Source organism: Stenella coeruleoalba, assembly GCF_951394435.1.
Source record: "Stenella coeruleoalba genome assembly, chromosome: 1".
NCBI classification, from domain to species: Eukaryota; Metazoa; Chordata; class Mammalia; order Artiodactyla; family Delphinidae; genus Stenella; species Stenella coeruleoalba.
The window spans coordinates 16,500,607-16,569,555 of record NC_137169.1 but is presented as its reverse complement, the minus strand read 5'-3'; the positions used below and the strand labels follow the sequence as shown (position 1 = coordinate 16,569,555).

Below are 68,949 nucleotides of genomic sequence, written 5' to 3'. Positions count from 1 at the left end.
GCCAGACACAGGAACGCACCGCACACTCAGGCCAAGACCCCCGCCTCTAACTCTGACCAATACCGCAAGCGGAGAGACCTGCCACCCAGACGCTGTGTGCACACAGAGGAGGAGGGTGTTGGCAGGAAGAAGAGGCGCCTCCAAAGCCCTCATGGGGCTGATAACGGCCTCCATTACCTCCTCCAGGGCACGCACATGACGCACACCCAGGAAGGAGCACAAGGAAGCCCCGCACCCTTGGAAGTGAACCTGGCAGATAGGCCCATGCACCCACCCACACCCAGGCCGCCATGGGTGCACACACGCATGCATTACATCAGCTTCCTGTGCGGGGGACACGAACTCAGCACCACCCCAGCAGGGGGTGGCAGAGGCCCCTCTGGCCGCTCCCAGCAAAGCCTCACCCTCACCTTCTTCCCTCTTTTTTGGTTCACATGAACCCAGGTTGGCTGACCCTGAGAATCCTGGGAAACTACCTGTGGTTACCCATCAGTGGACCTTCCTCTCCTGCCCACCTTCCCCCCAGACATATACCTGCCAGGTGGCCAGAGAAGCGTCTCCCTCGGCTGCCCCTTTGCTGCCCCTGGAGGTGCTGTTCCTCAGGCCCCTCCCAAAACAGGACACCCCCAAGCCCAGGCTCCAAGCAGCCCGGGGGTTCCCTTTCATTTGCCACTTTTCCGGGAGACCTTGCCAAGTCCTGGTTTCTGCTTTGCCCTCCCAGCGAGGCTGGGGGCCAGCTGGTGTGCAGGGAGGGTAAACCTCGGAGTTCTCCTCTACCCACCTCCTCCCTCGGCAGAACCTCTGCCTGCCTGGGCCCTGGCACCCTGGCTCTGCCTCTGAGAGCCTGGCATCGCTGGGAGGCAGCTGCTGAGAGGTGCTTCTGGGGGCTCAGATGTCTTCTGCAGGGCAGACGTGGTAGGTGGAGGGCAGCGAGGGGCTCCGGACTTTGCCGTTCTCACTCGGATGCTCACCCTGGGCTTGCCAGGGCGCTAGTTCTGAATCCAGGCCTGGCCCTGCCTCTTGCTGGCCGTGTGGCCCGGGGAAGTCACCTCCCCTCTCTGGGCCCATCTCCAGCTCTGGGAGGCAGCTTGGCCTGGCTAGGGAGTGTGAGGTGTGAGGTGGCAGCTCTGTGCCAATGAGGAAAGGAAGTTTGGCTCTGCTGGGCAGCGTGGGGCAAGAGGGGGCCCCTGGCTAAGGACTTCCGGTAGATGGAAAACTCTGGGTCCACACTAGGCCAAGCAGGGGTTGCCAGTCCAGGGATTTCCTGGGGCGACCACCCTGGGGTCAACAGAGGGGGACCTGAGGGCGGGGGGCCTGCTGCTGTAGTTTACATCTGTGAGTATTTTTATGCCCCCATATGTGCTCTATTTTTAGGGCTGCAGACTGGTACTTGCAGGCAGTGACTCAGAGAGGAAGGAAGAAGAAGCAGAGGGGTGCTGGTGGGGAGACACCCCAAAACAGGGAGGTTCCGCTGGGATACCAGCCTTCCCCACTGGAAGAAAGGAGTCAACTCTGTGGTGCCCCCGCTGTGTGCTGGCACAATGGTAGGGCCCTCGTCGGCACACTCAGGAAGCATTTATCGAGTGTGTAGTGTGTCCCAGGGACAGTAATAGACACAGGTGAAACAGACATGAGCTGGGTGTGGCATCCTTCGGTCCCTGCCACAGCCCGGTGTGGTGCTACTGTGGCCATGTCTCAGATGAGGAGGTAAGGCTCAAAGAGGTCAAATGACCCACCCACTCCTCTAGTAAATGCTTCTGCCAGCGTGGGGCCACCCTCCCTGGGGTCCCCTTTTGGAAGAAAGCCTGAGTTAAAAATCCGACTTTGCCACTGACTAACTGCACAACTTGGGACCCATTACTCCATCTCTCTGAGCCTCTGTTTCTTTATCTGTAAAGTGGGGATCACCCACTCTATGTACCTGATGGGGTTGTTTTGAGGGTTAAGATTAATGTAGGCAAATACCCAGGGCAGTTTCCAGCTCATTGTGGCCATTTGTTGGGGACTCAGAGGAGATGGGCTGGGAGTTGTCAGGAATCCAGTTTCTGCTGTGTGACTTTGGATAAGTCACTCACTCTCTCTGTGCCTCATTTCCTTCTCCATAGAATAGGGATGATAAGCCCTTGTTTGCCTGCCTACCTGAGAGTGTTTTTTGTGCAGATCAGACATGGTGGCTGGGAGCTGCTTTGAAAAACATAGAGCTGCACTCAGAGATATGAATGCACAGAAGAAAAAACAAACACCAGAAAAATATGGAGAAAAATCTTAAAAAAGAAACTTCAAATATTTTATGACAGCAAGAAAAAATAAGCCTTTTATTCAATGTTTTAGGGGCAGTGGGAATTGTTTCCATAACCTCACATTTCCAAGGCAGTTGGCATTACTCTTGTCACATGAGATGGGTAGCTTTCCCCCTTGGGGAGTCAGTGCCTGGCACATAGTAGGTGGTCAATAAATGGTCATGGTGGCTATGAGTGGAGTCACTACGAGTGGAAGGAGGAGTGAAGATATTTCTGGTGGCGTGACCACTACAGCATGAAAGGTGGCAATCAGGACACTGGTTTGGCTTCACTGGAAGGTGTGTGTAGGGGGTGAGTTGGAGCCAGTTTATTAAGGACCTTGAATGCCAGGCTGAGGAATTTTCCCTGCAAGCCAATGGGAAAACCATTGGAGAGAGTGGCTGAGTCTTCTGTGGGCAGGCCTTGGGTAGGAATTAGCCTGGCCCGGTTCTCTGCCCTGCTCCTGCTGTGTAAGTGTGGCTCCATTGCCCGTTTCCCTGGGTCTCATTTTCCCTCTGTATGCAAAGGAGAGAACTCCAGCATCTTCCATCCCAGGGACAGGAAAGAGGGCCAAGGCACCAAGCAGTCAGGAAAGGAGGGGGCGACCATCTGTGCTGGAAATCAGGAGACCCATGTCCCCCTCTGCCCTCATCCCAATAGCTGTGTGATCTTGGGCAAGTCGCCAGCCCCTCTGAGCCTCCCTTTCCATCTGTGCAATGGGTGGGTGCAGTTTCTGCCTTTGCAATGTGGCTCCAGTGAGGTGGAGCTTGTGACCGTGCTGTATGATCCTCAGGTGTGTCGTATCTCTGGGGGAATTGTGCTGTTTCTTGCAACTACATGTTCCCCAGGCTCCCTTGAGAATCTGGGGCTGCTGCAATTTGCGGGGGACAGTGGGTGAAAACAGGCTCCTGAGTGGCCAGAGAGGCCGTGACCTTCAGGGCCACAGGAGCCACATGGCTGCCACAGCCAGGCTGTTGGGGGAGTGGACAGGTGAGGCATGTGGGTCCAGCCCTCTGCTCTGCTCCTGAGTTCTCCACCCCAAGTCTGGAAGAGAAAGACACCCCCATCCCAGCTCAGACGGCAGCCCTTTCCAAGACCCCACTCCTCTGAGTTGGGACTTTTGGGGGTGGGTGGAGGGTGACCTTGGGAATTTCTCTCTGCTTGCAATCTCAGGGCCAGAACTGTTGGGGCAGCCCCAATTCCTCCGTTTCAAAAGTGGGACCCCTCATTAACCTGTGAGGGATTGCCAGAACGAGGCTGATGGCAGGCACGCCTCCCACCCTGGTGCCATGTCCCGACCTTGAGGGTCCAGAGAGAGGCCATGGGGCTGAGGCTCTGGGTAGGTGGGCTCCAGCCTGGCCCTATTTACCACCTGCCTCCGCCTGAGATGTGGGAGCTTTTCCAGGTGTATAGGCGTGCCCTTACGGTCCCTCTCCCAGGGCTTCAAGCCTCCGGAAACAGGACTGCACAGAGCCCCTGGGACAAAGCCTTCACCTGTCCCAGTCACCGGGCAGGGCCCCAGACCGCCCTAGCTGGAGAGGTGTGGCCCTCCGTGGTCCTCTGAGGGGCAGAGAAACCTGGGACCTGTCCCCTGCCCTTGCTCCCAGCTGCACCACTGGGGTCTGCCCTGTGTTAGCCAGGGTGGGAGCTGGCTGGCTGGCTTAGCAATGCAGGAGCGTTCCTGGCAGGGGAGAAGCAGAATGGAGGCTGAGTGATAGGGTGCAGGTGGGGGGCGTTAACTGAGTACTTACAGTATGCTGGGCCCTGCGCTAAGCACTTTTCATGGATCTGTCTTATTTAATCCTCAGAACAACTGTCATTAGGCCCACTGAGGCTCAGAGAGGGTAAGCAGTCTGCCCAAGGTCACCCAGCTGGTGTGTGGCTGGAGCTGAGATTTGAATTAAGGGCTGTCTGACTCCATTTTTAACCACTTTGGTGTACTGCATGCAGAATGAGTGGGGAGGGGGAGGGGGGGCCTAGTTCTGGGCAGGGGTGGGGCTGGGGCTCAAACCCTAGGGCTGCCTCACACCTGCAGGACCTGGCCCTGAACCTCCCAGCTCCCCCTCCCTCCCTTTTCCCTTCCCCATGGCCCGTCAGTCAGTCTGTGGGGCTCAGCACCCCGGACTGAGTTGGGGGAAGAGGAGAGAATGGGGAGATTTGTTTGCAGAGGTTCCCAGGGACGTACAATCCCACAGACCCCCCTGGATTCTCCTGGCCCCCTCTGGCTGCATGAACTCCCAGCTCATGAAATCCTCAGCATCAGATCTGGAGAGGAGCCCATGGAGATCAGCTGGTCCAACCCCCTCATTTTATAGATAATAATTATGATGATTACAGCCCATGGCAGCGATTCACAAAGGGCTTTCACATCTGGGTTGCCTCCGACGTGCGCCAGAACCCTCAGGGCCGGCAGGACTCGCTTTGCCGTTGTTGTTCTCCTCACTTTGAGGCTGAGGAAACTGAGGTTCAGAGAGGTGAAGGGATGGGCCTCGGGGCACAAGCTGGACTCCAAACCCGGATCTTGCTTCGCCTGAGCCCACTGCACCATCCCGTGTCCCCTGAGACTTAGAGCCCACGTGGCGTGGCTCCAGGACTGCACCCTGCCTTAGGGACGGTGTTGGGGGCGTCTCTAGGGGGCGCTGCTTCTGAGACGTCTGTGTGGGCACGAGGCAGGTGTCAGGTGAAGCTCCGGGACTCCCAGTGATGCCTGCCTTCCTCCCCTGTCGTGGGAATACACCACCCCCTCCCTGCCGAGTGTAGACTGGGGCAGAGCTGTTTCCTAGGGGCCTCTCCACCTGCCATGCCCATGGGACCCAGGCTGCCCCCCAAATCAGACTGAGAAGGCACCTTGGAGAGCCCTCATTTTACAGAGAAGGAAACCGGGTGCCAGAGGGGTAGGGACCTGCCCGCAATCTCACGGAGCCAGTGGCAGAGCTGGGCCTAGGACCTGGGTCTCCTGACGCAGTGTATGACTGCTGGCACAAGTCCGGTAACAGTACTAAGGACAGCCCCCACCTATTGGGCACCTCCTGTGTGCCGGGGCTGAGCACTTGACACTGGATCCTAAGAACAACCCTCTAAGGTAAGTACTATTGTTCTCATTACCATCCCCTTATACAGATGAAGAAACTGAGGCTTTGAGAGGTTATGAAAATGGCCCAAAGTCATAAACCAGGAAGTGACAGAGGTGAGAATTCAAACACAGGTCCACCTTACTCCGAACCCATGCTGATGTCAACCCCTGTATGTATTATGATAGGAATAAAATTTATTCTATCCTTCTTTTTGCTCATAGCCAACCTAGGACATCATACGTTCATTCACTGACATTTCTGGAGCGCCTTCTGTGCTGAGGAGACCAGGGAGCTGATCTGGAGTCAGAGGCCAGGGGTTGAGGGTCAGAGATTAGACAGTGAGGTAGGGCGTCTCCAAACACTCCTAGACTCTCTGACCCCGCCAAGGATGGCTGCCCTCCCCCCTTCTGTCCCCAGTCTGGCCACAGACTGTGTGTTTGCAACCTCTTTCTCTGCCCTTCCTCCTGCCCACGGTGTCTGCTGTCGCCTGATTGGCCCTTGTGAGAAATGTGGGCATGACTCAGCAGGGGCTTCTGGATTTGGTACACCACCAGGAAGACGGTACGGACAATAGCAACAGCAGCCACGACCTTGCAAGCTCTTCGTGGGCACGAGGCACCGTGCTCAGTCCTCTCTCTGTGTGCATCACCTTGTTTGACGCTCACCATCACCTTGTGAGCCAAGAGCTGGTATACCTCCATTTTCCAGATGTGGGAACTGAGGCTTAGAGCCCCACAGCTCAGGACTGGGCTGGAACCCAGCTCTCTCCAGCTCTGAGGCCTGTGCCCTTACCCCTGACTCACACTGCCCTGCTCTGTGTCCAGGCTCTGTGCCCAGGCTGTGTGTTTGTGCATTTAGAAGCCTGGTTCCTGGAAGGCAGGCTTCAGCCGAGCAGCAAATATTCGTTGAGCACCTACTGTGTGCCTTGGGGAAGTGCTTTGCGAGACTAAAGCTTATGAGGACGGGGAGATAGCACCCAAGTCTTGAGGCAGAGGCTCTCAGGCTTCCAGGGGTGTCAGGGCAGGGCAGCGTGTGCTGTTTGAAGGGCTTTCTTCTTGCAGGAGTGTCCCTGAGAGTGACTCAGAGCTGAGTTACCTGAGGGGGTCTTCCCTGGCCCTTGGGCAAGCCACTTAGTCTCTCAAAAGGCCTCTGTTTCCTGGTCTGTGAACAGGGATGATAATAGCACGTAGTTTACAGGGTGGTCAGGAGGACTGAACCAACGAGAGCGCTTGGTACAGGGCCCCGGGGACTCGTAGCTGCTCTTACTGAGCTGGGGTGCGTGTGTGATGGAGGATGAGGTCTTGAGGGGGCGGCAGGAGAGCTGGATCTGCACTATTTGCAAACCTCAGTTTCTCCATCCATCACGGCTGACACACAGCTCTTGTGTAATCTGCCTCAGGGGGCTGTTGTGGAGATCAGCGAGGTCCCAGGGCACGTAGGTGCACCTCCATGGTCTGCACACCGAGGGATCGGTTCCCGGGGGAGAGGGGACGGCGGGAACACGGTGGGCGGCGGCACAGGTGCCACCATTGTAGCGCGCAGGTGTGTCATTGTGGGCCGGGAGCGGCGCTGCAGTTCGCGCCGGGGATTAGGGAAAAGGCACGTTCGGGAGGCCGCCTTCGCTCAGGGGGTGGAGTGAGGAGTGCGGGGGGCGGGGGTAACCGGAGCGCGGCCGGGAATGCAGGGCCTTTCCTCGGGGCGCCCTCGGGTCCCAGCCCTCCCCAGAAGAGACGCCCGGGGCGCTGTCCCTGGTCCTGGAGCCCGCCCGGCCCTAGCCCTGCAGTTCCCGTGGTGACCAGCTGAGGGCACCCGGGACCGCGGCGGACTCCTCAGGCCCACTTCAGAACACATGTTTAAAGAGCGTTCTTTATTCTCATGTAGTGGTATTCCCGGATAATAAGCCTACCCACACACACAATTTAAAAAACCAAACGACACACCGCCCTAAGAGGAGAAAAAGCCCTCACTTCCACAGATAAATAGTCTGGCACGATCACACCACAGGACCTAGTGAAGTAACCAAATGCTTGCCCCTGTTTGTATATTAAAACAATTTAGATTTAAGGGTGGAAAAATCTTATCGTGGTACCTGACTTCTAGTTCAGAATCTTTTGAAGACTCAGTCTGTATCAAGCCATACTAAAAAATATGTAAACCAGAGTTAAGTTGTAGGATGGGATAAACAGGCCTTTCCCCCACGTGAATATCTGGGGGGATATTTGATGCACAGCAGGTCTCCTTGGGTGGGATTCTCCCTGGCATAGCTTTCCTGGCCTCCACCCACTGAGTGACAGCGGTGACCCCCAGTAACTGCAGAGGACCAAAACCACCCTCGCGTATTTCCCTAATGCCCTTCAGGGGGCAGAGCCGTCCCCGTTGAGAACCATTGCCAAGGTGGGGGCCTTGGCTGGGTGAAGAGGGGTTCACAGCATCCCTGACTGGCTGAGTGGGAGCGTGGCACCTTAAGGAACTGTCGGGGCATCCCATCCCCCATCTTACAGATGGACCAGTAGAGGCCCAAAGCAGGAAGAGATTGTGCTAGGAAAACACAATGAGTGACCAGCTGAGCTGGAAGCCGCAACCCAGATCTCCTGTCCCCCCGGTACAGGGCTCAGTCCGCCCAGCTGCCCCGGGTGGAGCTCTGGGCGTAACTAGTCTCCCTTCCAGTTCAACTTACCTGCTTCTGAAAATGGGCAGGGAGTGCCATGCCCTTAGCAGGGGGGCAGGAGAGGGAGGCTGGCTGGATTCCAGCCTATAATGTGTGAGAGGGTCTTGGCTTCGCTTCTCCTTGGGGATGTAGCAGTTGCACACCACTAGAGCCCTACCTTTATTTCTTCCCAATAGTTGGCTGAGCGCTGTGTGTGTGTGTGATGTGTGTGTGCACGTGTGTCTGTGTGTATATTTTGTGTGAACATAATGTGATCTGTGTGGGCCTGTGATTTCTGTGTATGAATCTGTTGTCATTGGTGTGTATTCACATGTGTGTACAAACCCAGCCACAGTCAGTAGGTGAGCGCTCACCGATTTGGGACCTGTGGGTGTGAGTTTGATTTGACCTTAGCATGCGTGTGTGCATGTGGGTTTGTAAGTGTGGGGCTGGTGTTCATGTGAGCACGTCTGCATGCATTTGACCTTGATATGATCGCTGTAGGCATTAGTTAGATGTATCTGTGCACAGTACAAGGACAAGTGCACGTGTGACCTGGTGAAGTTTCTGTGCAGGTGCGCACACAGGTCCACTACAGACTGTCTTGTTCATCCTCTACCCCTAGTTCCTGAAGAGTGTCAGACACACAGTAGGTTTCTGAATAGGCAGAGGTCTCAGGAACTCATTGAATGGGATGGCAGTCTCAGAGTCAGGATGGCTGGTTCATTAACTTTACTGGGCAGCCACTTGGGGAGACGGTGTGAGCCAAGCCACACCCACTCCTCCCTCCTTTCCCAGGGCCTAGGGACCCTCCAGGAGACTCCTTTTCCAGGAGCTCAGGGTTTGCAGCATCTTGGGATTGGGTGGGTGTGGCTTGGCTAGAAAGGTCATGAGCTAAGGGCAATGATGCTTCGAACCTATGAAATTCTCATTTTTCCATGATTCAGTCTCTAACCCAGCAAAGTAAAAGTGGGTGTTTTAACAGATGAGCAAGCTGAGGCCCATAGAGGAAAACTGGTTAACACAGGAGGCTGCCTGGCCAGGCAGGAAGCCTGGGATTGCCCTGCCTCCTGCCCAGGATGCCCCCAGCAGATATCGTGGTTGGGAATGACAGGGGGGAGGGAGAACAGGGGAGGTTGCTGGGGACCCTAGCAAGAATTGACCCCACCAGTCCCATCTGGAGCCCAGACCTGAGATCTTCCCAGGAGCCTGCCCCTCCCTGTGCCCTTACATTTCCATGCTGAGGGTTGGGAAGTGGGAGCTGGAGGCAGGTGGGTGGAACTCCCAGAGTTCAACCCAGGGTGAACTTGGAAAGGGAGCTCTGCAACCCTCCACCCCTGCATCCTTCCCTCCTCCTTCGCACAGTCTGGCACCTGTTTGAGCAACTCTGGTGCAAATCTAGGAGGGCTAGAAGGGAGGCTTCCTCCTAGAGGGAGGGCCTGGACCCTGGAGGGCAGCCTGGCTCTGGTTTCTAGGGGAGAGGCTGCAGGGAAAGGAAGAAGGGAGCTCTGTCCCACCCCAAAGATGGTAGTGGCTTCCCAGTGCCAGTCGGCAAAGCACCGGTTCTGTGCTGCCTGGACAGTGTTGAGCTCCCTGTCACAGCGGCCAGTGGAGGCTGGACGTCTGGGGACTGTTAAATACGATACAGCGAGGAAATGTCAGAGCCTGGCCTGGCACCTCCGCCCTTACTGCCCCACCTCTGTGTGTGTCTGTGTGTCTGTCTTGGAGGTTGTTTCATGTGGCCACACATAGAGCTGCCCCCTTCTTTCCAACAGCTGCCTATACCGCATGGTGCACTTGAACTTTGATCTATTTATCTGGATGGCTGTTAGTTTGTTTTGGAACTCTTACTAATAAATCTTTGCTAACTCAAAAAAAAAAATGGTGAGTTCATGTAGTTCGGCCTAATACAAATGATACTGCAGCGAGTGTTTTATTTAACAAACTCATGCGATTCAAATACTATTCTCAATGCTTTGTAAGTATTAAATTAGTTAATCCTTGGCAAAACCCTTTGAAGTAGGTACTTTTATATTCATCATCAACCCTATTTTGCAGATGAAGAAATTGAGGCACAGAAAGGTTAAGTGACTTGCCTAAGGTCACACAGCCGACAAGTGGGAGAGCTGGGATTTGAACCCTGAGAGGGTTCACAAGAATGAGGATATAAGCACTTGCCTTCCTGTCTCTTGTCCTTGGCCATTTATCTTGAGACTCACCTGTGGTGACGTAGAGGGTAAATTCTCAGAAGTGGTTTTGCAGGTTCAGAAGGTGCATTTAAATTCTGCTCTTGCTGGCGGGACCGGGAGCTGGCCTGGGAGTGTCCTGAGCGTCGCTGGCTGAGGGACTGTGACACCCACACCCACCCCCACCCCACCCCCAGCTCTTGCCAGTGAGGCAGCTGCAGCTGGTCAGAGCCCAAGAGTCCGGAGCCCACACTGGGCTCTTTGTCTTCGGTGGGAACCCTGCAGCCCCCATGGCCCCTCTCAAGGGCCCACTGTCCCAGCACCAGCAGGGCCTCCCGGGGGCCAGGGCCGGCTGGGAAACTTGGCACATCCGAGGCCTCTTGGCCACCCTGCCAAGTGGACATGCAGAGCCCACTCAGGAATCATTCCCACTGAAAAGAGAGCGGCGAGGCTGAGGGAAATGTCCAGGTGGGTGCACCACCCTGGATGGGGCTGGAGTCCTGGGTCGCAGCCCTGACACTGCACACCCCTTATGACCCAGGCCCAGTTCTCGGTCCTTGCCTCCACCCCAGCTCTCTGGGTGCCCCTGCTGCTGCTACCACTTAGGAAGGAAAGACTTTCTCCCTCTTTGGGCCAATCTCAGTGCTCCTAGGGTTTGCCCCTCGGGAGCCCTACCAGACTGCCCTGTGAGGAGTGGGCTTCCCACACTGCCCCGGAATCTGCCACCCTGCCCGGAGCAGAAGGAGCCCAGCCCTGGCTCCAGAGCACCCTGCCAAGAGAGAGCCAGACCCTCCTCTGAGAACCAAACCAAGGGAGTGGTTCTAGGGCTGCGAAAATCATGCTGGCCCTGCCCAGGCTCTGAACTCCGCAAGGGGCTCTTGAGGGCTCCTCCACCCACCAGCATGTGTGGAGAGGAGAAGGGGTCCAGGGTGGGGCAGAGAGAGGGGCTGGCGGGGGGTGGAAATCCACCAAGACAGGAATATTTGCTGTGAGCCAAGGTCTCAGTTTCTTCACATCTGAAATTAGGAGCCTGCTGTGCCCCCCATCCCCCACCTGGGTGAGGCAAACTGTGGAGGCCGGTACCCAGACCAGCCATTTCCCAGGGGAAGATGGAGCTCACTGAGCCCTGGCTCAGGGCCCAGGCGGAACAGCTCCTGAGAGGCTTCTGAAGAATCCCTGCCACCCTATCGTTGTGCCCTTGGGTGTCCCTTCTCCCTCGTCCCCCCACTGCATCTGTTCCCTGCAGTCCCTCTAAACAGAAAACCCCATAGAAAACCTCAGGTTTCTATGAAGGCCTCCCTGGGTGCAGGGGGTGGGGGCAGAGTGGGTGTTCTGGGAGGGGTGGGTGAGTCCTGGGGACAGGGGCAGTGTCCCCTGTCTCCTGACACACCTTTACTTGGGTCAGGAGAGACTGTGAGTTCTGGGTGAGTTGGGTGCAGAGGAGGGCCTCAGAGTGTTTGTTGAGTGAATGTGTGAACGGCTCTAGAACTTCGAGCCCAGTTTCCCTCCGAAGGGAAGGTTGCTGAGGAACCCAGGATGGATGATTTTCAAGAAGAGGTTGGGGCATCTCCATTCCCCCTCTTCCTCTTCACCTGGGCAAAGAAGGGCTCCTGGGAGTGTGGGATGAGAGTGGGCAATTCCTTCCTTCACTCTTTCAAGAGCAGAGCTTCGACCCACAGTGCGGGACTCTCCTAGCTGACACTTATTTAGCATTTACTGTGTCAGGCCTGGGCAGAGCGCTCCACACACATTAACTCACCACAAGGGCCCCGCGGGATTCGTCCTATTTTACAGATGAGAAATTCGAGGTACAATGCAGACCATTTTGACCCTGGATTCCAAATTCTGGACCCGGCTCACTATGAGCTTCCCCTTCGTGATGACAGGGGGACAAATCCGCCGACAGAACCGGAAGGCTCTAGGGGGGATGGAAGAGGGTGTCGCCTCCAGAAGAGGGTCTGCAGCCCGGTACGCCCTGGTCTGGGGGTGGAGGGTTGGCCTGTCCTAACCTCTCCCCGACCCCCGCTACCGCCCGGCCCTCCCGCCTCCCCGCCCCGAGGTCCCAGCTCGGAAAGTCCAGCAAATCCCCTGCCCCCGGCCCGAGGGCGGCGCGAACAAGCGGCCCTTTCTGCGCGCGGCTGCCGACAGCTGGACCGCAGCCCGCGGGGGCGCGGACAATCCCGGGGCTTGTGGCCGGGGGCGGGGCGGCCCGGGTTGCCAAGGTGACCCGGGCGCGGGGAGGCGGCTCCGGCTCGGCGCGGGCCGGACGGGTGGCGCGGGCGGTGGCAGCACCATGAGCGGCCGGAAGCGCAGCTTCACCTTCGGGGCCTACGGAGGGTAGGTGCGCCGGGCGGGGGCGCTCGTGCGCGCGCGGGGGTGCGCGGGGAAGGGCGGGGGGCGGGGGACGCGCGCGCCCGCGGGTGTCTGCCTTGGTTTCTGTAGTTGTGAATTTGTGCTTAGGTGTGAGGTGAGCGGTTTGATGTCAGTACGTAACTCGTAGGATTGGGAAGTCTGCGTGTGCGTGTGTGTGTGTGTGTGTGTGTGTGTGTGTGTGTGTGTGTGTGTGTGTTCCGATTGGGTGCCCCTGTGCACGCGTGGGGACGCGAGTGGCCGCGGGCATTTCTGTGTTTGTGTCTAAGTGTGTGACAGTGTTTATGTGTATGACTGTGTGTGGACCGGCAGGTGGGCCTGTGTGTGTGCACTCCTGGGTGCACGTATAGGTCGTGGGGGTGGGAAAAGGCAGGTCAAGGGGAGGCCCTGCAGGGGCCCTGACTTGGGCTCTGAAGCTGCTGGGCCCCAGCAGTGAGGCTTTGGAGGAAGGGAACCTAGAAGCCATTAGGAGGCCCCCGCCCACCTCCACCCCTGGGTACCTCGCTGCCCCTATCTCAGGCTGCCTGGCTCTCAGGAACCCCCTCCACCCAGGGCTGCTGGCTGCCCGGACCTGGAGACCTGTGGAGGCGGGGGGAGTCAGAGTGGTGTCTGGTCCATCTTGGGGTCACTGTTCCTCCTGACCCCAAGTGCCCACCCCAGAGGAGTGCAGAGGTGGGCTGGGAGGATCCTTGCCTTCGGCAGAGGTTTGGTAAATTGGAAGGAAGACTGGGTAGACGGACTGGCCAGAACCCCTTCCCTGGCTGGCCAAGTAGTGGCATAACCTTCACCAGGCCCTGCCTCCCTGTGGTCAGAGGGACCCACGGGACCCACCTTTTGGGTGCAGAGCATTTGGGGCTCACACTGTAACACTGCAGAATATGTGCTCTTTGATCTGAGGGGATTGTGTCCAAGGTACTCCCCTCTCTGGACACCCAACCTCCAAGGGGACCCCGCAGAGGGGCTGGGTGGGGTGGGAGACAAGAGGGCTGCCCTCCCTGCCTGGGGTCCTGCTAGCCATCAGGTGATGGTCCTGGGTTGAGCCCTGAGCCTCCCGGTCAGCTGACACCGAGAGGCAGCCAGGCAGTGGGGCTGCATTCTGTTGTGTGACCTTGGGCGAGTCCTGGCCTCTCTGGCCTCACTTTCCCCATCTGCAGAGTCCGCATTAGCTGATCCCTGGGAGACCCCAGCCCTGCCTCCCCAGAAGATGTCTCCTTAGCTGGCGGAGTCTGGTTTGGGGCCCCTTTCCGGTTCTCCTCTGGCCTCTGACCAGGAGGCAGGAGTTGTTTGTTGTCCCAACAGCTGCTGAGCCCCTCGGCCCCCAGCTGGGCTGGAGGCTGGAGCCCTCCCCTATCTCAAGGTGCCCTCAGAGGGCAATGGGGGGAGCCTCTGGGAGGGGGCGCTGCCTATACACCCTCTCTAATGCCAGACCTGGAGAGAGTGGGGGAGACGAGGCCAGCGGGTGGCCCCTGAGCTCTGGGGGCTTGAGGTCTTCCTCTGGTTCTGCTCTGGGTTGGGGGTGGGTAAGGAGAGGAAGCCCCCCATGGGTCTCCTGCACCCAGATTCCCAAGCATTTGTCCCCTGGGTGGATGTGAGTGAGCTCCAGCTCCGGGATCGAGGCAGGCCACTGGGGAAGGAGAGGGGGGTGTTCTTCCTGCCCACCTTTACAAACACCCACACCCTTCAGTCCCGTCTGGAAACACTCTAGGTTGGCTCCAGCCACACCCCTACATCCTTGCTCTGATCCCAAACTGCTGTAGTCACTGTCCCACCCCACCTGTTCCAGGACATCCCATGCTGAACCCCACCCCTGCTGCCACCCCATAGCCTGGTCCTGGGCCCCTGCTCCCCTGTCCCCAATCCTGTCTCTCTTCCTTTCTTCTTCACCCCACAACTTCACATGTCCCTAAACTGACATTAGGGCCCCTGCAGCCTGTGGAGGATGGTGACAGTGCGTCAGGCACCTTAGAAACAATACCCCCTCTAGGCCCTTCTGCAAGGGCGGTGGTGAGTTAGGATTGGCCTGATGTGCTGGGCGAGGCCTGGTAAGAGGGTCTGCCCCCCTCACCTGCTGTCCCTCTTGCTGTGTTTCAGGGTGGACAAGTCCTTCACCCCTCACCGGAGTGCGTGGTGAGTACTGAGGGGCTCTCGGGAGGGGCTGGGCTGCTTGGCTGAACTTTAGAGACACTCCCAAACCATTACTGCCCCCTGTAATGCCAGGCCAGACCCCACCAACCCTCCACCCATCCTCTGCAGGCCTTGGAGTGGGCAGACCCTCTTACCAGCTCTGTCCCATCACCACAGTTCTTTCTAGAGCTCTGCCTTGGAGTCAGGCAAATCAGGTTAAATCTCAGCTCTGCCATTGCCTGTGTGACCTTCAGCAATTCACTCACCTCTCTGAACTTCAGTGCTCTAATCTGTGAAATGGGGACTAAAATGCCTATTTAACAGAGCGAAAGCTGTACCCCCCCAAAAAAAGCAAAACACGGCCTGGCATATTGTAGGCCCGCAGTGAAAGGTTTCCTTCCTTTCCTCTATTCTTTCCCATCTCATGGTGTCTCCTGGCCACTGACCCCCAAACCCTCTACTTCCACTCCATACATAGCCTTCAGGACGCCCTCCTCCAGCCCATTTCCTGTGTCTGAGGCTGCCTCTCTCTGGAGGAGGAAGTGTCTGCAGCTTCCCCAACACTGTGAGCAGTGGGTGGAGGTGCAGCCTCACCTCGGGATTCACACCCCCCAGCCCGATGCCCCAGCAGGCGGGTGCCTCCCGGCTTCCCTGGCACCGGCATCACTTGGGTCCGGCTGGCTGCTCCTGCTGCCACTTGAACTCCAGCAGGAGAGCCCCCAACTGCTCTGGCTTCTGCTTTCTGCCCCTGCTGAGGGCTTCCTGGGGTCCCCAGGCCCTGCAGTGCCCCCCAGCTGCTGGATGACTCGTATCTGGCACCATTGCCTTACCTGCTGCCAAGAGCTCCCTAGGAAGCCACACCTGGGGCGGGAGGCCAACGGGGTGCCCAGGCTGAGCTCCAGGGCCTGCCCTTTTATTTTCCTCTGATGCTCTCTGTGCCACCTGGAGCCAGTTACTCTCCCTCTCTGGGTTTTGTCTCCTGCTGCTGTGCCTCTGCTACGTGCAAAGCCAGTTTGAGTCTCTACCATGTGCAAGGCCATGTGCCAAGCCCAGCGCAGGGGTAGGGCGAGGAGAGATACAGATGGAGGCGAGAAAAGTGCCTTTTCTTTCAAGGAGTTCAATAATAGTATCCCAACAACTGCCATTTGTCAAGAACCTGCTGTGCACTGGGTACTGTTAGGTGCTTGAATTGCATCATCTCACGTGATCTTTCCCACATCACTGAGTCAGGGACTATTAGCCTTAACTACAGATGAGAAGAATGGTGCATGGAAGGGGTAAGTGACTTGCCCAGGTTCACACAGCTAGTCAGTGGCAGAGCTGGGATTTGAATCTTGATCTTCCAGGCTCTGTGCAGAACCCAGAGTCTCACTCACTCCGTCCCAGGGCCTCCAGGCCACCGGGCAGATCTGACAGATGCACCTGAGGGAAGACTTGAAGTTGGAGGAGGACTCAGAAGGATGGAGGAGTGACTCAGAAAGCCCACTCTAGGGAGCCTTGAATGAAGAGTCAAAGAGACGAGGGTCTAGGACTAATAGTAACTAACCACTGTGCGACTTTGGGCAAGTCCCTTCCCCTCTCTGGGCCTCAGTTGACACATTTACAAAATAAGGTTCTGGGATGACCAGGACTTGCCCATCACCCACAATGCCTTGCCCCATGCCCTCCTTGCTGGAGCTGCTGTCCTTGGTGCTAGCCCCTAGGCCCTCTCTTCCCTCATCCCCAAGCCAATTGCTTAGCCCCCAGCCTGTGCCTGGCATCTAGGTAGTGCCCTGTAAGTGGGTGGTCACTTTGACTATCAGTTATGAGCTTCTGGCATTCAAGGCCTGTCTCCACCTCACCTTCCAGGCTGGGACTCACTTCTCCCATGCCCTGCATTTCCGATCAATGGGAATATGGTCCCCATGAGCACCACCTCCAGGCTTTTGCTCGCCTTGTCCCCTCCCCTCGACCTGCCCTCCCCTCCCATTTCCACAAGCCCTCGCCACACCTGCAGCCCATCTTTATCACCATTTGTTGAGTGTTTGCTTTCCTGATCCCCACACCTCCTCTTTTTCTCCTTGAATGCCGTCTCTGCTGCTTACCATGCTTGTAGAGCACACAGTAGAGCTTACTCCTAGTGCAGTGGGAAGGCCATGGCCTTTGGAGTCTGACAGACATTGATTTGAATCTGCCTCTGTCACACACTAGTGGTGTGACCTTGGGCAGGTCACTTCCCCTCTCTGAGCCCCATTTGGTGCTCAATGGTATTTAATGAATTGGATCTTTCAGCGAGTTGACCTCAGTTGAGTTGAATGAATCCACACAAGAGTGTGGTGTGAGGCAGGGTCTGAGGTCCTTGAAAGCAGAGGTTGCTTGAGTTACTTTTGACTTAGGCCCACTTTCCAGCATGAGTCCCATAAGAGCTGGGTTGTACTCTTCTCATCTCTCCATCCTCCACACAGTCTTGCCCAGCTGCCCAAACCCGGTAAATGCTTAATGAATGTTTGTGGGATTGAATTGAATGTGTCCAGAGGGTGGAAGAGGTGAAACCTTGTCAGGTAGACTGAGAGGGGGTGTGGTTTTCACCACGTATTTTTTTTTTTTTTGCGGTACGCGGGCCTCTCACTGCTGTGGCCTCTCCCATTGCGGAGCACAGGCTCCGGACGCTCAGGCTCAGCGGCCATGGCTCACGGGCCCAGCCGCTCCGCGGCATGTGGGATCTTCCCGGACCGGGGCATGAACCCGTGTCCCCTGCATCGGCAGGCGGACTCTCAACCACTGCGCCACCTGGGAAGCCCTCACCGTGTATTTTTAAAAGGGATTAAGAGGTAGGGGCTTGGATCAAGGGAGCAGTGAGGCCTGGTAGAGGCCAGATGTGATCATGGCTGGATTCCCCTACCCCCTGCCTCTCATCAGCAGATTATCTACAGTGAAGGAACACAGAACAAGCGTGCAAATGCCAAGGAATGAGGCCCAGTGGGGGGATTAGGAGCCAGTGGGATAGTGGGTGACTCTGGTTCCGCAGCCCTAATGGACATTACGGTGGATTCAAATGGTGGGGGGAGGAGGGAGGTGGAACAGTGTCAGAGTGGGGGAATGGCTAGGTGGAGTTGTGCAGGGAAGGTGGGTTCTGGAAATACCCTGGGAAGAGGAGGTTCAGCTTTGACCTTAAAGCTGGGACCCTGGGAGGAGGAGCAGGACCTGGCAAGGACTCAGTGCCAGTGCCTGCTGGGCATTTTACTGTGGTGACCTCATTAAGTCATGATGACAGTCCTGAAAGTTGGCCTTAGTGTCCCCTTTATAGAGGCCAAAACCAAGACTGAGAACGTTGAAGACTCTGGCCCAAAGTTGCACAGCTGGCGAAGGCTGGATTTGAATCCAGCTTTTCCTCCTGCCAGGGAAGGGTCCTTGGCCAGAGACAAGGAAGCCACAGGAATGAGAAAAATCCTGGTTACGCGGTGAGAGAGGAGGACGAGGAGAGTGAGATAATCCTGGAACACCTCCAAAGCAGAGGGCACTGCCCAGCCCCCTGTGTCCCACCAGGAGGGCCTCTCTGAGATATTTCCCCGTGATAGTAATGGTACCAGTTGCTCCCATATATGAAACATTTCCCCGGTCTCAGGCCCTGGGCTGAGAACTTCATTTAAATTATTTCATTCCATCCTCATACCAGCTTTACAAAGTAGAGACTATTACTATCTGTCTCCCATTTTACAGATGAGGAAACTGAGGCTCAGAGAGGGGACCTGGCTGGCCCAGGGGAACACAGTCCGTGAGTGGTGAACAAGACTGGCAGCAGGGTCAGCCTGAGCCTGTACCTTTAGCTCCAGCTCTCCTGGAGGCTGCCTGTGCCGACTGGGGGTCTTGGGTGGGCAGCCCCTGTCAGGTGGTTCCTTTCTGTAATCACTGAGCCGGAGGCCCTGGGCGGCGGAGGGAGCCTGTGTGCTGCTGCAGGAAGCATGAGGCTGGCCTCATTAGTGGTTCTGAAATGCCAGGCGGGCACAGCCTGCTGGGCCTCCTTTTCTATTATGCATCTGGTGGGCAGGACCCCGGTGGGCAGCTGGCAGAGCACAGGACAGGGGAGCTAGCTACCACTTCTTGAGCCCACACCTGCCACCACACCTCTGAGCAGGGATACCCCAGGGCGAACGCCAGGGCAGCTCCTGCCTCATTCCCCCAGCCCAGCCTGGGTGAGGGGGTTCCACGGGGGACAGGAGCGTGGATGCTGGTGCCCAGCTCATTAGTCTGCCTGTCTCAGCAGCTACTTCTGAGAGAGGCGGGGACCTTGATTGAGCTGAGAGTCGTTTGGGACTAGGGTGGGCAGAGGCAGGCTGCTATAGAGTCTTAGGTGCACAGGCTCCTGGCTGCACAGCACCTCGGAGTGACGGTAGTCTTGGTCATTTATTCATCATTCATTCAGCTATAAGGAACTACCGAACACCTACTGTAAGCCAGACACAGTTCTAGGGACTGCAGATTCAGTGGAGAATGAGACAGGCACAGTCCCTATCTTCAGAGAGGTTGATTTGGTCAGTTCTTCACCTCTTTGAACCTCAGTTTCCTCATGTGTAAAACAGGGAGTAGGGGAGACAGTCTATAAATAGACGCCCCCCCCAAATAGCAAAAGACAAACTGATGGTTGTGCTGAATTTTAAAGCAAGAGTACATGCTAGCAAGAGCTGATCCTTACTTGGAGCTTAGCCAGCATGCCGTGTTCCAAAGCCCTTTCCATATATTGATGAATTTAATCCTCACAACCCCATGAGGCAGGTACTGTCATTACTCCTGGTTTAGGGCTGAGGAAACTGAGGCATAGAGAAGCCAAGTAACTTATTCAAGGTCTCTTGGCCAGGCTGAGATTTGCACACAAGCAGCTGGGCTCCAGCTTGTGCATCACCCTGTACTGTGAAGCTGTGGGGTGATGGGTGGAGTCATGGAAGGCTTTTCCGAGGAGGTGGCATTTGAACCAAAATCTGGAGAATGAGAAGAGCCACTTGAGAAAGCAGCAGATGCAAAGGCCCTGAGGCAGGAGTGAGTTTGGTGTGTCCTCAGAACAGGAAGGAGGCTGGTGTGGCTGAAGAGATGTGGGAGAGTGAAGCCAGGGGTGGATTTAGAAAGGGGGAGGGGCCAGACTGAGAGTCTCGCAGGCAGGGTAGGAGTCTGGCTACAACATCAGTGACTGACATGCAGAACCACTGAGTCTCAGACTCTTGGCTTTGTGAAATCTTAGAATCAGAAAATTTGGGCCTCCTAGAATCTTTGGAGATGGAAGAAATGTTTGAGGCACCCTCCTATGGCCTCCCACTAAACAAGGAACCCTCCCTTGGTTCACAACCCTTTGAATATTGGAAGAAGACTGGGGGGGGCCCCTGAGGAAATCGTACCTTTATTTTCAGTGGCTTTGTAGCCCTCCTGAAGCTCATCGTCCCTGGCTGAGACCATCATGACCTTGGCAGCTCCTTGACTAGCCTTTGTCGCTCACTCCTAGTGATGGGGGGCTCACTACCCTTGAAGTATCCCATTCCATTCCTGAGCAACTCAGATGGATTTCAAAATTCTTCCTTACTTCAAACCAGCTGCCTGAGCTAGATGCACCTTCTGGGTGTCCCATCCCTGACAGTGGCCCTTTAGTGAGACAAGGATGGGGATTTTGTACCCCCAGGTCCACTCTTTCTTGTCTAAACAGTCACTCATCCTAGCCCACCCTCCTTTACATCCTCTATTTAGCTCAGTTTGTGCAGGCCTCGAAGCCCCCTTAGTTATGCCTCTCTGCCTTCCTAGGGCCAGACAATGCCCACTCCTGGGGAAGCCCACTTGTTGGGCAGGGGGGACGCCTAGGAGAGACTCCAGACCAGAGAGGCCCCCTCTTCCAGGAAAGAGGCCTCCCTAACTTACGGAGATAAGAGAAAGTCTCCTTCAGATGGGTTTTGGTCCTGGGTCTGCCGCTATGTTTCTGTGTGACCTTGGGAAGTGAATCCCCGTCTTCGGGCAGTTTCCCCATGCCCACCTTCGGCACAATCAAGAGGCAGAGATGGGGGACTTCCTTGGCAGTCCAGTGGTTAAGACTCCGCGCTTCCACTTCAGGGAGCATGGGTTCGATCCCTAGTCAGGGAACTAAGATCCTGCTTGCTGCGAGGTGTGGTCAAGAAAAAGGGAGGCAGAGATGGTCCTGGAGGGCACTTGCAGCTCTAAGTTTCCCAGTCTGGTTGGCCCTGCTTGCCTCTACATCCCAGCAACGCTCAGGCTTAGGTCCCTTTGTTTGGGAGGTGCAAAGAAAGATGGGGGTTCTGTTTTCAGGCAGATCTGAGTCCAGATACCAACTTCAGCTTTTCTTACTTGCTGTGTGGCCTTGCCCAAGCTACTTTTGCCTCTCTGAACCTCAGATTGCTCATGACAATAAGAACCAGGCTCCGTACCCCACGGGGGGCTAAGAATGAAATAAGTTCATTGTGTGCACTCAGTGGATGTTTTCCCTCTCCCTGAGCATTTGCATTTTGAGAGAAAAGACACATTAAACCAAAGAGAGACTCATTAAAATTTTAGTGCTAGAATTTTAGGCCCTGTGGAGGTGGCTTATTTGAGAAGTGATTAAGGAGGGGACCTTTCTGATATCCCTAAATCCCATAAAGACTTTCCTCTGCTCAGGGTCTCTCCCAAGACAGTCATTCCTTCATTTAGCAAATTAATTCAACAAATATTTAATGTGGGAATGCCCTCCAAGGGCCAACCAAACCCCATGCTGGACACTGGGGACATGGCAATGGAGATGACAGACAAGGCCACTCCCCTCGTGGAGTTCAAGGGCAGGGGGGAGAATAAGGAAAGAGAGCGTTCTAAGGGGGGGGGTGATACGTGTTGATGGGGCAGATGTGGGGAGTTCTGAGAGCTCAGAGAAGGACTCCTCTCCCCTACCTGGGAATCAGGGGAGGCTTCCCAGAAGCCTCCCCTGGAGGTGAGGCTTGGAGGTGAGCCTCCCCTGGAGGTGAGCCCAGAAGCCTCCCCTGGAGGTGAGCCTGGAGGTGACCCAGAAGCTGAAACTCACAAAACAAGTTGAAATGGGCCAAGTGGCAGAGTGTCTGTGCGTGTGTGGTGTGGGAGAGAGGGCCAGTGCCAAGAGAGTGTTCCAAGAAGAGGAGGTGGCAGGTCAGCAACATGGAGGAGAAAAGCATTTGGTGGCACTTGCTGGGCACAGGACGGAACTGGACCTGGCAACAGACAGTGGGAGAGGCAGCCACCAGCTCATGTCCCTGTTAGCCCCACTGGGACTTCCTGTGGGTGCCCTAGAGGGTCTGAACCCCCAAGCCACGATGGGGCAGAGGCCTGCCGGGGCTGCCTGTCACCCACTGTAAGATGGGCACTCCCCACTGTAAGGGCTGCCCTGCTCTGTGCTGTCAGTCTGGGGCTGTGTACAATGGAGGATAACTTCTCTGGGTCTTATAAATTGAAGACCATAAAAGCACCTACCCTGAAGATTGTTGTGGGGATTAAGTGAGAAATGTATGCCAAGGTCCAAAACCAAAGTGATGCCAGCGATCGTGGTCCCTGCCGTGTCATCCTTACAAGCTGGTCCTTGCAGTGGGGGCAGAATCGCTCAGTGTGTGGACTCTGCCCTCTGGAAGTTCACTGCCTGCCGGGAGGCAAGACCTGCCCACACTTGAGCATGCTCCCAGCCATGGGCACTGACCTTGACACTGGCCCTGAGAATGCTGGCTTTGCAGCCAGCCAGGTCTGCACTGAGTCCTGGCTGGGTGACCTTGGGCAGTACCTCCCTGGCTGAGCCATGGTTTCTTCCTTTGTGCAGCGGGGTTATTAGTTGTCACCACCTCAGGGTGAGAGGAGTGAGGAGGTGCTTTTAAAGGGCCAGCGCAGCCTAACAGTGCAGCTCTTTCAGACCATGGGAAGCCCCGGTAACCTGCAGAAACAGCACTCTCACTCTCTGAGGCTCATTTTCCTATCTATAAAATGGGAAGGTTAGCTACAAAACACTGTCGTGCTGGGGTTCTAGTGGAGTCTGATAGTCCCTAATCTTGACCTGGTCTGACTGATTGCTGTGTGACCCTGGGCTAGAGACTTAACCTCTCTGAACCTCAGTTTCCACACCTATAAACAGGGACAATATTCACCTCACAGGATCCTTTCAAGGATTCGTTAGCCATTTGCTTGTTGTTTTTTTGCAAATAAATTTGTTTATTTTATTTATTTATTTTTGGCTACATTGGGTCTTTGTTGCTGCCCGCAGGCTTTCTCTAGTTGCGGTGAGCGGGGGCTACTCTTCGTTGTGGTGCGCAGGCTTCTCGTTGCGGTGGCTTCTCTTGTTGCGGAGCACGGGCTCTAGGCACGCAGGCTTCAGTAGTTGTGACATGCAGGCTCAGTAGTTGTGGCTCGCAGGCTCTAGAGCGCAGGCTCAGTAGTTGTGGCGCATGGGCCTAGTTGCTCCGCGGCATGTGGGATCTTCCCAGACCAGGGCTCGAACCCTTGTCCCCTGCCTTGGCAGGCAGATTCTTAACCACTGCGCCACCAGGGAAGTCCCTCGTTAGCCATTTGTTCATTCAACAAATACTTATCAAGTCCCTGCCACGTGTCGTCTAAGAATTGGGGATACAGCGGCGAACCTGAGGTGCCTGGCGTGTGGCCTCATACAGGTCACCTTCCAAGGCAGGAGACAGATGCAAAACGAGCTACTGGGCAAATAAGGCGAATTCACGTGGGTAGTGGGTAGTGCGTGACAGGGTGGCTGGGGAGGGGATACCTTTTGCTAAGGGTATCGGGGAGGGCCTCTCAAGGCCTGAATGGGAAGGAACTGACTGTGGGAAGTGTGATCCAAGCAGAGGGCGGAGTATGTGTAAAGGCCTTGGGGCGGGAACAAGATTCCTTCCCTTCCCCAAATCTGGAACATTCCAGATCATCTCCTGACAGCATGTGGAAGGTGGCTGAGTAGGCAGGGGTGTTGGAGGCCCATCCTCTCTCAGAAGAACTGCTGCTCACGAGGCAGGCCTGGGGGAGGGGGGTGGGCACTGTGGGCAGGCATGCAAGACCAGGCTTGGGTTGGGCCTCCCGTGAGATGGGGCGTGTGGCAGAAGGCGGAGCCTCTGAGCCCGCAGGGGTGGGGCCGACTGCAGGGGTGGGGCCGACTGCAGGGCACAGGCAGGAGGCCAGCCTGGCGACCACCTGGCTGATCCCCCTGCCCAGAAGTATTCTGGGGTCTGGTGCAGAGACCCGGGGCCTATTTCAGGAGGAGTTTGGGGGAGGGGAGCAAAGGAACCTTGGCTGGCTTTCTCTCTCTCTGCAGCCAACCTGGGCCTGAGTACCAGTCATAGCGTGCTCCGGCGTTTCCCAGATCTGGCCCACCCACGGGCCAGAGGTTCTTTGAGATGCCCCCTATACACACGCACATTTTCCCTGTGCACACTCCTAGACTTGACTCTTGTCCAGGCAGCTTCGTCACGAGCATACAGCTGTATACACATTCACTCGTGTAGCATATCATAATCGGGCAGCGACTGTGTGCCAGGCCCCCAAACAGGTCGGGTCCACACTGCAGAAGCCCCGTGATCTGATAATCACACTGTGACAAGTGCAAACCCGGGACAGGCTTCTGGGAAAGCTGGTCAGGGTAGGGGCAACCTGACCCAGTCTGAGGAGGGGGCTCCAGAAAGACTGTATAAGAGTGTAGCATGGGGCTTCCCTGGTGGCACAGTGGTTGAGAGTCTGCCTGCCGATGCAGGGTACACGGGTTTGAGCCCTGGTCTGGGAGGATCCCACATGCCGCGGAGCAACTAGGCCCGTGAGCCACAACTACTGAGCCTGCGCGTCTGGAGCCTGTGCTCCGCAGCCGCGATAGTGAGAGGCCCGCGCATCGCGATGAAGAGTGGCCCCCGCTTGCCGCAACTAGAGAAAGCCCTCGCACAGAAACGAGGACCCAACACAGCCAAAGATAAATAAATAAATAAAAATTAAAAATGAATATCTGCTTATAAAAAAAAAAGAGTGTAGCATGTAGGTGTGATGGGGGATGACGGGGGAGGGTGGAACAGGTGGAGGGTACGGTGTGTGCAAAGGCTGGGAGGTGGGACACGCTCAGGGCCTCGTGGGCCACGTGAGGCAGTCGAATCTCCATCCTGCACGTGGCGGGAAGCCACGGGGGGGCTTTTAGGCAGGTGGATGACGTGATAGACACAAACATGCTCGCCTACAAACCCACGCACGCCCCAGACACGAGCGTGTTTTCTCCCACCCACACTTCACGTTCCTGCCAGGCCTCCCACCTACATCCTCACCCACGGAGTTGCACACACCCTGTCGCACCAGCAGGCAGCACTGCAGAAAACCCCGTGCCGGCTCCCAGCAAAAGTGTCAGACACTCGCCCCAGCTGCTTGCTGATTTTGTGGAGCAGCGCCCTCTGATCCAGCCCTTTGCACACTCCACATTTGCACAGATGTGCACGTGCCCCCTCCCAACCACCCCCACAGCGTGCAGGATCATAACCCTCCCCTGCACATGGAAGGTGGCTCCTAGCTTGGGCAGTACTTTCATACGCGTTATCTCACTGAATTCTCCCAGCAGCCCTGCGTGGAGGAATTATCAACACCATTTTACAGCTGAGGAAACTGAGGCTCAGAGAGGTGAAGTGACTCTCCCCAGGCCACACAGCTAGAGCTTGGCCAAGTCAGGATTTGAACTCAAGTCCATCTGGCTTCTAGATCTGTCCATTGGTCCAGCCAGACTCAGGAGCACGCATCTGTGTTCCTCTCCTCTCCAGGCTTTCACTGAGAAGGCGGCAAGGAACTTAAAACGCCAGTTTCTTCCAGAAACACGTTGATCAACTTGGAAAGTTATTTAGAGCCCCAGTGCAAGCCCATCCGCCTGGCGACCTTGAGGCCTTGGGGGGGTGGTTCCAGGGGTGGGGCTGGGCACCTGCCAGCCTGCTAGCCTGGGGCAGCTCGGGGCTGGGACCTGACACCAGGAGCAGAGGCTTCATTTATTTGCATTTGCAAATGAGGCAGACAGCCTTGTCTCCGCACAGGCTGACCGTGGCTGGCCTGGCTCCCAGGACCTGACAGCTGAGGTCCCAGGGTATAGCCCCGAGCCCAGCAGCCTGGATTGCTTCTCTCCTGCCTTCTCTCCTCCCTGCCCCTCAGAGCAGAGTGCCTTGTGTAGGAGAAAGAGCGTGGGCTTCAGAGTCAGCCAGAACGAGGGTTACAGCCCAGCTCTCTCACTGCTGCTGGGGGACCCTTGGCCATGTTGTTTAACCTCCCTCTGTGTCAGCTTCTCCTTGGAATACAGAGTGAAGAGTATCTCTTTCTTAAGATGATTGAGGAAGGTAAAGGAGTCAGGTACTCAGCTGACTCAAAGGACTCAGTTGTTTTAATCTTTCTTTTTTTTTTTCCTAATGACAAAAATAATCAGTGCTCGTTGTAAAAATCCAAACAATACAGAGAAATATATCCTGTAGAAGGCAGAAGTTCCTAGTGGTCCTGTTGCCCAGAGATAACCCATGTGAACTTTTACATGTAACTTAAAATCTTTACAAGTGAGATTTTTTGGGGGGCAGCCTGTTTTTTTTCACTTAACAGTATACCTCAAATTCCCTTTTCCGTCAGGACTAGAAACCTCCTTTGTCACCACTGCATGGTCTTCCATGGTTGGCACATGCCTTGTGTATTTAACCAGCTTCCAGGTTTCAGCTATGGCAAACCCTGCTGCAGTGAATGTCCTCTGTTCATATATTTTTGTGCTTTTTTGTAAGTATTTCTGGGGGATAAATGCCTAGAAGTGGAGTTGCTGGGCCAAAGACTGTGCACATTTTCATCCTTAATGGGTGTGGCAAGCAAACCGGCAGAGAAGTAGCAGCAATCCATGTGTCACGGGAGACCCAGGAAAGTCCATCTCCTCGAAAGAATGGGAATTTATCCACTGCCTCTGCCTTTGACCACAGACCCTGGAGTCAAGAGGAATCGATTCCACATGTGGGAGGTGCCTGGCAGGTCATCTAGTGAACCCCCATGCTCCCATTATTCTCCCTGTTCCCATACTTTGGCATCTCCCCCTTCATCCCTTCTTGCCTTTGCTTGACGGGGAGCTCAGTACCTTACACGGCTCTATTCATCACATTATTTCTCATGTTGGACTCTGGTCTACCTTCTCACGACTTTCACCCAGGAGACCTGCCTCAGTCCTCAGCAGCCTACAGAGGAAGGAAAAAAGGAAGAGAGAAGGGAAGGCCAGGAAATGCTCATGGTTAATATTTACATACTTTACATATATGAACTCATTTAATCCTCACGACAACTCTTGGAGGCAGACACAGTTGTTACCCCCAAATTATAGATGAGGAAACTGAGGCTCAGAGAGGTTAAGTAACTTGCCCAAGTCCCACAGCTGTTAAGTGGCAGAGCTAGGATATAAACCCAGGCAGTCTGGCTCCAGGGCCCACACCTCTCCGGGCAGGAGCTTGTAATTTATTGAACAACACCTACGGTATTCTCAGCTTCTGCTCACCAGTGGCCTGGAACCCACGAGGGAGCAAACCCACTGGCTAGGAGGAAGACGGATAGATTTAACAAGGCCTCAGCGCTGCAGGGTTTAGCATCTGAGCAGTGAGGCCACAGAGCAGCAGGCACAGCTAGAGAACAGTCCGGGCAGTGTCACTGGGCTTTGCTTTGAGGTGGGTGAGGCCTGGCTCTGATGCCAACGCCCAGCACCATTGTCTGGCCCAGAGCGGGCGTCAGGACGTGTGTCCTGAATGAGTGACTAAGCACAGGAATGAAGGGCACATGGGGGAGTGGGTGGGTGATGGAGTGAGTGAGCGAAGGAATGCATGGAGTTCAGCAAGGGAGACCCCCTGGGCGACAGAGGCTGGGAAAGAACGGGAAGGTTAAGGAGGGAGGCGGGGCGTGGGTGGCGCTAAGACTGAGCAGCCGATGGGTGCTGGGAAGGCCCCTGCGCACGAGCTCCGGCCACCCTTTCCCTGGGTGCTAAGGGCGGTGGCCTGTGCCGGCCCACTGGTAAGTTGTCCTGTGCCCACGTGGGCAAGGGCTACAGCCGCTGGGTTTGGGCTTCGGGTGTGATACCATGGGCGAGTCATCAGCTCTGTCCCAGCTTCACTTTCCTTCTGTGTAGAATGGAGGTAACGAACGTTACCTGCCTTCGGTTCCTTGTGAGGCTGTAGGGAGGGTCTAGAGCAAAGGAAGTGTGTAAACTGTAAAGTGCCAGGCGGGATAAGCGGATGTTGTCATTAGGGAGCAGGAAGGCCCCGAGGCTCGGTCACCTCAGCGTCACTCCTCCCTCCTGCCCCCGGTGCAGGGAGGGGTCAGTCCCCGGGGAGGAGGAGGGTCAGGCTTAGGCTGCTGCAGGCCTTGGGCCACCTGGGCAGGGGAGGCACTGGCGGGCAGCTGGCAGATGGGAGGCCCGGCTCCCAGGTGCTGTGCCCCGGGTGGGGGCCAGTCCCATGACCTCCTCTCGGGGCTGCCAACCTGTTGTTTGCTCAGGAGGCCGCTGCCTGGCGCAGCTCTGGGATCCGGTTGTCTCGGCGCTCAGCCAGCTCAGGGTGAGGGTGCGGTGCCCCGAGCCCCCTTCCTGCTCCCCTCTGCCCTGCCTGGTGCCTGAGATCCTCTCCTCCCGCCCCCAGGGGGGCCCTGCCAGCTCTGCAGCTGGGCGGCTGCGAGACCCCGGCCCATCTTGCAACCTAGCTGAGCCTCTGCTTCCTTATCTCTGAAATGGTGTGAGGATGACAGCAGCCTCAGTCAGAGCTGTTGTGAGGATTACAGGACACCACAGCGCTTGGCTCGCCCCCCCCACCGCCCCCTTGTCTCCTGTGCCCTCAACACTCCCTCTTGAGTCCTGGCTGAGGTCAAAGGTGCCTGGGGAAAGGAGAGCCAGGAGCAGCCATGCCTGTGTCCCCGACGCCCCTACTCTCGCCGCCCCTCCCCATGGGCCCCCAGAGGGGGCCCAGGCCTAGCTTCAGAAACTTGCTCACTGGCTGCCCCTGGCCACCTTCCCTGGCACCTTGGCAAGGCCAGGGACAAGCGGTGCCGGATGGTTGAGCTCCGGAGACAATGGGCTTCTGTGGCCCCCGGGGGGAGGGGGCAGTTCCAGGGTGGCCTGTAGCCCTGGTTTCAGGAGATTAGAGTCCCCTCAGACCTGACCCCGCGGCTGGGGGGCACGGGCAGCCTCCCAAGCCCATCCAGAGGGCCCTCTCTCAGGGGACTGAAGGTTCACAGGAGTGACCCTCGGGGCGGGACCCCTTCTCACTTTGAGGTCTGTGCCCTTTCCCCATCCCCCGGCCCCAACGTGAATCACCAGTTTGGTAGAACCGGTTGATCTCATGAAGACCAGGGAGATTCAAGGGACCCTGAGCTCTGGTGACCAGTGCTGGGCTGGCCTGGACCCCTTAGGCCCCGGTCCTGGGCTAGCCCCCGACAAATCCTTCTCACCCTTATGTTCGTTGGTTGGCTGAGCCCCTCTTCTGCCCTCCCAACACCCCCCAGGACTGGATTCCCAACTTGTGTGTGTGCCATCCAGCACCTGCCCGGCTACCCTGCTCCCCGTCACAGGACTCCTGCCTTGGTGGTCATGTGTCACCTGCTCTGGCCACCAGAGTTTCACCTGTTTCAATTGCATTTTAAAGCATGAATGGTTTACACGGGAGAAAAGAAGGAAAAAGGAGCTCCCAGCAAAGGGCAAAGCCTGTGCAGAGGCTCAGCAGTGGGAAACAGCGCGTTTGGAAAGCTGCCTGCAGCCCAGCCAGGTTAGGGCAGGAAGCGGCGGGTGGGGGCGGGGGGATGAGGCTGGGAGACTCAGCAGGGGTCAGACCCACCTGGGGGCCTCCGTTCAGGGCAGCTCTCTCTGAATGGCCAAAGGGCCAAGTCCTACTCACAGGATAGCTCAGCCACCCCTCTGGTGCCCTGAAAGGGTGGGTTCTCTGGGAGAGCGGCTAATAATAATAATAATAATGGCAAACACTTCTACTGGGCTTACTTGCTTAGGAGGTGGGTACATTGTCTCTCATTTTGCAGATAAAAGACAGGACCCTCCTACCAACTCTCCAGCTGGTTAACAGGTGGGAAGCAACCCAGGGAGGCATCTGGTCACCTGTGCTCCGTCTTCCCTTTCTCCCCAATCACACCTGGGTCTGACCTGCAGTTTTGCAGAGAGTGGACATCCCCCTGAGAGGCCCCCCACCCCAGCGCAGCATCTGTGGCCCTGGACCGGTGGTGGCCTGGTTCTAGTTCCTAAGCTGCTCCCGCCTTGCTGGGTAACTTCAAGTTGGTTGTTTAACCTCTCTGAGCCTCAGTTTACCCTTCTGGGAATGGAGGATCCTAGCGACTGCCTTATCTCCCGCTCCAGTTCCGGTGAGACTTCCAGGAGTGAGCAGATAAAGAGGGCTTTTGAAAAGTAGAAAAAGCTGCACTCACGACTCTGCAATTATTACTGTTACCTCAACATGGAGATACGGGAGGGGGAGGAGGTGCAGTGACAGTTGCCAAGTTACCGGGAGCTGTCTGCAGCAGCTTCCGGCCTGGCCCATCCCACTCAGGAGCTGGGCCACTGGGTCCCTCCCCACACACCCCGCCGCACCCTTTCCCTGGAAGAGATGGGCACTCCGAGAGGGAGGGGAGCTAGGGCCAGATGGCTGGTGGCCACACACCTGCAGGGCTGGAAGGTGACCCTGGAATGTGGCTGGCCCAGACTCCAGGTGGGCTCTGGCTTTCTGTGTGACCTTGGGCAAGTCACCTCCTTTCTGGCTGCCGCCTATTCCTGTGTCCAGGTGTCCTGTACCTACAGGCAGGTGTCCAGGCCAGACAGGGCAGCATTGGAGCTGGACCTAGAGAAGATGCTTGGCGGTGGCGGCAGGAACCTGGGGCTGTGATGGGGAGGCCGCTGGGGGCTGGGTTGAGAGTGGCTGTGATGCATGTAGTAGAAGAACCCTGGGCTAGAGTGAAACCCTGGCACTGCCCTTTCCCTGGAGTGACCTTGGGCTTGTCACTTAACCCTTCTCAGCCTCAGTTTTCTTATCTGGAAAAAGGCTGATAATAATCCAAGCTCACAAAACTGCCATGGTGATTGAATGAGACAATGTCTATGTAAACTGTAGAGTGCCGTGCAGATATGACTACAGTCCTGGCCAGGGGAACGGAAAAGTGGGGAGAGTTCCCCATGTCCCAGCTGCTGCGTGTGCAGGAAGAAGGCAAAGCATTTTAAGCTGAGCCAGGCCCTAGGGTCAGGAAGGTTTCCAGAGAAATGGGGAGCGGGCAGAGACTTGGGAGGCCCCCGGGTGAACGGAATGATGGAGGTTGGGAGGAGACAAGGGTGGGATAGGAGAGAAAGAGAGATTCAAGTTCATGAGAGGGAGGAAAATAACCAAATAGGGGGAGGTCTGCGGAGACCAGAGGCAGAGGAGAGTGCATGGTGGGCTAGAAAGGTGGGGGAGAGGTGTGTGAGAGGTGAGGAAGGCTAAGACGAGGAAGAGGAGGCATCAGGAGGGGAGCGGGGAGGGAGGGAGGCAAGAACCTGAATTTATTCATTTCTTCAGAAGCCCTGATTGAGCAGCTACTATTTTATAAGAGATAATAGTGTAACATTAGGGCAGCGTCTAAATCCAACGGCTGGAGGTTCAAAGCCTCTGTATTTCACTATCAGCGTGACCTTGGACACGTTGCTTAACCTCTGTGTCTTAGTTCCCTCCTCTGAAACAGAATTAAATGAGGTAATACAAGTGAAGCCATTCGCTCAGGGTCTGCACGCGGTACGTCCTGCATCAGGGTTGGCTGCCCTTGCTGTTGTTACTGTTATTATTATTATTATTTTTTTTTGCGGTTCGCGGGCCTCTCACTGTTGTGGCCTCTCCCGTTGCGGAGCACAGGCTTCGGACGCGCAGGCTCAGCGGCCATGCTCACAGGCCCAGCCGCTTCGTGGCATGTGGGATCTTCCCGGACCGGGACACGAACCCGGTCTGCATCGGCAGGCGGACTCTCAACCACTGTGCCACCAGGGAAGCCCAGTTACTGTTATTATTACGTCCCTGATGTGACGTGCTGGGTCCACAGGGCTAGCTGCCCATGCTCTGAAGTTCAGATCTTTGGCTCTGGAGTGACAAACCTGGGTTCAAATGCCTGCTCTGCCTCGTTAACTGTGCGCCCTTGGGCAAGTTAACATACCTTTCTGAGCCTCAGTTTCCTCATGTGTAAAGCAGGTAGATTTTGAGCACCTGCCTCACTGGGGCGCTGTGAGGATTAAGAAAACTCATGGAAGGCACAGGGAGGCTGTGGCTTTTGTCATTATTGTCCTTCTATCCCTGCAGAGCTGGGATGGATTGGGGCAGGCAGGACCCAGGGCCTCCGATTTCTGCGCTATTCTCATCCTGGAGCCCCTCGCTTCCCCTGCCCCTTAGGGCCTCAGCAATGACCTTTGAGGTGGAGGGGTTGCCTGTGAGGGGCAGACTCTGGACAGCCAGGAACTGGAGAGCTGAGGGCCTTGGGCAGCACTCCAACAGAAGCAAGAGCCCCCTTGTCTTGAGCGACCTACCGAGTCCTGTGCCAACATGAGCAGTCCTGCATGAGGGGGCACCTGGACACAGGGAAACGGAGACGGGTTCTGGAAGGGGAGCGTGTTGGGGAGCTGCTGCCAGGTTGACCTGCAGTGGCCACAGCCTGAGCCTTGGGGTATGAGAAGGGACAGACAGAAGGACAGCACCCGAATAGCTCAATCATGGGCAAAAACCTCCACTCGGCAGCCAGGGCCACCGAGACAGTGATCGCTGCCATCAAGGGGACCCAGCTTCACCTGGGCTTCAACTCCAGGGCTTCCTGGCCTTTGGACAATCTCCGCTCTCCATGCTGACCTGGCTGTGTCAAGGGCTTGGCTTTAAATTCTGACTCTGTCACCCACTTGCTAGGGGAAGTGGCTTCATCTCTCTGAGCTTTAGTTTCTCCATCTGTGAAAAAGGGGATGAATAATGCCAGCCTCCCAGCACAGTAGTGAAGGTGTAATATGCCTGACACAGTGCCAGGCACATAGTCGGTCTCAAGGGTCCCCATGGCAGCCTCAGTGGAATTTGCCCGGACCATTTCTATGGGCCTCTCTCCACTCCCCCTTCCCCAGTCTCTCCCCGTGTCACTGTACCTTGTAATCTACAGAAACCTGTGTTTAGGCCATTGTTTTGCTCACAGACCTTTAATGCCTTCCCACTGCCAACATTCATTCATGCACTCACTCATCCATTTAACAAATACTTAATGAGACCCTACCATGGGGATTCAGAGTTTACCATGAATGCATGAATACCAGGGAATTCATTGAGTGAATAGCTTCTAGCTGCCCAGGCTCTATGATGAATTTTTTCTGGAAACTGAGGCTGAGAGGGGTGTGTCACTGATTTAAGGTCACACAACAGGTAAGTGCCTGGGAATATCTCCCCTACAACGATGCCACAGGCCTGAAATGTCACTGCCACCATGTCTATCCTCTGGGTCAAGCACTCCCCAGTTCAGGACCCCCTTTTAAGGTGCTGGCCCCCCTGGGAGGTGGAGAGGCAGCTGGTGCCTGCGGCAGGGCTATGGACAGTTCCTCTGAGCTGTTTCTCCCTGAGTAGCTGGGCCCAGGGGAGCCAGCAAGGGGGCTCAGAGCTTCCTCAGCGTCTCCTTCCTGGGCCAGGTTCCCACAGGCCCTTCCCCTCTTGGGGTGTGGCAGTCCCAGCTCCGCCTGACTCAAGCTGGCCGTGGCCTGAATGACTCACCCTCTCAGGACCAGCCTTCGAGGGACTGGGGCGGGGGTGCAGCCACGTCAGGGTGGCCCTAGGTGGTGGGTGGAAGCCAGGACTGCTTGCCCAGCCCTGGGCCACCTGGGTCCCAGGAACCACTGGGCACTTCCTCTCCCTGACCCCAGAATGAGCCTCCTCGGCAGACTTTCTAGGGTAATAGGAGCTGACTTCACCCTCACCAGACCTGCTTCCTTTCCTCAGGCAAGGCCGTGGGTGTGGGCAAAGAGTCTGGGCTTGGTGTCAGTCAAGCGCCGCTCAGATGCTGCTCTGCTGCTGACCCGCCGTGTGACCTCTGCGTGCCTCTGCGTCCTCATCTGTAAAGTGGGAATGCCAGTGTGGTGATGAGTCTGTGCCCTCAGGCCTGGAAGGAGGGGCTTGGCATGGGACCTAGCACGTAGTCGGCCCAATGAGTGTCCGTTATTGTTATTGTCATTAATAATAGCAATGGCCCAGGTGGCCCTCAGCCTTAAGGCTACTCTGTCCCTAAAGGCTCAGGGAGAGGTGCATAGAGGCTGGGCTACCTTGCTTAGTCCAGAAGTCAGGGCTCAGCCCTCTACAGCAACCCTCACTGCCCCCCTGCCTCAGTCTGCCCATCTTCAGAATGGGCTGTGGACATCCTCTTGGCTGGAGTATGGGTTAGGGAGGCCTAATGGAGAGCTGGAAGTGAGACCCTGTCTACAGCTGTGATCCCTGGGGAAGGAGAGCCTGTTTGGCAGCCCTGCTCAGGAAGCCCTTCCTCTCCTGCCTCCTGGGGAACCCAGGACCCCCTCCTCTGTGAAATCTGTCCCCCTTAATGTCCCCCAACTCTGAGAATGACTCTCCCTCCCAAAGTTCACAAATCTCCCAACTTGGGGCCCTCCCTGACCTCAGACTCTTTTTCTCTTCCAGGAGGAGTGATGGGCAGAACCAGCGCTTCCCTCAGGCACTAGACCTGCCACGAGTGGACTTAGCTCCCTCCCAGACTGCTTCACTCCACCCTAAGGTAAGTGCCCGTCTCCCCACGGCCCCTGGTCTGGAGACCCCCCCCACCCCGACCCAGGGCCAAGAGATACCTAGGAATGACTGCTGTGCAGAAGTAAAATGTTTGGGTAGATGCTGCTTGGGGTTTAGCCCCCCACCCCAAGGGTATACAACTCCTCGCCCCTGGGTGGGCCTGGTACAGTCTCAGAAGTTGAACCAGGGTCTGTAGCACTGTTGGGGGCAAAACAACGGGGAATAAACTGGCCAAACAGCTATTCTTCCTCATATTCGTTATCAACATCACCATCAGTTTCCTCATCTGTAAATCAGGTATAATGATAATACCCCACTTCACAGGGCTACTGTGAGAGGTCGCCCTGTGAAGTGGGGTAAAGTGTGAAAAGTGATGATAAAACACTCTGTGCACAATATCTGGCACAGAGTAAGAGTCCTATAAATGAGGCTATTCTTGTTGTTATCATCAAAATCAAATGTTTGCCCAGCACCTGACCTGTGTCAACTTTGTGTTGGGCACTGAGGTGCCAGAAATCAATTTGACACAGACCCTGCCCTCAGGGAGCCATAGTCCAGTTAGGAGATAAATAACTAAACAACTTATACAGGGTGTCAAATACCAGTAATAACCACTAGCATTTATTGAGATTTCCTATGTGCCAGGTGGGTACTTAATGCTTTACGTGCAGTATCTCATTTCATTCTCAAACTCTAACTACTATGTACTTATATTAGTACTCTTATTAGTCCCATTTTGCAGATGAGAAATCGAGGCTCAGAGAGGTTAGGTTACTTGCTCAAAGACACACAGGTAGGATGTGATGGGTCTAGGACCAGAACTCATGTTATCTGACCAGAGTGCCTAGTCTGGTGGCATCTCTAATGCAGAGGGTAATAAGCTCTCACTTTCGTAGTACACTCTTCAGTTTCTAAAGCACGTCCACAGATATCATGCCTCTTGGTCCTTCCATCAAACCTTGGTGGTAGGCATTCTCCAGATGAGGATCCAGATGCTCAGAGAGGGGAAGTGGTTTTCCCAAGGTCACACAGCCGGGAAATAGTAGAGGCAGGATCTGCCAAGCTCCTTTCCCAGTGCTCTGACCTGGAACAAGGGCCATATACTTCTTCTAGGCCAGGAGGGCACATGTCCAAGGAATGGTGTACTTTTGGATCACCACCTCCAAGGGGGTCCAAGTGCAGCGGGTCCTAGGGATCGTATCAAGGGGTTCTTGAGATCCTCTCCTGTTGTCTGTGCCTGGGCGACAGCCCAAGACTGGGCCATGTGGATCCTGGGACCTGGCAGGTAGGGAGCGACTCCATGGCAGCTGGGCTCAGAAGTGAGTCTCCCAGTCCCTCTCCCCGTAAGCATCCAGTAGGAGGCCTGGGTTCACTTCCCCTTCCTGGGCCTCAGTGTTCCTGTTGGAAAAATGAGGGTTAGAAGAGCCCATCTCCCTGAGTCCTGCCTGCTTGGCCAGCCTGGGGCTGGCCTTCTCAGATTAGCTCTGAGCTACCTCCCCTCTGCCCAGTTTGGCTAGAAGCCTCCATTTGTGCCAATACAGCCCAGCCAGCTGCGGGCTCCAAACTGCCCCATCCCAACAGCCCGCCCCCACCCCAGAATCAAGACACAGTCTGTACATCGTACTCCTTTGACAGCAAAGGAAACCAGGGCCCAGAGAGACAGGGTCCCCAGCAAACCAGTGGTGGGGCTGAGGGGTCCCAGGTCTGTGACACATTCTCCACTCCCCCTCCCCCAGCTCTGCACACGTTTATAATGTTGATGGTGGAGCCAGTGTGAGGGGCAGTTGACCTCCCTGTGCCAGTGGGCACATCCCTGCCCCTCTGTGGGCCTCAGTTCTGATCTGTGATATAGAGGTGGCAGTTTCTCTTCTACCCACCTTGCCAGCTTGCAGTTGGGGGATGACTGTGAAAGTAATTTTGGAAAGTTCAAATTAGGAAGCTGAACTATTATCAGCATCATTACGTTCCCAGGGCAGGACAGAACACCCAGAAAGGACATCCCCCTCTCACTGGGAAGCCGCATTTGTATAGACACTGAGCTATCCAAGACCCTCCTACCCTGCCCTGCTGTAGGATTTTTTCTGCTTGAGGATTTAGAAATCTGCACACACGTACATACACAGCCTACCCACACCTACATACATGGGTGCATTCACATGTCTGCAGGTGTATTCAGAGACTCGCACATGTACGCATGCATGTATATACAGATATACATGTACAAACACACAAATATGCACACCCAGGATGTCCCCATCTGATCTCAGTCACACACATCTACACAGCTGCATGCACACATGTGCACACCCTCCACTCCTGGCACACAGATGTCTCCGGTGATGCGAGCAGCTCTTTCCTCCTCCCAGTGTGGGAATGAATGTTTCTCTGGCTGCATTTCGATGGGTGCCCGGAAGCGCTCAGGCCTGGAAGTGCCTGCGTGAATCAATATTTGCTGCTGTTAATTATTAAAAACAAAGCTACACTGTGTCTGGAATACACATCTCCAGAGTTCCCACCGGCTTCCTGGGCTCCAGCTTGACTCAGGGCCAGGTCTGGGGGAAAGGAAGGTGCGGTGCTTTCCTTCCAGGAGGCCTTGGCCCTGGAGATGGAGAGTGGTGGGTAGCTGCCAACAGCTCCTTCAGGAAGCTGAAGAGAGGTTGGGTACTGAGCTGGTGGGCAGCCCTGCCCCGCAGGGTCTGAAGCAGCTGGTGTTGACTTGGCCACAGCTCAGGAAGCTATTGCTGCTTTCCCAGCATCTGTCTGGGGAGGGGATGCTGAGGCCCTGCCCCCCACTGTTCAGTGGCAGACACAGTGCAGGATCAGCTGCAAGGGCTTTCAGAGGCCTTATATTTTACAGATGGGGAACCTGAGGCCTACAGAGGTGGCAGGGACTCACTCAGGTCTACTCAGCTAGTTGTAGCAAGGCCAGAGCTAGAACCTACATATGCTTAAGTCTTCTCCATGTGTGGGTCCTTGGCAGGCCCTGTTCCCTCCCTCTCCCAGGATCAGGGGCAGTTAGGGACAGGTATGGGCATGGGGCCTGGGGAAGGGAGGGTACAGGTCAGCCACTGGCAGGCATTAGAGGGGGGTGGAGGTGAGGAGGTGGGAGGGGAGAGAGCTCCAAGCCTTTCCCTGGATTCCTAGTTCTGCCTTTTCCAAGATGTGTGATCTTCAGCATGATATTTTATCTCTTGGAATCAGTTTTCTCTTCTGTAAAATGGGGATGACACTCGTACCTCTTGAGTTGTGGGGCGAGGATAAGACTTGCAAAGGGTCCAACATTAAGTAGATGCTCAAGAAAAGCCCTCTGTCTCCAAGGTAACCGCCCCCAACCCCTGCCACTTCCTCCCCGACTTCAAAGCCCAGCCCAAGAAGCCCATCCCTGAGGCCCCACGGCGTGGTACCCAGAGTTTGGGAAGGTAGAGGACGCACGCTATGGGTGCGCTGAAGAGCCTCGGGGCCCAAGGGCCCGCGCCGAAAGCTCCCAACGCGCTAGCAAGAGCGCGCAGGCGCAGTGTCCGGGGCGGGGCCTCCTGTGTCCCCGCCCCGGATCCCCGAAGCCCCGCCCCGGTCCCCGCGCTGCCCGTACCTGGCGCCCCGCCCCCTCAGGGCCCGGCAGCCCGGCGAGCCCAGCGCAAGCAGCGCGCCGCGGGAGCCCGAAGCCGGGAGCGCGGAGCTCGGCGCTGCGGGGCCCGGGCCGGGGCTCGCGCGGGCCGGAGCCGGCTGGGTCAGCTAAAGCGCTGCCGGGGTGGGGGCCGGGGCCGGGCCGAGCTCAGGATGGCGCAGCCGCGGCCCCTGGAGCCCCCGGGCTGTCCTCGGAGGGGATCACTGCCCTCTGGGGCCGGCTGGCAGGTGAGGACCAGGGCGAAGGCGGCCTGGCCGAGGGGGTCTGCGGGAGACGGATCAGCCCAACTTCTTCGGAGCCCGGCAGGCTCTGCCCCAGTCAGGGCGGGTGTGCGAGGCTCCGTCATGGAGGGTGTGTTAGCTTCTGGGCTGACACACGGCCATCGAGGCCACAGGGCACACCCCTGCCCTGGGGTCCCAGGCCTTGAGCTCTTTCTGCAGCTGCCTACGGAACAGAGTGCTCGTGGTTGCACTGTGGCTCTGGGCTGCGGGGGCACTCTGTGTGTGTGTGGATGTGTGTGTGCGTGTGTGTGGATGTGTGTGTGTGGGCGCTAGCCTTGGGACCACTTCATCCATCCCCTTCCCCCTTTAGGAAGGGTCTGAATGTCACAGTGTAACTTTGCTTGGTGCCCTGGGGCACTTCACTCACAGCCTTCCATGTGTCAGAACGTCTGATGCACTAATGAGGCTGTATCTGTGGGTATCACTTGTTGCTGTGTGTGCGCTCTGGGTGACAGTACCATGTGTCAGTGTTTATGTGGCTGTGACTCCCAGTGCGTTGTTTCTGGCCATGTAAGGCCATGTTACCCTGAGTGGGGTATTCTGGGGGACATCAGTGCACCTGTATCACTGGTGCTGGGACTGTGCTGGGCTGAGGTTATGTGGCTCACCCAGGCACAGATGCTGATGTTGCTGCTGTGCAAGGTGTTGGCTGACAGGTGTGTTTGTCTACCTGGACTGCAGATGTGTGTCTATGGTCTCTGCTCTAATTGCCTGTGAAATTGTCTTCCAAGCTCAGAAGTGTTGGGTGTGGCCACAGGGGCCATGGGTCACCATCTCCTGTGGACTCCTGTCGTGCATTTTACAGGGTGGGTTTTGCCTCTGTCGACAGGCCTCACAGTGTGCAAATGGGGTGTCTGTGTCTTGTGATCTTTAACAGACAGCTCTGTGTAGCGTGTGTGTGTGTGTGTGTGTGTGTGTGTGTGTGTGTGTGTGTGTGTGGTTCAGACCAATGCCCCTCATCCTTGGCGATTAACCACTTCCATAGTTGCTGCATGCTTTTTCTTTTTCTCAAAACTCATTTAATGTTATGGGATCAAGTCTGTCACGTCTGTTATACGGGGAGTGTGACTGATGGGGAAGGATGAACTTGTGCATGGCAGTGGGGCTCTGTGGCTCAGTTTCCATGAACATACCCGCCTGTGTCTGCGAGTGCATGTTATTTTGTCTCTCGGCACGTGGATGTGAGAGTAGTTTTGTGGCGTTCGTGTAGCTTCGTGTGCAATTGCTGGTGCAGCTGCGCAGATCTGCATAGGGGTGGGTTTGCATTTGTGTGTGCGGCTCTTACGCGACATAGACCTGTAAGTGTGTGAGGGAATGTGCTGTTGTGTGACGTAGGACACTGACACGTGTATTTGTATGTTAGCGTGTAGCTGTAAGAATTGATGTGCACAGACCCGGTGGGTTTCTGCGTGTGGGTTTCTGTGTGTTTGCTTTCTTTGGTACAGTGAGACTGTGTTTAAATATTGGTGTGCAGGCCTGTGTGTGTTTGAGCAAGAGAGAAAGAGAGAGAGAGGGAGTGTGTGTTTCCTGGTGTACAACCCCACAGCACATGTGTGTGTGAGCTCAGGCAGTGCCCCCACTGGACAGCAGGAGCTGACTGAACTGAGGACTTGGAGGTGCTGGGGGAGGGGCGCTCTCCTAGAGACTCTGGGGGCTTCCCAGGCCCAGCCCCCAGCTCCGCCAGCCGGCAAGGATGCCGCCTTCCAGGAAGGCTCGTAGGGAGTTGGCGCTGGAGAGGCTGAAGCTGCCAAGCACAGCTGGCAGATGCCCGGATTAACCCTGTGTGTGCCCGGGCTAGCCTCAGGAGAGGCTGGCTGGAGTGTGAGGAGGGAGGAGCGAGGAGGGGGAATGTGTGGACTCAGACACAGGTATTGGGCCAATGGGACATCCCAGCATTCTCTCCCCCAACAGACGCCCAGCCCACACTGCTTGGGGGGGAGGATGGGGCCCTCCTTCCAGAGGTGAGTGGAACCACAGACTCTCCTGAGGATCCCAGCTGGGCTCGTCTCTGGAGTTGGGACCTGGGGCTCTTCTGAGGGGTCCGTGGGCCGATCCGGGCACTGCCAGTCTTGCAGTGACGTGGGGGAGGTGTGTCTCTCCCCAAAGGTCAAGACCTTCTTTGTCTGAGGCAGCAGCCTCCTCCTTTGGGGAAGGGGACTGAGTGGGGTGGGCTGCCTGGGGAGGGTGCTGGACTCTGGGCAGACTTCTCCGGGCAGTTGGTCAAACTCTGCCAGTCAGTGGCACAGAGCCCCATCCTATGATGTCCCTTCCACTCCCTCTTGCTGCTTGGACAGGTCCACGATATTTGGTCCCTTCCACTCCCTCTTGCTGCTTGGACAGGTCCACGGTGTTTGGTCAGAGTTGGGGCACCAGGAGGGCTGGGGCAGGTGGAGACTCCTCGGAGACTTGCAGGATCAGCTGGGCTACCCCGGTGCTGACCTGCTCTCTCCATCTCTGTTGCAGAACACAGATCTGTTTGAGATGATTGAAAAGATGCAGGTGAGGTGGGCTCTGGAGCCCGTTCTGGGGAGCCACAGAGGGGGCTGGACTGGGGGCGGGGGGCCCTTGCTGTGTCTGCAGCCCTACATCTCTCTGAGGACGGGCCGGGAGCTCTCGCAGACCGTGCCAGGAGGAGATGTTGGCAGTGTGCTGTCCAGAGCCCTTTGTCTGGGGATGGGGACTGATAGTGCCCAACTGCCTGACTGACCCAGGGCGCAGGCCCCACTTGCGTCTCTCCAGCTCCCATCCCTGTGTAGGTTGCTGGGGTCAGTGCCTCAACCCACCCCGCATACACATACCATCCCCCATCTCCCAAGAGGCATCACAGGCTCTGCAGGACCCTGTGTGGAATGGGGGGAGGGACAGATGCCAGGGCACAGGGCAACCAGAGGCTGGGCTGCAGGTCCGGGGAGGTGCTAAGGAACCGGGCAGCCCCCGCCCCCTCTGCCTGACCCCTGGCCATCCTCCACTCCCCAGCCCTGGTCTTCCAGGCCCTCGTCTGTGTTTTTCGCTTGGGTGTGTGTTAGGAGGCGGCCGGGGGACTTGAACCAACCTCAGGAGCTTTCCTGATATCAGGTCACCCTCCAAACCCCGTCTCCTGCCATCTTCCTGTTTCCCTACCTCTCTTAGTCTTTCCATCTCCACCTCTCCCCCTCCTTCTCTCCCTCCCCCTCTCTCTCCCCCTCTCCCTCTTCCTTTCTCTCTCCCTCTCCCTCTTGCTCTCAACAACACGTATCTGTGTAGAAGCAGCGGCCTCCCTCCTCAGCTCACACACAAGCGTGCACGCTGGCCCTGCCCCCACTCCCAGCAGTGACCAGAGCCCCGAGCCCTCCCTGCTGCTGCCAGCCTCCCGCAGCCCCCGTTCCCTCCAGGAGGGCCAGCCCTGCAGAGGCCTGAGTAACCCGGCAGCCAGTGCCCTGCCCTGGGAGCACCTCCACAGCACCATCTACCTGGAAGGGGTGCTGCTTCCAGCAGCAGGGAAGGGGGTGACGGGATGTGCTGCCTTCTCTTTGCAGGGAAGCAGGATGGATGAACAGCGATGCTCCTTCCCACCACCCCTCAAAGTAGGTCTGAATCTGGAACCACTCCACCCTTCTGGGGGCCTTTGGCTTCCTGAGCAGTGCTCTCCAAAGGGCTTGGGGATGGGAGGGGACGGGAAGGGGGAGGCAGACTCCCTCTCTAGGGGTGGGGGAAGTGCTGCCCCAGCCGAGCAGCCAGCCCAGGAGAATCTGCGCCCCCCTTTCGTGAAGTAGCCCTACTGCGGGTTGGTGCTGGGGCCAAGGGGGAAGCAGGGTATACCCAGCCCCTCCCCTCGAGGAGGCTAAGGTGTGGAGAACCCCTCCCTGCCTGTAGGCCTTCATTCCAGCTCCTCCTCACCCCATCTGCACCACTGTAAACTCACCCTGCCTCTCCAGGCTTCCCCATCGCAAAATCGAAGCCCCATCCCTCACGATAGCCTGCCGTAAAAGGTTTTCCTTGAAGCCACTTGTGATCAGCAGTGGCAGAAAGACTCGTACCCAGGACCCAGGAAGCTTACGCTCCCCCTCTCCGTGTAGCTCCTGCCTGGGACGGCTGAGGGGGAGGGGGAGAGACGGAGAGATGGGGAGGGGTAGCCTCGTTACCCGCCAGCCTTCATGAAGAGACTAACAGGAAGCTGGGGACCAAAGGAGGCGTGAGGAGGCTCTTTAGACTCAGGATTTTCTTGGGGTGGGAGCTGCAGAGCCCCTCCAGGTAGGTACACGGTACCATGGTTGGTAATTTGGGACCCCAATCATCCCAGAATATCAGTGGCTGGGCTTAGGGGAGTGGACCCAGGGCTACAGGGATGAGGGTTAAAGTGGGGCTCATGGGCACAAGGCTGATGCTTTGTCTGGAACAGGGCTTCTCAGAGTGTGGTCCTCAGGCCAGAAGCATCGGCATCACCTGGGAGCTGGTTGGCATATAAATTCTTGGGCTCCACCCAGACGCACTGCACAAGAAACTCCGAGGGTGGGGCAAAGCAATCAGTTTAATGAGCCCTCCAGGCCATTCTGATGCACTGAGAACCACTGGTCCAGAGGTTTCTTCTGGGGATGCAGTGAGCCTCCTTTTCCCCAGGCAGGAGACCCAGAAGAGGCTGCCAGCACTCAGTGAGCTAAGCCTGCCTCAGTCCCTGCCTCGTGGGGTCAGCCCACACGGGATGGGGAGATGAGGAAGCAGCCCCAACCGCAACCCCAGCCCGGGGGTGCTGCCTGAACAGCAGGTGTTCTGGGGAGGCTGGAAGTAAACGGTAAGGACCCCACCCCAGCTGGGCCTCTGCCCTGCTTGTGTTTTGCAGACGGAGGAGGACTACATTCCCTACCCGAGCGTCCACGAGGTAACCGACCGGATCCCACCGAGCCCATCTCCATCCCGAGCCCAGGAGGCACTCCCTCAGGGAGTCTGGACAGCTGGGTCCTCCTCCTTGTCAAGAGCCTGACCACAGGCCTTGCTCTGGGTGTTGGAGACTCAGTTTACAAGCCCAAGACTTCAGAGCCCATGTGAACCCTTAGGCCTCTGAGCCAAATATGCCAGCCTCTCGGCCAACGTCATGCTCTCAGCTTTACCTGTCCCCACACTCCCATCCTTTGAGACTGGGACATGGGGCTCTGTGCATCTGGGTCTGTGCCTGCAGTGGGAGGAGAAGGGCTGGAGCAAGTGCCTTGAAGGAGGTGGATTTGATCCCTGGGACCCACATAGGCTCTGGGCTGTCCCCTAGTACTCCTTAGCCATGGCAGAAGTGGCTCCAGGTCTGAAATGGGGGGTGTCTTGGGGCCCCCAGTGGCGTGCAGTGTGGGTGGCTCTCAGCTGTGTCCTCCTTCAGGTCCTGGGGCGAGAAGGGCCCTTCCCCCTCATCCTGCTGCCCCAGTTTGGGGGCTACTGGATTGAAGGCACCAATCACGAAATCACCAGCATCCCGGAGACAGAGCCGCTGCAGTCACCCACGGCCAAGGTGAAGCTGGAATGCAACCCCACCGCCCGCATCTACCGCAAGCACTTTCTTGGCAAGGTGTGTGGCCCACTGGTGTTGGGGGGCTGGGCTGGCTGGGGAGTGGGTCACAGCCCAACCCTGGGGGACGCTGGGCCTGGGAGGGAGCGGAACCGTGGGCTGGGCTGGCTGTCTGTTGCAGAGTCCAGGGAGCATGCGTAGTGGATTCACTCATTCAGTCAACAAACATTTATTGCAAAAGGCAGTGTTATGGCATAGTGGTTAACAGAGACTCTACCAGGGCTTGAATCCTGGCTCTGTCACTACATGGGACATCAGGCAAGTCACTTACCCTCTCTGTGCCTCTGTTTCTTTCTTTCTTTCTTTTTTTTAAGATGGGGAGACTGTTTTTTTGTTTTTAATACATTTATTTATTTTATTTACTTTTGGCTGCGTTGGGTCTTCGCTGCTGCGTGTGGGCTTTCTCTAGTTGCAGCAAGCGGAGGCTGCTCTTCGTTGCGATGCACGGGCTTCTCATTGCGGTGGCTTCTCTCATGGAGCATGGGCTCTAGGTGCATGGACTTCAGTAGTTGTGGCACGTGGGCTCAGTAGTTGTGGCTCGTGAGCTCTAGAGCGCAGGCTCAGTAGTTGTGGCACACGAGCTTAGTTGCTCTGTGGCATGTGGGATCTTCCCGGACCAGGGCTCGAACCCGTGTCCCCTGCATTGGCACGCAGATTCTTAACCACTGCGCCACCAGGGAAGCCCCTGCCTCTGGTTCTTCATCTGTAAAAACGGAGATGGTGATGATACCCACCTCATGCCTTTAATGCGACGATGTTTGTGAGGCATTTAGAATGGTGTCCGGCCCAAAGTGTCCGGCACAAAGGGCTCAGTCAGGGTGAACAAATAATGAGCACCAGCTGTGTGCCTGGTCCTGTTCTGGGCACCAGGTATACAGCAGCAAACAAAACAGCCCCAGGCCCTGCCCTCAGGCAGCTTGAGGTGGGGAAGACAGTAATTCCATGGTGTGACCTGGATTGGTACAACCCCTGCCCCACCACCTGCCCCAGAGCCGGGACCCTGCCCAGTAACGACCTGTCCTCGTGTCACCCGATGACAACGGCATTCCAGGCAGGAGCTATTGGGCGAGGCTGTGGGAGCTGGAGGGGAGGTAACACGCTGGGACCTTGTAGGTGCCACGTTCCATGCCGAGTGCGGTCTCTGTGTCAGTTTACAAACGAGGTGGTGGCATGTAGTGTGGGCTCTGGAGTCTCATGGCCTGGGGACGCCTATTGACTCTTCTGTTTATTGATGGTGTGACCTCGGGCAAGTTAGTTAACCTTCCTGAGCCTGTTTCCTCGTCTGTAGAAATGAGGATGATAAAGGCATCGAGAACCATGTTTGGCACATAGTAAGTGCTCAGTAAACGTTAGATGTTATTATTACATCTTCATAATTACTCTGTGAGATCAGGAGCGTCCTAATTTTTACAGAAAAGGAAACTGAGGCTCAGAGAGATAAAACGACTTGGTTAAGTTCACACAGTTACTGAGCTAGGAACTGGACATAGCTCTGGCTGACCTTCCATTAAGACACACTAAGGGAGGGGTCACGTTTCTAGTGTATGTGCGTGCACTCGTGGGTGCTGGGAGGAGGGGTGACTCCTTGGGGTGTTGGGAAGCTGTGTGGGCTCAGTCTGGGCCCAGGGCATTAGCCTGATGCTGGTGGGTATTGGTGCTAAGGTGGGGGGACAGGTTGACTGAGACTAAACCAGCAGGCCCAGATGCAGGAGCCATTGCCTGGGGACAAACTCAGAACAGGGCAGGGGATTCCACCTGTGGGTGGAGAGAGAACTGCATCCCCGGAACCCACTGTCCAGAGGCTCTTAATTGGGTCTGGCAGGTGGTGGGGCCTGGGGGACTATGTGGGCCTAGCATATAGTTGGTGCACAGAAAAGTTTGCTGAAGAAGTGGTGAGTGATAGAATGAAGGTGGTGCCTTGGGCACTGGAGGATTGGAAGAGGCACAGGTTGGGGGGTCTTAGAGGAGGCATGATGGCCAGGGTCAGGCTGGCAGCACAGAGAGGAGGGGCCCCAGGGGCTGGCAGAGAGGCCGGGCCATTCCCGGCTCCAGGTGGGGTGCTGGGGAAGCAGTGGGCCGTGTTCTAGTAGAGGGAGGAAGTTAGGGTGACTTTGGCATTGACCCACTGGGATCCTGAGCCCACTCTCCTTGGGCTTCTCTGGGCCCAGCCAGGGGGGTCTGGGGAAACTCCGCACCCCGAGGACTTCGGTGCAGACCTCCTTGCCAAGTGCCTGCCACTCCCTCTGCACAGATAGTGCCAAGCCTTTGGGGGTTTCCGTCACTCTGCCCCAGGTCCCCGCGGACTGCCCCTGAGCTCTGGATTTGTGGCGCACGTCCCCCGGCCCCTACATCTTTTTCCTCCCATCCTTTGAGCACAGCTGTTTGTATTTAAACAGAGCTTCCTTCTACGATGACTCCTGGGGTGGGTGTGGCTGAGGAGCCGGGCTGGCAGGGGAGCCCAGGGCCAGGCGGGGTGAAATCTTCTGGCACTTCCGGCTCTTGGCTCTGGGGCTTCCCACCTGGAGGTACCAGACTGCCAGCTCCTCTCTGGGGGCGCCATCCCTGCTGCAGTTCCCCTGGGCCCTCGGGAGCATTTCTTCCCCACCCTGTGTCTTCCCCAGGTGAGGCAGGAGGGCAGGAACCGGCTCGGTCAGCCGGCCAGTGTGTTCATGAGATGTTTCATTTCCTGATTCTCATGGGCCCTGGCTTCAGGGGCCACAGAGCAATCAGTTAAACAATCAGTCAGTTGACATATTTTTATTGAGCACCTCCTGTGTGCCCAGCTCTGAGAGGGGCGGGGGCTGGGAGACAGCCATGCAGGTACAGATGTGGTCCTGACTTTGCTGAAGACCCAGAGAGCCAAGGTTACTACAGACGTTCAGAGAACGCCTACTCTGTGCCAGGCACTATTTCTTTCAGTGCCTGCCACCCTCCCACAAGGTAGTGGGCCTCACTGCCATTTGATAGACTAGGAAACTGAGGCACAGAAAGGTGAGGTGACCTTCTCAGGTTACCCAGCTGGCAAGTGGCAGAGCTGGGATTTGAATGCAGGTCTCTCTGAGGCAGACAGTGCTGTTAGCCCGGACACCTGCTGCTTGGTGAAGGACCCCCATCCGGGGGTGAGTTGGCTTTCTCGTCTGGTTTCTGGAAGCCTCAGGCTCAGCCTCCCCCTCTCCCCTGGCCCCTGCCTCCCACCACAGGAGCATTTTAACTACTACTCACTGGACACCGCCCTGGGCCACCTTGTCTTCTCACTCAAGTATGATGTCATCGGGGACCAGGAACACCTGCGTCTGCTGCTCAGGTGAGGGTGGGGTGAGGGGACCTGTGACTCTCAGAACCTGAGAGCCCACCTTATTTTACCCAGAGAGGGCCAGGGATTTGCCTGAGGTTGCCCTGCAAGTTAGTGCCCAAGCCAGGCCTGACCGCCTCATCACCTCTGGACCTCCCTGGGGTCTGCCCTCTCTGGTGGTCTTACTTGGTGTGGAGGGGCTCCCATCTCCCTTTCGCGCTGCCTCACCCCTCAGCATGGGTCTTCTCCTCCCAGGGCCAAGTGCCGGACATACCATGACGTCATCCCCATCTCCTGCCTCACTGAGTTCCCCAACGTGGTCCAGATGGCAAAGGTGAGGCCTCTGATCCTTCATGCTGAGCCCCCCGTGGATATCTCAGGTGGGCACAGAGCTGGGCTGCAGCCTCGCCTTTGCACACCCTCATCTTTAGCCCCAGATCCTGGCCTGCCTGCTGTGGCCTGTCTCCGGGGTCCTGCTGCTCACGTGTTCCCGTGATGCCCACCCACGTGCTGGCTGTGTGCTTTGGGCACTCTTTAGAGCACCTTTTGGAGACAGGGGCTCCAGTTCTCTGTACCCCATTCTGAGTGACAGTGGGCCTCCTTCAGCCTTGGTTGTCCCCTCTTTGTCCTCCACTGTCCTCCCCCCAGACCTTGGCCAGGGAGGCCCAGAGGCCCCACCCTCAGGCCCTCCCTTATCTGCTCCCGCAGCTGGTATGTGAAGACGTGAATGTGGATCGATTCTATCCTGTGCTCTACCCCAAGGTATGGCTGGATCTGGGCCCTGCTCACTGGGAGTGGGTGGATAACTAGGGGGCCAAGCATTTATTGGGCACCTGCTGTGTGCAGGGCATTTTTCCTAAGTTCTCTCATTTAAACCTCACAATAACCCTGCAAAGTCCCCAGTTTGTGGAAGAGGAACCAGAGGCCCAGAAAGGGTTGGTGCCTTACCCAAGGATGCACAGCAGATAAGGAAGCCTGCATTTGAACCTAGTGCTGTCCTCCTTGGAGGCGAGCCTTCCTTACCTCTGGAAACTCTCAGTGCCATTCGGGGACCCTTCTAAGGGTAATCTGTGCTCCTGAGCCTAGGCTCCACTGGTCTTGCCTTCTGACCCCAGAGGGGACCTGGGGAGAGAGAATAACACAGGCACCTCCGTAGGTGCCGCCCCACAGACGGCAGCTGCGCTTCCAGCTCTGGTGCTGGGTGCTGGGTTTGAGGCACTGTGACAATGTGGGATAAAGGTGAGGGACTTCTGTCTTCAGTGAGCCAGGGGGTTTCTGGAAAGAGGTGGGCCCTGAAAGACACATACAGCCTGTGGCTCTGACTGAATTCCAGAGTGAGGTGAGGTCGCTGAAGGGCGGGTGGTCCAGGAAAGGTCCCCTGAAGGAAGGGGCCTCAGAAATCAGGCCCTGCTTCTCAGTTACCGAAAGCCCAAGGTGAGGAGGGGAACTTGCCCAAGGCTCCACAGCACACTGGGGGGACTCGGCCTGTTCTAGAACGATGAGGTGGCTTTACAGAAGAGCCGGGGAACAGGTTGGGTGTTAGAGCAGAGTAGGGGCGGGAGCTTACGAGCAGAACTCAGGAGCAGTGCGCTTAGCCTTTGGAATCCAACAGACCTGAGTTCAAGTCCCAGCTCTGCCATTTGCCAGCTGTTGACCTCAGCAAGTCAGTTCCTTAAGGTCTCGGAATGTCGGCGTCTTCATCCGTGAGATGCAGTCGGCGGGAGTGCCTCCCTCACGGGCTTGTTCTGAGGAGGAAATGAGTGGATGCATGTGGAGTGCCTGGCACAGCGCTTGGCACATAGAGCAATAAACGGCAACTTGAAAAAGCAGCGTGTTTCACCCATCGTCCTGTCCCCGCAGGCCTCCCGCCTCATTGTCACCTTCGACGAGCATGTCATCAGCAATAACTTCAAGTTCGGAGTCATTTATCAGAAGCTTGGGCAGGTGTGCTCACCTCCTCCTCCCTGCCCCCCACACATCTGGCCATGTACCTGGGACCTCAGACCTTTGCCAGGGAGAGCACCTGCTGAGGGACTCAGTTTCCCAGGAGCTCAGGGGCTGCCAGAGGTCCCCCTTCCAGCCTTCCTGGGTGTGAGTAGGGGTAGGAGGCCCAGCTCGATGACCTCTGCCCTCTGTGCATCCCTAGACCTCCGAGGAAGAACTCTTCAGCACCAACGAGGAGAGCCCCGCCTTCGTGGAGTTCCTCGAATTCCTTGGCCAGAAGGTCAAACTGCAGGACTTTAAGGGGTGAGCATTGGGGTGGGACAAGCAGAGGATAATCCCAGAGGACCCATGCCCTTGGGCAGGGAGGGAGCCCCCGTCCTGGCCCCGTGGAGGCCTGGCTGGGGCTGGAGACTGAGCCGTGGCCTGGGGGGCCTGGGGCAGGTTCCGAGGAGGCCTGGACGTGACCCACGGGCAGACGGGAACCGAGTCTGTGTACTGCAACTTCCGCAACAAGGAGATCATGTTTCACGTGTCCACCAAGCTGCCCTACACAGAAGGGGACGCCCAGCAGGTAGCCTGGGCACCCACCCACCTGCTTCCCACCTGTCCTCCTGTCCCCCATTTACCTACCCATTCACTGTCCACCACACCAGACTCAGTGGGCCCTGGGATAGAGAGATGGAAATGATCTAGTCCCCCAACTTGTGGCCTCTAGTTGGGGCAGGGTGACAAGCTACTACGATGTTGTGAAAGCCTCAGTTTCCACATCTGTGAAATGGGGATAATGCACCTACCTTATAGGTGAGCATAAACGAGGGTATGCACCCAGAGTGGCTAGAACAGTAACTGGTACATAGCAGGAGCTCAGTAAATGCGAGTATTTTTACAGGAAATGAAGGGTATTGTCAGGTCACATGGGGGCACTTAGACTGGGCAGAGGTGGGAGTCAGGCAAAGCTTTCAAGATAAAGTGACTTTTAGGTGGCAAAGGAGGTAGGAGAGGGAGGAGGAGCATTCTGGGGGAAAGAATGGCTTCCATCTTCTGCAAAGGCCTGGTGATGAGGAAGTGCAAGGCATGTTCCTGGAGCTGAACTTGGAAATTTGTCACCTTGTCCTAAGCTTCCTGCAGGGCTGTCCTCCTTATTTCCCCATGCCCCCACTCCAGGGGTACAGGGGGATACAGGGGTCATGTGAGAAAAATGGAAATGCTTATTCCTTATTTTTAATGTCTTTTAATTTTCTTTTAATAGATTCTCTGTTCATTTTAACAACAAAGATATATTGAGTGGAACTTATGTGTTCAAGAGGGGCCCATGTTTGGGGTATTTAGACAGGAGGAGGGTGAGAGGTAGGGCCTGGGGACCAAGAACCCTGGGTTCAAGTCCCCTAATTCACTGTAGGGCCTTGCAAGTCACTTCTGTCTTGGCCTCAGTTTTCTCATCTGTCACAGGATTCCAAGAAAACGAGAATAATTTTAAGACAAGTTTCTCACCACATTTTTTTGGAGGAAGCAACTCCTTAGACATGCCCTCTGCCTACCCCAAGCCCCCTGCACCTCTGCGGGCACCCTCCCCACACTCCACGGGCCCCCGGCCAGGTGGTGAAGGCTGTGGCCCTGTGCTCAGTTGCAGCGGAAGCGGCACATCGGGAACGACATCGTGGCTGTGGTCTTCCAGGACGAGAACACGCCCTTTGTGCCGGACATGATTGCATCCAACTTTCTGCATGCCTATGTGGTGGTGCAGGCCGAGAGTGGGGGCCCCGATGGCCCCCTGTACAAGGTGGGTGATCTCGGAGCTTCCTAAGGGCATCAGCCACCATCCCAGCCCCACCCTCACTCACTGTGAGGCCTCTCTGAGCCTCAGTTTTCCTAACTGTAAGTAGGGGGACTGTCCGGAGGGCTCTGAGCCCCCCTCTTGCTCTGATGATGGAGGAGTCCCATCCCGCCCTCTCTGCCCCCTGAAATCCCTCCCCTCAGAGAGGCTGGCTACCCTCCTCCGCCCCTTAGCCTCCTCCTCCCTCTCCATCCTCATGACTCCTGAGACCCTCCAACCCTTCCCACCACTCAAATTCAGGACCAAGGATGGAGGAGCTGAAATCCTGGGGTTCACCCATCCAATCGGCAGTCACTGAACCTCCCCCGCCAAGGGGCAGCCCTGTGCCCAGCACAGGGCAGGATAGGGAGGTGAATCAGTGGTTTCTGGCTGGTGTGGGGACTCCATGGGGACAGCTGCCCTCCCTTCCAGGTCTCCGTCACTGCGAGAGACGATGTGCCCTTCTTCGGGCCACCCCTCCCGGACCCTGCTGTGTTCAGGAAGGTGAGGGGCAGCCCCCAGCACCCCCCTCCCCATCATGGGCAGAGCAGGACTAAATGGGTGGGGGCTGAGAGGGTGCACATTCTGCTGTACGAGGTCCTGAAGCCCCACTGTGTGCCAGGGCAGCCGGGCTCCCCTAACTGAGCAGCTGGGGCCTGGCTTTTCTGTTCATCTTGATAAAAACTGTGACTTTATTTTACAACGTCCCAGAACAGACTATATCATTGTTTTACATTTGGTATAGCAGACTCTGTGGCCTTTCCTCACTTCTGTTGTCTTCTTGACAATTTCAACCTTCTTCTAAAATGTTCGGGGAGAGGGGCACACATCTCTCTCACCTCTCAGGAGCCCTCACTTTGAGCCTTGGCTTCGGCACCCCCCAATCCCCCAAACTGAGGCAGTGGGAGACCCCAACCCAGCTCTCCCGAGGGGTGGGCAGCCATGAAGGGCATAGGGCTCACAGGTGCCTGGGCTGGGGAGCTGAGCCCAAGGAGATGCCCTTCTGGGAGTGAAGAGGGCAGCCCGAGGCCCCAGCAGAGCGTGGCTCAGGAGCCCCAGCCCCTTGCCTCTGTGTTCGCCTGACCCCCCTTTCTCTTCTCCACGCTGGGGGCTCCCAGGGGCCTGAGTTCCAGGAATTTTTGCTGACAAAACTGATCAATGCTGAATACGCTTGCTACAAGGCAGAGAAGTTTGCCAAACTAGAGGTGAGTATGGGTTCTTGGGGTTGAATCCCCCCACCCCTTAGAATTTCAGTCCCTGGGGAGAGAAGAGCTGTGTTCAGACCTTGGCCTTAGGGAAGGCTGCCTGGGGGAGGACAGATTTACAGATGAGCAGCGTCAGGGTCAGGGGAGAGGAAGTAAGGGTTCATAAGGAATGCTCAGGAGGGCCTTGGAGGTAGGCGGGCTGCCACAGAGGACGCAGTGGAGGAGGGGCGTGGGGACATGAAGTCAGATCTTTGAGGGGCCACGTCAAGCCCTGGGGGCTGCCTGTGCTGCGGAGGGGCCTGAGGGAAGCCGTCTAGGCTTCTGGAGCCCAGGCCCACTTCCCACTCAGAGAAGGTGGCCACGATTGCAAATGTGGGAAGAAGGGCTGATCCCTGGGGTCTCTCCTAACGGCCCCGGCCTGGCCCTCAGGAGCGGACACGGGCCGCCCTCCTGGAGACGCTCTATGAGGAACTGCACATCCACAGCCAGTCCATGATGGGCCTGGGTGGAGACGAGGACAAGATGGAGAACGGCGGCGGGGGCGGCGGCTTCTTCGAGTCCTTCAAGGTGAAGAGCTGGGGTCTACCTGGGTGCGGAGGGGGACGGGTGTGGTTTTCTTGGAATCTGGGCCCGTGGTTGGGCTACAGCAGGGGGATGCCGTTAGCTACAAGGTGTGGGGGTGTGGCTAGAGGTGAGCTCACATTGGAGGTGGAGTCGGGTGGGGGCGTGGCTCAGGGTGGAGTCACGGGTGGAGTTAATAGGCGTGAGTTCGGACTAGGTGGGCACGCACCTGGGGTAGAGTTTGGGTGATGGTGAGCCTCTGGGTGGACCTGGGCTTTAGAGTGGGCTTAGACTTGGCGGGGGGGTGGTCTTGGCCTGGGGTAGAGCTGCGGTTGGGAGTTGTAAGGTGGGCTCTGGCTGGGGGAGGAGTTGCTGGTTGGAGGCGGGGCTAAGCTTGGGGGCGGAGTCTGCCTGGGAGCTGTGCTGAAGGTTGGAGCCCTCTGGTGCCAAGGGTGGTGGCTCCCAGGTCAGCAGGCAGAGAAGAGAGGAGGAAGCCTCTGTCCTGACCGAGAGAAAGAAACAGAGGTCAGGGAAGGGAGGTGAACGAGGGGCTATAGGAGAGGGACCTGGTCTGCATGACCTTAGGCCGTGTGACCCACCCTGGCTATCTCTAGTTTAGCTTAGTGTTAAGAGCATAGACACCCTGGGTTCAAATCCCAGCTCTGCCACTTACCACCAGCTTGAGCATTCTCTGAGCCTCAGGTTTTCTAATCTGTTGTTTAGGGTAATGGCAACTTACCTCATACAACTGTTGAGAATTATTTGTGAAGCAGTTAGATCAGTGTAATCTAAGTTAAGAAGCAAAATGCAAAGCCCTGCCCATCTACCTCAGCAACTACCATCCAAAGTGAGAGACAGAGGAGGAGAGAGTTCCTCTTCCCCCCACAGGGCCTGGACTCCCCCAGGCTGCAGGTCCCCAGGCGGTGGCCTCTTTGCCACTGTGTCCTCCACCCACAGGAGGAGGACTGCCCATCCTCCAGGTGCCCAGCAGGCTATTGGGGCCTCACATTTACCCCAGGGCAGGCCACAAAGTTGGAGGTGTGGGTTTGCGTAAGAGGATTAGCCCAGCTGCCCAGGCCTGCCTTGGGCTGAGGCGAACAGAACGTCTTTGAGAAAGAGGCTTGAAGAGAGCCCTGCCTCTGCTCACTGGAGACAGGGAGTGGGTGGGAGGAACACGGACCTGGGGTGTCTTCTCTGAGGGGGCCTCCAGTGATCCCACATCTGGTGAGTGCTGGATGGTGGACCGGGCTTAAGTTACAGACCTTCTTCGAGGCAGCGGAGCCCACGGTCAAGGGTTTGGGTTTGGCATCTGGGTTCCAGCCCCATCTCTGCTTCAGTTTCATCACGTGTAAAATGGGCTTGGTGGCAGTGCCTGCTCCCTGGGGCGGATTGAGTGAGAGCAAATGTAAAGCACCCGGCCCTGAAGTGAGCGTTCAGTGCAGACTGACTGACAAAAGTGAGGCACGGAGGGAGGGAGGGAAGAAAAGCAAGGAAGAAACAAGCCCTGAGAGACGCTAAAAGGAGGGAACTGGGGTTTCTGGAGGTCTCTCTGTGCACGCTTTTGCTCATGACCCAGCGTCCTCTGCGGGCTTTACAACAACTGCACGACCGGCCATGAAGCTCAGAGGCTCAGAGGCATGGGGTGGCTTGCCCAAGGTGACCCAGGAAGTTGGTGGCAGAGTCAAGGCCCACACTACCCTTGGCACACGTGGACCTGACTCTCATGTGGTCTCATGGGAAGGAACTTCCTGGGGTCACCGAGATTGGCGTCGGTGGCTCCTGGGTTTCCCTGAGGGGGTGGGGCCTTAGGAAACCCCTACCGCCACCTTCGCAGCGGGTCATCCGGAGCCGCAGCCAGTCCATGGATGCCATGGGGCTGAGCAACAAGAAGCCCAACACCGTGTCCACCAGCCACAGCGGGAGCTTTGCGCCCAACAACCCGGACCTGGCCAAGGCGGCTGGAATAGTGAGTGCCCTCCCCCAGGGGCCCCGCCTCCCCCCCGCTGCCCTGCTGTCCGAGGGCTCATCCTGGGCTCTAGGCTAGGTCTAGCCACTGCCCTCCATGGGGTCAGGTGCCCAGGCTGTGACACTGGGATGCTGAGAGCCTGCAGCCCCCTCCCCAGCTCCTCGGCCCGCCCCGCCTCCTGGCCCCTTATTCAGCTGTGTCTGTTCTGGGGCAGCTTCCGTGTCACATTCCTTATGAAGCACCTACTGTCTGTCGTATGCTGGGGATCGGGCTGCTGTGTGGACACCTCCTGTCAAGCCTTGAGTTTCTGGGAGCACCTGTTGTGTGTCAGGCTGTGGGCACGCACTGTGCGTCAGGACCTGGATTTCTGTGTGAGCATCTGCTGTGTGCCTGGCTCTGAGATGCTGGTGGGCACCGCTGTGTGTCCAGACTTGGGCTGCTGTGTGAGCACCTACTGTGTGTCAGGACCCGGGCTGCTGTGTGGACATGTACTTTGTGAGCACCTACTGTGGGCCCGGCCCTGAGATTCTGTGAGCACCTGTTGTATGTCAGATCCTGGGCTACTGCGTGGACCTAACTCTGTAAGCGTCTGCTGTGTGCCCAGCCCTGAGCTGCTGTATGAGAATCCACCATGTGTCAGGAAATGGACTGCTGTGATAAGCCCCGGGTATCAGTGAATACCTTCTCTGTGTCAGGAGATGAGCTGCGTGAGCACCCATTATGTGCCAGGGCCTCTGTGGTTGTGCCCACCTGTTGTGTGTCAGGACCTGGGCTTCTGTGTGAGCCTCTCCTGAGTGAGCACCTACTGTGTGATTACTTCCTGTCTGCCAGGCTCTGCGGGATTCTGCTACTAACACTCAGGGGGTGTGCTGGGCACAAAGGCTGAATAAGGCCCTCAACTGTGGGCCAGTCTGCTTTCCACTGCCCAGTGGTCACCCCCAGCACTGCACCTACTGCTCCGCTGCCCCTTCCCCATCCATCTTTCCTTCCTTCCTTCCATCCACCCGTCCTTCCATCCATCCGTCTGTCCGTCCATCCATCCATCCACCCACCCACCCATCATTTACGGACTGACTGCTGCATGCCAAGCAAGCCCTGTGCTCGGTGCTGTGAGGCTGTGTCATGTGGCAGGAGGGACCCCCTCCACCCCACCCCTGCCCCATGGGCTGACCTGGCCAGGGAGGCAGGGCGAGTCCTCTGTGTTCCAGCAGTCACCAAGCCCACTGTCACTGGAGAAGCAGGCCCACCCTCCTCCAACCCTAATTCACTAGCCACTCCCTTCCTTCCCCGCCAGAGTGGCCCAGCCTCCTGTGGGTGGCTGTAGAGGGGCCCCAGGGACAGGGCCAGACCAGCAGCACCCACCGTGGCAGTAACCAGACCCATTTCTGTTTTTGTTTTTGCACAACTGTCCCCTCTCTTCATGTTGCTTCCTTTTCCTTCCACTCTCTCCTCGTTCCTTGTTTTCCCTTCCCTTTTTCTCTTCCCCTCCTCCACCCCCTGCCTCCCTCCACCTTCTTGCACTTGTGTATTCTGTCCTCTTGCACCTGTCTTTTTACTCCCTCTCCTCTTTCAAACTGTTTTCGCCCTTGATTTTTCCTTTGTGCCTGCCCCTCCCTCTCCGTCTCTGTCCGTCTTGCTCCCCGGGTCCATCTCTGTGTCTGTCTCTCCGTGTTTCACTCTGCACCCCTTCTCATGTGACTGTCAATCTCTCTCCTCTGTTCTCTCTGTGTCTCCTCCCACCTCTTCTCTCCTTCCCTTCCCCGGCCTTGTCTCTCTCAATCCCCTGCCCCGCTCTCTTCTTTGTCCCTGTCTGTCTGTGTCTGTCTGTCTTTCCCTCCTTTCCCTGTCTCATTTCTCTGTGCCTCCCCCTCCCGCCATCTCTGTCTCTCTGACTCTCTCTATGCCTGTCTCTCTCTCTCTGCTCCCACCCTCTGCTGCTTGCCAGTCATTGCTTATTCCTGGGAAAAGTGCGAGTAGATTCGGACGCCGGGGCAGTGCCATAGGCATAGGAACCGTGGAAGAGGTTGTCGTCCGCGGGGCCGCCGTCTCTGGAGGCTGCCTGCACGCGCTGTTCTCTGCTCGCCCTCAGGACGGAGGCCATATTGGGGACGTTGCCCCCCTCCCCCCGGGACAGGCCCGAGGGCTGGCAGGATGGAGTGCCAGCAGCTCTGATGGCTCTCAGCACCTGCTTTGGGGCCTGGCACCTGTGCCAGTGCCAGTGCCCCCCCCACCAGGGGCTCTGGCCCTGCCCTGCCCCCTGGGACTCTGGCCCAGTCCCTGCCTTTAGGATCTGGTACCTAGAGACCCTCTGTCCAGCTGCACGTCCCCCAATATCGCCAGTTCTGCATGGAGCGCCACCGCCCTCCTCTGCCCTAACTCCCTGTCCCGACCATGAACTGGCCTGGGGGTTTCTGCCCATCTGTGCCTCCATGGGGCCCACCTTCCCGCCTCCCCAGAGAAATGGGGGACATGCTTCTGGTGCCTGGGGCATCCCACCATTGTATATGTGTAACCTGGGCTCGGGGGCATCTTTCAACTGCTCGGCCAGAACCTCCCCCAACCAGTTTGGAGATTCCGAGGTGTAGCAGGGGGCAGGGGCTTGGGTTGCCTCACCCGCTCTCTCCCCGCTGCCCGTAGGCTGCAGGTCCCATGAAGTCCTGGGGGCAAAGAGGCAGCAGTCATTCTGAGGACTTGGCCTCCTCCAGTCCCAGCCCAGAGTGGTTGTCCAGCTCCCTCAGGCTTCTGCTCTTCTCCTGGACTAAGATGCTGGGTCCAGACCTGCTGTGTGACCTCAGGGGGGCCTTTGCCCTCTCTGGGCCTGTTTCCTTATCTGTAAATTAGGACGGCCCTCTCTGGAGATGGACAGTTCTCTCATTTTTCTTGCTCATTGTCTCTGCTTCAGGGCCTGGGCAGCAGGGCCCCAGGGTGGCATGTGGGGGGCACAGGGGCTCCTGGAGCAGGTGGGTACTGAGTTGGGACCTCTCCCCGCAGTCCCTGATTGTCCCTGGAAAGAGCCCCACCAGGAAGAAGTCGGGCCCATTCGGCTCACGCCGCAGCAGTGCCATCGGCATTGAGAACATACAGGAGGTGCAGGAGAAAAGGTGGGTGCAGCAGAGAGGGTAGGAGGGCGTCCTGCGTCTCCTCTGGCTCCCCCGACCCCCATTCAGTGGCAAAGCACAGCAGGCAAGAGGGAGCTCCCACCCTTCTCCCCCTCTGTCCCCACCGGCAACAGCTACACGGTCAAGTCCCTGCTCTGCGTCAGGCACCACGGCCAGCTCGTCGCCTAACATGAAGCCCTATCATCCAGTCCCAGCTCTGCCGGCTCCCAGGGGCTCACACCTTGCACATCAAGGAGCCACAGGTCAAGGGGTCAGGGGCCTGCCCAGGTCACACAGCTGGTGAGGGGCAGAGCTGGGATTTGAGGCCTGGTCCATGGAGGTCTGTAAGTGCATCTGTGTGGGCGGGGTGTGGACAGCACACCGTATTACCAGCAGAGAGCCTCCGGGAAGCAGAGGATAGTTCCTGGGTGTGAGTCCTGTCTCCACCACACTGGGGCTGTGTGACCTTGGGAAAGGCACTGTCCCTCTCTGAGCCTCACTGTCCCAATCTGAAAAATAGGGATAAGAACACAACCAACGGCATGGTGCTGCTGCGGCTGGGGGGGGGGGGGTGCAGTGCATGTGAAGCAGGGAGCAGGTGCACTGAGGCCTCAGGAGTGGAGCTGGCACTGTCCTCAAAGGCAAGAGAGCCCAGAATCCCATGAACCCAGGGTTCGAGTCTTGGCTTCGCCATGTCCTAGCTGCGCGTCCCTGAGCAGGTTCCTTCCCATCTCTGGACTCCAGTTTCCTTATCCATAACAGGGTCTTCAGTAGGTGCTCCCACAGCACCTGCCCCCTCCTTGGCCAGGCCAGCCCAGGAGCTGCAGGGACTGCTCTGGGTCTGGCCCCTGAGGATGTAGGGTGTGGGTACAAGGCAGGAGGCACCCATGACCTCCTCTCACCACCTGGGCCTCCTTCTACCCTTGATGCCAGGCCTGGTGCTGAATCCCCCCGCTGCCCCCATGTGCCCCGCAGGGAGAGCCCCCCGGCTGGCCAGAAGACCCCAGACAGCGGGCACGTCTCACAGGAGCCCAAGTCGGAGAACTCATCCACTCAGAGCTCCCCAGAGATGCCCACGACCAAAAACAGGTTGGGGCGCGGGGCATGCTGAGCCGGGGGGCTTGGGTGTGGTGGGCCCTTTCTTTCTACCCCCTGTCTGGGCCCAGGCCTGCCAGGAGTGTTGACACAGCCATACCACGGCGGCAGGGTGCCTGATTACTCTCCTAGGTCCTCCTTTGACACACACCCGCTGAGCACTTTGTGCATGCCAAGCTCTGCAAGACAGCAGTGAGCTGGACATACACGGCCCCTGCCTCGTGGAGCTGACAGTCCAGCATAACATAACCTAATAAGCTACTTCCAGATAGTGATGATAGAAAAATAGAGCAGAGGATATGATGAAGAATGAGTGGGGGTGGGGCGTTAGGTGGGTGCTCAGGGAAGACATCTACCAAGGGTTGGGGTTTGAACTGGGAGCTGAGTGAGGAGTCAGCCCTGTTAGGTCTGACTTACAGTGGCATGGCAGAGGGAAGAGGGTTTCAGGTAAGAAACACGGCAAGTGCAAAGGCCCTGAGGCATGCTTGGTGCAGTTGGAGCTGAATGAGTGAGGCTGGGCCCAGGCGGACACCGGTAGTGGAGGGGATGAGGTTGGAGAGGCGGGTGGGGGCTAGGTCACGGCTTTGAAGGCCATGTGAGAACTTTGAGACTGGCAAGGAGGCTTTGGAAGATTTTAGTTAAGAGGAGTCGTGGTGCTTTAACAAGCTGACTGTGGTCCCCGTGTGAAGGCTCTGAGGGTGGGGGCAGGAGCAGAAGCAGGGAGGCCAGCCAGGAGGCTGCCCCTCCGTTCAGTGCTTGTTGGCTGAGCCCCTTCTGCGTTGGCTGCCGGGGGTGAGGGGGCTGCTGAGAGGACCCGGCCTGGGCTGAAGAGTCAGGCAAGTGAACAGAGAAGCAGGAGAGGGCCACAGGGACAGGGAGAGACAAAGCTGAGCAGAGAGGGTCATTCCCACAGCAAGGAAGAATCAGTGAGGGCCTCCTTGAGTAGGCGACCCCTGGCTGGTTTTCCAAAGGTAAATTTACTTTTTTGGGATTTGAGGGAAGGAGTGAGACTCCGGGCAGGAGACACAAAGGCCCTGAGCATGGGACAAAATTGTGAGAGAGTTAAAAGAGAGTAGACTGTGGAGTTGGAAGGCCTGGGTCCTGCCGGTTCTCCCACCTATGCCTGCGTGACCTCGGGCCGTGTGCCCATCCTCTCTGTGCCTCGGTGTCTGCTCCTCTGTAAGGTGGGTCTAATAATGATAGCAATGAGATAACTAGGGGAGAAGCACTTAGAACAGTGCCTGGCACAGAGCAAACCTGCACTAGATGGCAGTATTGTTGTTAATAGTTACGATTGAGCATCCAGCCAAGGAAGTTGGACTTTATCTGGGGCAGTGGGGATCCAGGAGAGGGAATTGAGCAGGGGAGGGGCATGATAGGATCCGCGTGTTAGCAAGGACAGTGGCATTGGGGAGGCTCAGAGGCCCAGGGAGCTGTAAGAGGCCAAAAAGGCACTTGGCTGGCTGCAGGCTGGGCCGCCCTGGGCCGGGAGGGCAGGGGCATGGGGTCTTGGCCCAGGAGGTGCCCAGTGTGGATGCTGGCTGATAGGATGCTGTCTGTGGCAGAGCGGAGACAGCAGCTCAGAGAGCAGAAGTGCTGAAGGACTTCTCCCGCTCCTCGTCCAGTGCCAGCAGCTTCGCCAGCGTCGTGGAGGAAGCAGAGGGTGTGGACGGGGATGATACAGGCCTGGTGAGAGGCCCAGGGAGGGGAGGTGCCCCACAACGGCCTGAAAGGGGTGCTCTTTGGTCCCTGGAGATGCTCTGGGTGGAAGCATGAGGCTGGGTGTGGTTGAGTTGTGATCAAGGGACTCAGCCCAAAGGAGTAATGCAGACTGACCTTCTCTTACTCTAAAGCCTTCCGTGGCTCCCCGGTACCCCCCACAGCCCAATCTCTGAGGCCGTTGAAGATCTAGCCCCTCCCTCCCCACCCTCGTCTCTTACCACTTCAGCCATTCTGCCCTCCTTTGCAGTCCCCCAAACCAACCAGGCTTACTCTACTTCTGGGCCTTTGCACACGCCATTCCTCTGTCTGGAGCGCTACCTGTTTCCTCCTTCCCACTTTGTCTGACTGACTCGTATTCATCCTTCTCAATTCAGCCTCATGTCACCTCCTCCTGAAAGCCTGCCTTCCTGGTCCCCGGGTAGGTTAGGAGCCCCCTTTACACTCTCATAGACCCTGGGCTCTGTCCTTGGAACCTGTCTGTCATGCTTCACTCAACAGTCCTTTGGCGAGCGCTGTTCCTTGCCACGCCCCATGCCAGGTGCTGCGTGGGCAGAGGGGACAGTGCAGACCAAGGCCCTGCCCTGTGGGGCTTGGACTAGTGTCTCTTCACAGCCTGTCTTTCCTCTCCTCTTCAAGCTCTCGGAGGGCTGGGACCTTTCCTGATTTCTCTCGGTGGCTTGGCTCACGAGAACATCAATAAATGTTTGCTGAATGAATGAATGGGAGCGCATGTGCGCGTGTGCACGTGTGCCCCTGGGTCTGTGTCTGTTCCCACTCTGTCCTCCTTTGGTTCCCCCTGGGGCAGACATTGCTGGGCCCTCATCCTCTTTGCAGAGGGGCAAGGGTCGGGGGTTGTGGATTGCAGCGGCGAGGGGCTGGTGAGGAGGGGAGAGGGCAGCCAAGCCAGTGCCATGGCCAAGGGCTGACCTCCCTCTCTCTCTGCTCCCCCATCCCCAGGAGAGTGTCTCATCCTCGGGGACGCCCCACAAGCGGGACTCCTTCATCTATAGCACGTGGCTGGAGGACAGTGTCAGCACCACAAGTGGGGGCAGCTCCCCAGGTACTGGCCAGGGCCAGCTTCCCCCACCACAAGCAGGGCCAGTCTTGTGGTGGGCAGGGGACAGGGCTGGGCACAGAGGGTCAAAAGCAGTTCTCAGGCCCCAGGTGGTGGGTGTGTGATGGGACTGCCCCTGACATGGGGACAGTGGGCTGGTCATTGTCCAGCCTAGGGTGGTTGGTGGCTTGGAGGGCTGGTGGTTTCCAGAAAGGCCTTGGAGGGTGATGCAGGAAGGGGGGGGCGGTAAAGAAGGGAGTTAAGGGTGGGAGTCCCAGAGGGAGGGGCTCGGTGGGGTTGGGGAGCACTGGTGCCGACCGCCCATCCATGCCCCCCGTCTCCCTGGTGCCTCCCCGCGGCCAGTGAGGTGGCTCCCTCCTGCCTCCCTCCCCAGGCCCCTCTCGGTCACCCCACCCAGACGCCGGCAAGTCGGGGGACCCTGCATGTCCCGAGATCAAGATCCAGCTGGAAGCATCTGAACAGCACACGCCCCAGCTGGTATGCACAGCCCCCGGGGGCCTGGCCACGGTGGGGACGGGTGGCCTGGAGCCTGGCCCTATGGGGAGCCCTACCTGGGAGGGAAATTGGCTGTTGGGGAGAGGCATCAAAGCCACCAGGGGTCCCCAGGGATGGGGGCTGGACCAAGGGCCCCCCTTAATCCTGGAGGGCTGGGCTCGTCCAGCCTGGGCACAGCCAGTGATTTCTGCCTGCGTGTATCTTCCATGTCGTCTGTCCTGTCACCTGCATTGCCGCCATCTCTGTGCAGGGCTGTTAGCCAGGATGCCCCTCTGAAGGTGACACTGAGCAGGTCAGTACCAGCCCCCAGCTTCTGTTTGGTGGGGAGAGGGCGGGGGTGGACCAGCTTCTCTGTCTTCCTCTGTCACCTCTCTTGGGTGAGAGCTATGTATCTAGGTTTGAGTCCTCTGCCACTCAGTTGCTAAGTGACCGCAGGCCTCAGTTTCCCTATCTGTACAATGGGGCTAATAAATGCTGCCTCACCTCTGCCCATGAGTTTCTGGGAGGATCTGATGGGAGCCTGAAAGGGACTTGGGAATTTTTGGGAGGGTGGGGTCTAGGGGGTTCCCAGTGGGATGGAAAGACCCAGAGCCTGTAACTCCAAGGGTGGGCCCTTCCGCATCTGTCCCCCGGCTTCACGGTGCCTCCGTCTCCCCTTACCCTGCAGATGAGGCCACAGAAGCACAAGGTGAAGATGCTGTGTCAAGTCCAGGCAGACGAGACCTCTGCCCCCGAGGCCAGCACCAGCCTGTGGGCTGCCCCTGCCTCGCCAGCCCTCCTCCTGGCCCACTGTCTGGGCTGTCTCTGCAGGGCGGAGCCATCCAGACCTGGGAGCGGGGAAGCTGCTGGCACCATCCCCACCCCCTGGGCTGGGGGGCCGGCTGGGGCAGGGAGTGGTCACTTGAAACAGGACTCCAGGCCTGGCCATTCATCACCCCTGGATGTCCCTCTGGACTCAGGGGGAGTGAGCTGGAAGGGGGGGGTTGAGACATCTCAGTGCATACAGAGCCTACTGTGGAGGCCGTGGGGTGTGAGGTGTGGTAGAATGAGCACTGGGCTGGGAGTCCTAAGTCCTAGCTTTTAATTTGGGTTCTGCTCTGTGACTATGGGCAAATCACTCTCCCTCTCTGGGCGCTTCTGCTATAAATGGACAAGATTATTTCAGAGGTCACTGAAGGCTGTGAGTCCATGCACCTGCCCCAGAATGGAGGATCGTCGTCCTAGAGACCTCCCATCACCCTACTCTGCTTCTTGGGGTTCCTGGGGCCCCCGGTGGGCCGAGGCTGTGCCCATTGCCCCTCCTGGACCCTCAGTCTCTACCGCAGATCTGCCGATGCCCTGTCCACTGCCTCCACGACAGACGAGTGACCCGCTTGTGGGGCAAGTGGGAGCTGCCTGGCTCCTCAGCCAGCACCCAGCTTAACCCCTGCCTTCCCATGCTCCTGGGCACGCCGGGCCGAGGGGTCTCAGCTGCCCAGAGTTACGGGCCGCACCTTTGCGCCACCTTCACCCACCACGGAGGGGGCAGCCAGGCACAGCTGCTGTGGGTCCACATCCTTGTGTGCGTCTGTCCACACTTTTTAGGCGCCACGCCAAAGGCCAGCCTCCTGGCCCCAACACCCATTTTGGAAGCCCCCCGTGGCCGTGTGTATGTCAGTAACAGTTGTACAAAATAAATTCTATTTATCGCTATTGTACCCCGAGTCGGGTGTGGCTTCACGTGACCCCGCCCCCCACCCGGATCAACCCGACAGATCTCAGTGGCACCGTGGTGGCGAGGGAGAGCCTATTCACCCCCCCGAATCAGCAGCTGGGTCTGCGAGCACCTCCAGGGCCAAGCCGCAGGCTCCGTGACCACCAGCTCTGGCTTCCCCGCCATGGCCCTGCCCTTTCTTCCACCTTGCTCCCCTCTCCACAGCAGGGAGGACGTGGCTTTGAAGGTCCAATCAGGCAGACCTAGATTGGAGCCCTGACACGGTCTCTTTAACTCTCTGGGTGGCGCTGGGAAACTTACAAGCTTCTCTGAGCCTCAGTTTCCACTTCTGTAAAACGGAAGCGATAGTACCTCTCCCAAGGGTTCGTCATGAGGGTTCACTGAGCTGGAGCAGGTGGAACGCCTAGCACAGCGTCTGGCACCCCGTGGGTGCTCAAGGATCGGCTTCCCTCTTTTCCTATGCCCAGTGAAGCTCAAGGGCTTCCCCTATGTGGCCACCTGGGGGCGCCAAGGGATTGCTTACCTGGAATGATGGGGGTGGGGAGATGGCGATGAATCTGTCCAGCTGCTGGAAGGAGCTCACAGTGCAGAGCGGTTACAACAAAGGATGACGAATGCCCTGGCGGGGGTGGGGGGCGGGGACGAGCATGGGGTCCAGCCTGGCTAAGGGAAGAATGGGGAAGACTCCGGAACAGTGGTGCCCGGGCATCCTGGAAAGGCTTAGGATAGTGTCCCTGGGGAGCGAGCTGCAGGTGCAAAGGCAGGAGGCGAGAGAGTGCTGCTTGCAGTCGGGAAGGGAGCCAGCAGTTCTGAATGATGGGAAGGTGGTGATGGGCAGGGAGATGGGGCAGAGATGAGGCCAGAGGTCACGTGGCCTTGGGTGCCAGACCAAGGGGCTAAGGCTTTACGCTGAGGGCACTGGGGAGCCATGGAGGATGTGAAATAGCAGTAGAAAGAGAAGAGGGGGCTGCTGGTGGGGACTGGCTGGCAATGTCAGCCCAAGGAGGGGAGGGCCCAGGAGGCCATTGCTGGGTGCGGAGGGTAACCAGGACAGTGGGCAGGTCTGGAAGATGCTGGGAGACTTGAGCGTCTGGGCGAAGGGCCTGATGTGGCCTGATGCGATGTGGGGCTGAGGGAGGACCTGAGGAACCTTGGGGCGGGGGAGGGGGGGGTTCCTGGCCTGAGTGTTGGGTGAATGGGAGGGTCTCCTCTGAGGTAGGAGCACAGGAGGAAGAGCAGGTTGGGGGATTTGGGGTCTGGGGGCGCGGGCACAGAATTGGGTTCCAGCGGGACTAACCGTGCCTTGGCCTCGCCCCCTCCCCACCACAGCTCCCATGCCCTCCCCTGGACGATGCTGGGTGCAGCCCAGGGGATTTCCCGACAGGGCCCTGCTGTGACACTCAGATGTCTGGGGCCACCCAGGGGTGGTGACTCACATCCACTCCCCAGCCCCGCCCACTTGGGTTTGGCCCTGGGCAACCCTGGGCTCAGTGGGTCCCCTGGTAATCCCCCCTCCCCTCCTCTGCCTCGGCCCTGTTCTCTCACCCCTCCCAGGCCCTGGCTCTTCCCCACTCTCTGCCCCAGTCTCTTACCCTGTCTCCTCCCATCCCACCACCAAGGGCCGGTAGCCCCGCTTCAGCACCAAGATGAAGAGCTTGGCTCTGAGTCTGTTCACCTCCCGGCTCTGTGGCTTTGGGCACGTGATTTTGGCTCTCTGGGCCTCCGGGTCTTCATCTGTGCAATGGGAATGCTAACAGTCCTGCCCTTGGTACCCTGAGGTGAGGATTCAATGAGATGATACCTCAGAAAGTTCTTGGTGCTGCCCTAGCACACAGTGGGCTCAGAAAATGGTGTGTGTTGTGTGTGGGGACATGCAGTTAGCCATTAACGAGGGCCATCTCCGTGACCCGCATCAGAGGCTGTGGAGTCTCTCTCTGAACGGGAGATGAAGCAGCTGGTGCGGAGCCCGGCACAGGTGTCTGGATACGAGGCGTTGGGAATGTACAGTTATCAGTTGCTTCCCTGAACCTCAGCTTCCTGGGCTTTACTGGGGTTCATGATCCTTGTATAAAAGAAGTGGGGCACCCCTGCTTGTATCCCTTTATGATGTGCCCCACCCCACAGCTCCGGCCCGCAGCTGAGCTGGGGCGGAAGCAGGGGGCAGGCCTGATGAGCAGAACCTGCCTTTGCCCCTCGGCCTGCCCAGGTTGTGGCAGAGCCCCCGTCAGCGGGAAGGGCCGGCCTCTGGGCTGGGTTTCAGCCTGGGCCCCCGCCCCACCCCTCCAGGCTCCAAGGTGGGGCTGGGGGAGGCGGAGGACGAATCTGGCCTCTGGGATCAAAGCCTCCAGCGCTGTTTCTCTTGTGCCCGCGCCAGCTCTGTGCTCGTCCTGGGTTCTGAGGTGGGGAGGGCGAGCCAGGACACTGACCCGAGGCTGAAATTAGGGCTTGGGCGGGGGGCGCCGGGCTCCGGGAAGCACAGGACTCTGCTTAGAAATAACTCTGGTGGTGGAAACGGCAGCCAAAGGTTTCTCTGGACGCAGGAGGCAAGAGGCCTCCATGGAGGGACTTGGGCGCCTGGCTGACCCGACAGCCACATCTCCCCTGCCTCAGAGCTGGGACCTTTCTCTCCAGGTCTCAGTTCCCTCACCTATAAAATGGAGGCAAAGCCCTACCTGTTGCTGTCAGGCCAAGAAGCTGTCATGGCCTCTAATGGATGTGGCATAGACCCCATGCCCAATAGGAGGGGGTCCTCCCCATCCCCCAGCAGCTGGGGCATCCCTGGACATCCACGGCTAACTCTGGGGCAACGTTGCCAAAGAGCCGGCCGCAGGCCCAGGCCCGCCCAGTGCCAGGGGACTGGGACCTGGACAGTCTCTGCTGCTCAGGCCACAGGGGGTACTTAACCAGGGACCCTGGAATGTGGAGGTCCCTCCCTCCTTCCCTGTATCCACCCTGCCAAGGGGACAGTCAGGGACGGAGCCTCCTGAAATAACCAGATCTGGTTAGCAAGGCTAATTTTAAAAGCCACTCTGGCTGCCCCATAGGCCCTTCTGGGAAGCCATGAATGTCCCTGTGTTTGCCCCTGGGAGGCAGGGTGAGGGGAGAGCAGAGGGGCTGGGAGGACTCCCACCCCTGACTGCCAGTGCCGGAGACCCCAAGCTGCCTCCCAAGGCCTGCCCATCCAGGGCGCAGAGCCCTGGCCCAGTACAGGGGCTCAGGGGCCCAGCCTCTGCCCTGATCCACTCGGAATGAACCCTGGTGGGCTCTCAGGATCCTCCACCCTCTGCACTGGTCTCCCTGAAGCAGTTCTGGGCAGGGAGCCTTAAGCTCTCTGTCTGTCTCTGTCTTGGCTATCTCCCACAGTTTCCATCTGCTTACTCTTTATGTCCCTTTATCTCTGTGTCTCTGCCTCTCTCTGTCTCTGACACTCAAGGTCCCTCTCTGCAGCTGTGACTCTATCCCCGTCTCTCTGGGTCCATCATGCAGGAGGCCCCCGCAGGCTTCTGACAGTCTGTAGGCTGGACTGTGTACTCCAGGTAAGGGGTAAGTGTCCACCTGGGAGCTGGGGCTGCAGGTGGGTCCTGGTGGGGGAGGACAGTAGTCCTGGGGACTGACAGGAGCTGTAACTGGGCAGGCAGGGGCTCTGTCATGGCCTGGGCCATCCATCCAGGCCAGGTGTGAGCAGAAGAATTGAGCTCCAGGGGTAGGGTGGCCAGATTTAGCAAGTAGAAACACACAGAGCCCAGTTAAACTTGAATTTCAGATAAACAAGGGATGATTTTTAGTTTAAGTATACCTCATGCAATATTTGGGACATACTTAAACTAAAAATCATCCCTTGTTTATCTGAAATTCAAGTTTGACTGGACATCCTATGTTTTATCTGGCAGCCCTATCGGGGAGGCTCTAAGAATGAGAGGAGAAATTTCTTAGGAGCAGCAGGTTCTATAGACCGAGGGAGCCCCCGCCTGGCGGGGATGTCACAGCCACGCCTGGGGGAAATCCCTGTCTGATGTGGGAGGAACAGCTCCTACCCACAGGGAGCTTTCAGTTTTCTGGGGTGGCGCCAGTCCTCAGGAGTTTGGCTGGCGGGGTGCGGTGCACGTGATACACAGACACCAGTTACCTCCTCAGGGGAACCATAGACATCAGAAGGGAGGGTCTCTCCTGAGCCCTGGTGCCTCATCCAGGGCCTGGCACACAGTAGGGGCTTCATAAATATTTGTTGAATGAATGAAGGATTCTCCCAACCCATGCCCACAGCAGTGGGGTGGTGCCTGGCCAGCAGGGGCTCCAGCACCCTACCTGCCCCTCCCAAGCTCCTTGGATCCAGCGGGAGGGTGCACCGCCCTCACCCCAGGGGCTCCCCAAAGTGAGCTGTGGAGGGGAGGAGCAGGGCAGAGGGCACAGAGAGATGATGCCAGCTTTTCTCCTACCCCACCCTCACCCCAGACCCCAGTCCCAACTCAGAGTCCAGCCTGGGCAAGCATGCAGGTCGGGGCTGGGAACTAGGGCAGGGTGACCTCTGGCTTCCGGCATTGGGGGCTTTTGGGGACTAAGGTAGGGGAGCAGGCCAAAGAGGTGCTGATCAGTGCTCCTTAGGGAGACATTTGGACAGTTGGGAGATCCTGGGACCCAGAAACTTGAGGACACTTGTTTCTGGGGAGGTAAGATTTGGATCTTTTCCTGAAGCGCATCGATCTCAGGGGTCTTCCCAACTAGGGAGAGGCCTGTGGTTCTCCCACACCTCCCCCAGGACAGAGTCCCTTAAACAGCCTTTGTGTTCATTCATTCATACATTCATTCACTTATTCACTTGCTGATCCCTCCCTCACTGCCTCCATTCGCTGGGATGACCCGGCTCCAGGCCAGGTGATAAAGGACTGCAGCATCTCTTCTGGTCTCAGTAGGAACATACCTGTTCCAGTGCTGGCCCTGCCACTGGCTCCCCATGTGACCTTGGGCAAGTCACTGACCACTTTGAACCTCAGTTTCCCCATCCCTACAATGGGGATGACGGTAGCAACTCCCTCCCTGGCTACTGTGAAGGGTATGAGATGATGCCAGCCCTCGGTGAGAGAGCTTCAGAGGGGGAGCCACCATGATTATTGTTGTTATTATTA

The 68,949-nt window shown here is 57.4% G+C and overlaps 1 protein-coding gene across 11 annotated transcripts; it reads left to right on the top strand.

Moving 5' to 3' along the window:
* Positions 1-12,476: 12,476 nt before the first annotated feature.
* On the top strand, positions 12,477-63,053 carry RAP1GAP (RAP1 GTPase activating protein). 11 transcript variants are annotated; one of them, XM_079940095.1, is made up of 26 exons: positions 12,477-12,523; positions 14,648-14,683; positions 34,309-34,402; positions 40,783-40,818; positions 41,835-41,882; positions 43,136-43,174; positions 43,661-43,846; positions 47,047-47,150; positions 47,394-47,472; positions 47,847-47,900; positions 48,999-49,082; positions 49,285-49,385; positions 49,524-49,653; positions 50,707-50,862; positions 51,328-51,399; positions 52,014-52,100; positions 52,530-52,667; positions 54,496-54,627; positions 56,573-56,827; positions 57,619-57,728; positions 58,701-58,814; positions 60,386-60,509; positions 61,500-61,602; positions 61,991-62,094; positions 62,363-62,404; positions 62,780-63,053. In XM_079940095.1, exons 1-25 carry the CDS (start codon positions 12,480-12,482, stop codon positions 62,369-62,371), a joined length of 2,439 nt encoding a protein of 812 aa, XP_079796221.1. In that variant the 5' UTR covers positions 12,477-12,479; the 3' UTR covers positions 62,372-62,404; positions 62,780-63,053. The 11 variants fall into 11 exon arrangements, 5 of the variants coding, with proteins under 5 accessions (XP_079796221.1, XP_079796225.1, XP_079796224.1 ...); XR_013830938.1 differs by lacking the exon at positions 56,573-56,827 and having other exon boundaries at positions 61,960-62,094; XR_013830939.1 differs by lacking the exon at positions 56,573-56,827 and having other exon boundaries at positions 58,659-58,814; positions 61,960-62,094.
* Positions 63,054-68,949: the final 5,896 nt, after the last annotated feature.

Coding starts and splice junctions, on each gene's coding strand:
- RAP1GAP (XM_079940096.1), top strand. CDS start 37,849: ATGGGTGCGCTGAAGAGCCTCGGGGCCCAAGGGCCCGCGCCGAAAGCT. Junction 49,654..50,706: donor CAGAAGGGGACGCCCAGCAG/GTAGCCTGGGCA, acceptor CCCTGTGCTCAG/TTGCAGCGGAAGCGGCACAT. Junction 51,400..52,013: donor ACCCTGCTGTGTTCAGGAAG/GTGAGGGGCAGC, acceptor GGGGGCTCCCAG/GGGCCTGAGTTCCAGGAATT.